We start from the raw sequence: 72089 nt of genomic DNA on the forward strand, positions 1-72089 counted from the left end.
TTCGCTTAAGTAGTCATGCTATTGCAGTTTTTTACTTCACTTTATTTCATTGTGACTTTGTGTGATAGTGCAGCATCTTAGTGAATTTAACATAGATGTTCAGAACTTACCGTGTGACAGAGCTAATTTCACTTTCACCCTCCCGTTGAACATGATGGTGGAATAATGATGCTGTGGGGTAGCTTTTCAGTTGGGAACAATTAGCTGGTCAGTTGATGGGAGGACAGATGGAGTTCAACACAGGGTTCATGGTGATGTTCAATTAAAATTTTAATATATATATTTTTTTAAATAAGAAAAGTTATTTGTCATACAGGTTGAAAACACTAAATACTTCAAGGGGTGTTAAACGTTTTTACCCTATAGTGTTTGGTCTTTCTATTTTCTATTCTGCAGTTAAAAATCTAAATCCTCTGGGCTGAGGAGGTTTTGAAGAAATATTGTTACAACACCCTCTAGTGTTCATTCAATGCTATTATTTTTTTTTTGTTTCATTTTCTGATAGCTTAATTGGCCTCAGTGTTTGTCACCGGATTGAAAAAGTGTTTTAAGATTTTTATGTTTTAAATAAAGCACTTTATTAGCAGTAAATTAGCCCAAATAGGAAATGTTCTGAAGGAAATTAAAATAGACATTAAAAATAAGAGTAAATACAGGTATGACTTGAAACTTTTTTGTTTTCTTTTAGAAGTTTTTTTTTTTTTTTTTTTACTTAACTCAGAAAATGTGCACAATTAAATACATAATTAAATGCGATGCTTTAAGATCTGCATTTTAACTACGTTTTGGCTTTAGACCAGAGGTCTTCAACAGAATCTAAATCAGGAATACTTTAATAGTCCCAGGGAGAAATTACTTTCGTTACATTACTCCATCTGTAATAGAGTGACTATAGGACCAGTTTGATATAACACAATTTCATACAATATATATAATTAGAGGGTCCCCGCTCCATCTCTCCATCAGTTTGGGGGTCCTTGGCCTTGAAAATGTTGAAGACCCCTGCTTTAGACGGTAATCGTTGATATAAAATCTGTTTATTATCTGCTGGGATGATCGAATATTACAAAAAGCAATATTATATTAGGAAATGCTGCAGCTGATATTAATGATAAATGACTTTGTGCTGCGGTTACCTGGCAGTCTTATCTGGGCTGCAGTTCTAATTAAATTAGCCTCAGCCAAAGACTCCGATTGTCTTTAAAAATGCATGAAGCTTTGGAGGAAGAGAAGTTGACGTGAACAGGATTAGAACCTTTTGAAAAGTCAACACCTGACCAGCATCCACAGCTGCAAGAAGGAGTAGCAGAAAGAGCTGACAGAAGATCCTGAGAATGAAACCGTGTCTGGCTGCTAAGTCAGCAAAAAGAAGACAAGGGAACCATTTATAGTTGAACAGATTTCCCTCAGTTGTTTGTTTTTTTTTACCTGATTAACTGATGGTAAAGGCACTGGAAGTATGACTGTGTTGGTGAGACAACAAACTGTTGTTTCCGGAGACTTCAATTAACTAACTTAAGTGTTTTGAGTTGCAATCATTATTAAGACACCTTAAGCTAAAAAGTTATTTGAAAAACACAAGCTATATATATATATATATTTGTGTGTGTATATACAGATATATATATAGTGTGTCTGTATATACATACGTATTTTTGACTTGTTATTTTCTTGTTTACCCTTTGACCATTTTATTGAATAAACTAGTTATAACTGTCCATTTTACTTTGTGCTGCCTCTTCATTTATTATGTGTGAAAAGAAATAGGTTTGTATATTAAAAAGTCAATTTAGCTAACTTCACTGAACTGTATTTATTTTCACTGATGTGCAATAGTTTGGTTGATGGAGATGGAAGGATAATGTTACTGGTGCGAAATGGGAAGAATCTGGATGAAATTGAAAAATGTGGGCAGAAGTGAGGTCTAGCTGTTTACATTGTTCATTTTGCTTTACTTAAGTTGTGAAAAAAATGTAGTTTCTGAAAGTAGTTTTGCTTCACTCTACTTTTAACTTTTGCTTGAATATTAAGAACTATGGTTACTTTTACTCGAGTCAAATTTCCCTGCTACTCATTTTTTACTAACAGAATTTCTTTTTAACTATAATCTATCAGCAACAGAAGCTTTTTTGTTTCAATGTTATTTATTTTTTTAGTTCATAAAGCCACCTGGAGATCAAGCATACATATAGTAAACTGGAGATATTTTCATTAGAGGTACTTTTCTGCTCTAACATAATACATGCATGTTAAACGTAAACATTAGGTGTCATTAGTTTTATGTTGAAAATAACAAGCCTAGAAAAGTATTTTTATTTCCTAAATTTGTTTCTTTTTAATTATGTTAATGTTTAATTTTATTCTAGTCTCTAAAATACAAGAATTTGTACATACATTCATAGTTTTGTCTGATAATAAAAAATCAGATCTTATTAGTATGATTACTCTGTACTTCAGTAGCCTTCTTACCGAACATGTTTTACTTGAAGTATTTCTTTGCTGTATACTTTTTACTTAAAACTTTTGTTGTTACTCACACTTCATTTCAATTTTATGCCCTTCAATCGATTTCTGTATGTGGGTAAGTCATGGCGGATCAACTCTTGGAGGAACAATCTCACCTGGAGGCGTAACAAACTGTTAAAAGCTGCAAGAAAATTTGGGGAATTTGTGAAGATATTGATCTGATGTGTAACCTTATCTTAAACATATAGAGGATGATCTTTTATTTCCAGGTCGATCATCTAAATAAGTGGTCCTCCTAATTGTCAATCATTCTGGTGATATGTTTACGTAACGTTTACGTAGCTATCTTTTTCTGGTCATGCGCACTTTCAGGCATATATCTCTTTAGGGCTACGGTTTCGCTCATTGAAGCTCACATTTATCACCGTGGCTCTTTTAAAATGGCCGAGGGTTGAAAGAGAAAAAGTGTCTATGAAGTGTTTGAGGGAAAAAAAGAAAGGCCTCAAAGAGGCAGATATATCCCAGAATGCTTTGCTTTTCTTGCAAAGCATTATGGGATTTGCTCTCACAGCTGTCTGCTGTCGCTACCCAACATCAGCGACTAATAACAAAGATGGCGCAGGCACCGTGCAATGGAGGAGGAGTTATGTGACCAACAGGGAGCAAAAAGCAGTGATCATCTGTCCTAACGGTAAGTTAACTGAGTTTGCTATAGAGTCCAATATATAGTCCCTTCTCAGGGATCCAGGTCCTTGAGAACAAAAGAGTTAAGTTTGCTGTAGGGAGAAATCCTGAAATTTGACAAAAGAAACAAAATATTTTCATTCATCCCAGTTTGAAGCAAATTAAGTGCAACTGTAGATTTCTCATGGAGGGACTTGTCTCCACCTACAATGGGTGGCATGAATGTGACCAAATATCCACATGGCATGGCTGTCCATAAGGGAAGATTTTGGGGATGTAAAATATTGATGTTGGTGCTAAAGGTGGAGGCAAGAGTGCAACTTATTTTTCAAAAATGCTTCAAATTAAGCTGGTACATTAAGATGTCAAGAGGCCATTAATGCTTGATAAGTTGACTTATGATCCTTGGCTGATAATGTTTAAGCATTGTAATTGGGAGGGACATTTTGTCGTCAAGTAGACTGGAATACATTTTTCGGCAGATTGAGGAGAAACTGAGGAGCGTAGCTCTGTGGACATGAGATAAGAGGTGTAGATAAAATGAATTACCCAATCTCTCAGTGAGAAACTCTCCAGATTTAAGAAGAATACAACCATAGTAAGAAATTGAACGCTAACCGGCAGGTATGTTTTCTCTAGGTTTCAATCTGTAAATCTGTGGTCGCTATCAATCTAAATCTAAATCAGTCCGGCCTCCTAATTCTGTTGGTGTTATCCTCCAGCAAAAGCTGTGCACAACTTCGTGCAACAAGTTTTGATTGTCTCTGCACCTTGTCCACCTTAGGGTTCACCAAACTGGACTGGTTAGGTAGACAATACTGTCAGTTAGAAAGGAAATTCCTCTCTGAGAATTAGTTTCAAGAAGATTGTGCTCTTTAGTGCACAAACCGGTGTAGATTTATATTTAACATGTTAAAGGCAAGGGAAAATGTAGAGTTTCTATTCGACCGTGGTTGTTTTCATCACCCTATGAGGCGTTTTACACTATCATAAGCAGCTAAATGCAATTCATTTCCATGGTTTCAATTTAAAACTATAAAAAACTAATTCTTTAAATAACAAGAATTTGGATGCTGCTCGAGTATAAATGATATAAATGGAGTAAAATTTCAGAGGATTAGGATGAGTTTTAGTACTTTGTAGCTTCTCTGCTGCAGCATATTTTCCCTGCAGGTCAGAAATTTGCTTATTTGAACACATTCAGGCAGCTTTCATTATTGTATATCCTACATTGTGCTTCAAATATTTTGCTGCAAGATTTTTTTGCGGTACACATAGATCATAGATGAGGCCCTAAGACAGACAACTGAAAGAGTTGACTATGAGTCAGTAAATCAGTAGCTGATTTAGCTAAATAAGAAAGAGAGTTTGAAGAAGTTAATATTGTGTGATGAGAGCTTTAAGCTTATTTAGTTCTCTAATTGAAGCTGTGGTTTAATTATTGTTTTTTTTTAAAGATACATATAAACACTAAAGTCTTATCGTGTCACAACAGAAGGACCTTTGTGAGTAAAAATATAGTAGGAAAAATAAAAATAAATCTGCTTAAGATACAGTTGAATCACAAATATGAATCCCTAAATATGTTAAAGTTATGTTATAGTTTTTCAATGAGAGATATTCTGCTTTTGACTATTTCTTTATGTTTTAAATAACACATAAAAACAACATAGTAGATGTTGTATGTATGTGCAATAATTTAGATAGCCATGTCACTACCAACCCTAAAGACATCTCGATATAGTGTGGCTTAAATTGCAGATGAAACAGAGCGTTGCTGTGATCATTTGCTTCAGCTGTGATGCATATGTAAACCCCACTCCTCTCCTGGAGGACATCATTTCAGCCCACCTAAAGGTTCTTGAGTAGAACATTTTAAGTATTTAACATACCTTTCTTTACACCAAGGACACAGTTGCATTTTACGTTCCCTAGTTCCCAGTTAGGTTCCCAACCTTTTTTGACCTATGTACCCCTTTGGGCATTTTGTCTTGCAATGAGTCCCCCCCCCCCCCTAACTCAAAATGATTGATGAGAGCCCAACAGTGGAAGGTACATTAACTAATTGATGAAAAAGAAATAATTGATGTTGTTAAAACATGCAAAAACAAACCATCCACTGATCACGATGGAATAGATATAAAAATTATACAAAAAGTAATAGAGGGGATCGCCAAACTACTAACGAACATCTACAATTTATCATTTTCAACCGGTAAATTTCCAACATAAATGAAAATAGCAAAAGTCATTCCGCTATATAAAAACTGGAAATAAACACCACTTCACAAATTACATGCCTGTCTCTCTACTGTCACAATTTTCAAAAATTTTAGAAAAATTATTTAACAACAGATTAGAAAAATTTATTGATAAAAATAAACTACTCACTGACAGCCAATATGGATTTAGAAAAAATAGATCAACATCACTAGAACTAACAGAATTTACTCATTGAAGAAATTACAAACTCCACAGATAAAAAGAAATATGCAGTTGGGGTTTTCATTGATCTAAAAAAAAGCATTTGATACAATAAATCACAAAATATTAATCAGTAAACTGGAACAAATCAGGATCAGGGGGGTGGCTCTAAACTGGATAAGTAGTTACCTGAGAGACAGACAACATTTTGTGGAGATGGGAGATTATGGGTCTGAATGTTTGGGCATTGCTTGTGGTGTCCCCCAGGGGTCAGTGTTGGGACCAAAGTTATTTTTATTATATATCAATGATATTTGTAAAGTATCTCAAGTATTGAATTTTGTATTATTTGCAGATCATACAAACATATTTGGATCAGGGGACAGCTTACAGCAACTCTTGGAATCAATCACTTCAGAATTAAAGAAAATAAAACAATGGTTTGACATAAACAGGTTATCAATAAATTTGAGTAAAACTACATTCATGGTATTCGGAAATTGTAAGTCTAAGCATCAAGCACAAATACAGATAGAGGGGGTTAACATAAAAAGAGTACATGAAAATAAATTCCTTGGAGTGATCATAGATGACAAGATTTGCTGGAAGCCTCATCTAAAACACATCAAAACCAAACTGTCCAGAAGTATTTCAGTCCTAGCAAGAGCTAAGTACATTCTGGATTCCAAAGCACTTCACATCCTATACTGCTCACTACTGTTACCTTATTTGAATTACTGTGTAGAGGTTTGGGTAAACACTTATCAACACTCACTACAGCCACTAGGCATAATGCAAAAAAGAGCAATAAGAATCATTCACAACGCCGGACTTCGGGATCATACAAACGCATTATTTCTAAAATCTAAATTGCTAAAATACCAGGACTTAATAGAATACCAAATTGCAGTATTCATGTTCAAAGTAAGACATAGCCTATTGCCTGGGAATATCCAAAAGATGTTCTCTGAAAGGGAGGGAGGGTACGGTTTAAGGGGAAGGGGAAACTTTAAAACTACCGGTAATAGATGTAGAACAACAAGAAAAAGATTATGTTTATCAATTTGCGGAGTTAAATTGTGGAACAAACTAAATGAGAACCTAAAGCAATGCCCAAACATATTCCTTTTCAAAAAAATGTACAAAGAAATTATTTTCAAAAGGTATAGAGAAGCATTGTAGAAAGTTTTGTTTGTGTTTTTTGTTTTGTTATTTTGTATTTATGTATGATGGTATATGTGTATACATATTTATGTATGTATATGTGTAGGTAGGTATGTATTTATATGGATATATATAGCAACATAATTATAAATACTGTAAATACAAGAATTAAAGGGGTAGGAGTACATAAGTTTTAGTTCTCTATCTTAATTTAGGAAAGAAGGGTACATTGTTTGTTGTTTTTCTCTCCAATGTTTTTAAACATTGTTTTATTGTTGTTTTTTTTTTGTTTTTCTCTTGCATGTTCGAAATAAAGAATAAAAAAAAATAAAGAAAATTATAAAATGATCATTTAATTCTTATCATCTCAAATAAAAAAACAACATAAATATGTTGCCCGGAGGCTAGTAAGGAATCAAATAAATACAAAATAAAATCTAATTATAAATCTATCTCTATTAAACTGGAGCTCTTCTGAGTAACTCCCATGTAATCACATATAAACTTGATGAATTCGAAACAAAATACTAGACAAAAATTATATTAGTCAGACTGACTCCATTTATTTTACTTTGATTTCAACATCCATGAGATCTGAGCTGCTTTGATGAGCTCAGATGTGGAAAAACAGCTGATCCCAGGCTGTTCTCTTCATCCAGTCTGTTCATCTGCTTGGTTTTAATATGTGTCAAAGCTGAAGGTGAACTAAGAAGAGAAACTTACTTTTTGGTTGAAAAAAGGCTTATTTAATTTATTTTGTCCTCACAAAGCAAAACAGACTCCAGCCCTGTTTTATTTTACTACCTAAGAAATAAAATATTTTCATGTACCCCTTGCAATTTAATCACTGATTTAAACAACTGATACACTTAACAGGAATGCACCTACAGGATGACCAGATGAAGGGTGGTTTAAGAGCCTTGGAGGCAACAGTAAGTTGTCCCCTAAAGCAGACATTCTAGCTGAATCCCAAGACATACTCTACATTTTATACAAAGACTATAAAAAGTAGAGCATGCCAAGAGGTATGTTGAAAGGCGTGTTGATGTATTTCACTGAAACGTTTCCGAGATACGAACAATTGACGCATCATGTATGTGGAGTCAAGATCATGACCAGATCTACATCATTCTGCAGTGAAGGATGGCTGTAAATCGGTAACGATGCAGGAGAAACCAACTACTAGGTCATTTTAAACTGAGACTGGGTTAATTCTTTTGCAACTTGGCGAAAAATTACGATCCCAATTTTACCTCTATCTTGATCAAAGTCTGGTAAGAACATTTTTTTGAAATATTCTAGCAGCTTTCAGGTAACAGGTTTAAAATCTATAGAAGAAGGAAGTTTGAAGTTAAACCTGTCAAAATGTCTTTAAAACAACAGACTTAAGTACAATAGGAAAGGCCAAGCTTCCATTTAATAAGGTGCAAGGTGCTTGACAGAATTTAGCAAAAACATTTGTTAGAGGTTGCAAAGGTAGCTGGATCATTTTGCTTCTTCGCTTCTCTACTTTTAATTTTGATTTACTAAGGTGATCCAGCTAATCTATAATCTCTAATGTGACATTTTCCCAATAGGTAGTGTTGTAGTCAAGACCGCACCAACCAAAACAAGACCAGGGAGTACCGAGCCCAAGACAAGGTCAAGACATTTAGAAGTTGAGAAAAAAGAAAGAGCCAAGACGTTCAATGAGACAACCTGTAAAATGTGGAGTTTGTTTTTTAAACTTAAGTTTGCTTTAAAATACTTGCAAAAATTTTAATTTTTTTCTTAAAGTACCAGACTTCAATACTAGAAAACGTGATTTCTTTAAAAACTTAATGTTAAGAAAACTCAACCCATAAGTCAGACTAAACTTTTCATTGCAGAGAGAAATAATGGATGAAGAGTCATTACCAGCTAATTTAAATAAGTTGTGTGAAACAGTTGAAATTTCAGTAGGGTATTTTTCATTTCACATTTTTTCCTGTCGTACACACAGGGAGATTGTGCAAGGGGTTTGTCTGACAGTGTTTCACTGGTAGACAATGGCTTTATATTTTTATTAACTATTTTTGAGAGGGTCCTTTTTTAACTCTTATCAGTAAGTAAGTAGGCAAAGTACTCATCAGTAGTACTTGAGTAAAAGTATTAATACTCAGTCTTTTTATTTTATTTTGTTTTTTATTTTTTTTATACAGTGTCCTGTCTGGCAATGTGGCAATAAGAATAATTGTCTTGATGCCAAAAAGAGCCCAACAGGTTTTACTTTCACAAGTGGAGCAGTAGGGCTATCCCCATAGTGTTCCGCTTGTTTCATGCATATAAATTGCTTTATTATAATTATGCAGGAAGTTTTACAGATTATATGGACACTGCAATGTAGGTAGTACAGAAGAGGAAAAACAGAAAAAAGGAGAAAAGATGAAAGAAAGAGGAGATAAAAGGGAGATAATGATAAAACATTTTAAGTCTGCTTCATCATCTGCAAAATAGATGTAAAAAGGAGAGCACAACTTTATACTCAAATACTCAAATCTTACTCAGCAAACTCAGTAAAACTAACTTGGTCACAGATCTACTCAAGTTAAAGTATTGAAGTACTCACTTTTGAAAAATGCTTAGGTATTAAATAATACTAATAACATTTTCTAATATAAGTACATTTCTGTGTAATATTCATTTTTTATTTTCAGTTAGTTTTAAAGAACCTTAACTGTCAGAAACTACTTGATGTATTGATGCACAGAGCCACTCTGCTACAAATTCTACTCCACCTGTAAAGAACTTCAGCATCAAAATGCCTTAAAAAAATTAGGACAGCTATTTTGATTATTATGTCTTATTTAAAAACAAGCAAGACAAACTCCCCTGAGTTTCCCCTTGGCTTTTTTGTCTTGACTATCCTGACAAAACAGGATAGTCTTGATTCTCCCCAAATTTTCATTACGGAAAAGAGGTTTAAAGTTGAATCTATTAACACAAAGAACCCGCAACTCATACTACTGAACAACTTAATCTCATGGCAACAACTAATACCCTAATTAGAATTATAAACTGAAAATGACATCTGCTCTGAGTTTCTCACATCTGTTGAATGTCATGCAAATGTCTAAAACAGTGGTGTCCAAATTCAGTCATAAGAGCTGCTACTGCCATTTTGAAATTGTATTTAAAAAGCATCAAGCGGCTAGCAGCTTCCATGAAATGAAAGTAGACCCCCCAAAAAATTAAAGATTCTCAAAAAAAGTTACTTAACCCTTCTTAGGTCCCTCAGTGAAATACTATGAAAATCCAAATTCCAAGCCAATTATTGGAATCCAGGAGAAGACCCTATTTCCTTTGTAACATTCAAAAAATATGGATATTTTGATGGCAACAATTAATGTCAATGTAACAACAGGAAACATCAAATTGCCCGAATATATTAAGAAAAATAAGAAAAGTGCTTCTATAAGAAATTCATGAAAAACACTCTAAAAGTGAAAGAAACACATTTTTTGGTACAACATAACCTTAGAGCAGAGGTCTTCAACAGGGGTCCACAGAGGTACTGCATGGGGGTCGCAAAGTTTTGGTTAATTAGACTTATATTCCCCCCTGCAATATTTTCCACTAATTGAAATGTCTTTAAATCCACATTAACATGAATTCAACACACTGTACTAAACAGATAAATGAAGGCAGAAGATGTCTTTCAGTCATCAATGCAGATCTGCGTTTCTGAGTAAAAATAAGTCAAATATCTAACAAAAGAGTGGAAATTAGAAGATTATAAAAAAATGTTTTGTTATTGTTGTTTCAATAAGTTTAATAGTAAGAAGAGAAACATAGACTCTAGTTTTTTTTAGTTCTTCAAAAAGTCAGAGAAAGAATATCAAGATTTGACCCATAAAATATCTAAAAACATGACTTATATTGTTAGATAGTCTTCAACATAAATGACAAATGAACCAGAGAAAAGAGGTCAAACAGGTATAGGATAGCTGTAACCTAAACCTTTTTTTTTTTATATTCCCCCTGCAATTTTTTCCACTAATTGAAATATCTTCAAATACACATTAACATAAATTCAACACACAGTAGTAAACAGATAAATGGAGGCAGAAGATGTCTTTCAGTCATCAATGCACACATTCAGCGACACACAGGAGCTCTTTCAAGCTGGGCACCGTTTCATTCACAACACCTGTCCCATCAACAAGGAATCAGAATCAGAAATACTTTAATAATCCCTGGGCAAAATTAGTTCCATTACATGACTCCATCTGTAAAAGAGTGACTATAGAACCAGTTTAATATAACACAATTTCATACAATATATAAAATTAGGGGGGCCTCGCTCCATCTCTCCATCAGTTTGGGGGTCCTTAGCCTGGAAAACGTTGAAGACCCCTGCCTTAGAGGCATTATTGCTGATACTGGCACTTACATTCTTTAGTTTATAGACCTAAATATGATTGTCAACTAGCCTCATTAACTTTTGAACTTTACTTTTGAACTTTTCAATTAGCTTTTTAACCTATTTTTCTTGACTTGTTAACGTTTTTTATTTTTAATTAAATTTACAGTAGCTAATATATCATTCAAGGACTCATCTAGTTGGTCAAATGCCAAAATAAGATGTACAGCCGTGTAGCAGTATCTTTGCTGAATGGCTGGATATAGATCTGGTGCTTCTAGACCTCACTGGGGGGGGGGGGGGGGGGGGGGGGGGGGGGCTCTATTTGTAAGTGATCAAAAACGCTAACTTGCCCTATAAAGGGTGGTAATCAAGTAAATATACTTTGTATCTAACCGTCAGTTAGATATTTAAAAAGCCTATCAGCAATGGTCTTGAGTGGTCTCATCTAAAAACCTGAAATCGCCTTGTCCGAAGCTAAGACAAGATTTAGTAAAATGCTTTTGATAAGAATACGAGACCAGGAACCTAATCGATCTCCAGTACTACAACACTACTGATGGGTAAGTGGTGGTTATAATATTTTTCAAATCTTAATTAGTTTCATTTTATTTCATGTGAATACAGGTGCTGGTCATAAAATTAGAATATCATGAAAAAGTAGATTGATTTCAGTAATTCCATTTAAAAAGTGAAACTTGTATATTATATTCATACATTACATACAAACTCATATATTTCAGATGTTTATTTTGTTTAATTTTGATGATTACAAATGACAACAAATGAAAATCTCAAATTCATCATATCAGAAAATTAGAATATTGTGAAAAGGTTCAAAATTGATGGCCTCTGGTGCCACACTCTAATCAGCTAATTAACTCAAACCACCTGCAAAAGCCTTTAAATGGTCTTTCAGTCTAGTTCTATAGGCTACACAATCATGGGGAAGACTGCTGACTTGACAGTTGTCCAAAAGACGACCATCGACACCTTGCACAAGGAGGGCAAGACACAAAAGGTCATCGCTAAAGAGGCTGGCTGTTCACAGAGCTCAGTGTCCAAGCACATTAATAGAGAGGCGAAGGGAAGGAAAAGATGTGGTCGAAAAAAGTGTACAAGCAAGAGAGATAACCGCACCCTGGAGAGGATTGTGAAACAAAACCCCTTCAAAAATGTGGGGGAGATTCACAAAGAGTGGACTGCAGCTTGAGTGAGTGCTTCAAGAACCACCACACACAGACGTATGAAAGACATGGGTTTCTGCTGTCGCATTCCTTGTGTCAAGCCACTCTTGAACCACAGACAGCGTCAGAAGCGTCTAAAGAGAAACAGGACTGGACTGCTGGTGAGTGGTCCAAAGTCATGTTCTCTGATGAAAGTAAATTTTGCATTTCCTTTGGAAATCAAGGTCCCAGAGTCTGGAGGAAAAGAAGAGAGGCACTTCATCCACGTTGCTTGAAGTCCAGTGTAAAGTTTCCACAGTCAGTGATGGTTTGGGGTGCCATGTCATCTGCTGGTGTTGGTCCATTGTGTTTTCTGAGGTCCAGGGTCAACGCAGCCACATACCAGGAAGTTTTAGAGCACTTCATGCTTCCTGCAGCTGACCAACTTTTTGGAGATGCAGATTTCATTTTCCAACAGGACTTGGCACCTGCACACAGTGCCAAAGCTACCAGTACCTGGTTGAAGGACCATGGTATCCCTGTTCTTAATTGGCCAGCAAACTCTCCTGACCTTAACCCCATAGAAAATCTATGGGGTATTGTGAAGAAGAAGATGCAATACACCAGACCCAACAATTCAGAAGAGCTAAAAGCCACTATTAGAGCAACCTGGGCTATCATAACACCTGAGCAGTGCCACAGACTGATCGACTCCATGCCACGCCGCATTGCTGCAGTAATACAGGCCAAAGGAGGCCCAACTAAATACTGAGTGCTGTACATGCTCATACTTTTCATGTTCATACTTTTCAGTTGGCCAACATTTCTATAAATCCTTTGTTTTTATTGGTCTTCAGTAATATTCTAATTTTCTGATATGATGAATTTGAGATTTTCATTTGTTGTCATTTGTAATCATCAAAATTAAACAAAATAAACATCTGAAATATATGAGTTTGTATGTAATGTATGAATATAATATACAAGTTTCACTTTTTAAATGGAATTACTGAAATCAATCTACTTTTTCATGATATTCTAATTTTATGACCAGCACCTGTATCTGTGACTTTGATGCCTGTTTGGGCAATTTGATTAACATTAAATTTACCACATTTTCATCAAAGAATGAACCGAAATAATCCCAAAATTCCTTCTACTGGTCAAAATTAAATTGGGTCAACCACATCAACTTGCAATTAACTATGAAAATTAACTTTAGAATATTAAACTGTAAAAGCATGTGTGCCAAATGTCCTAAACTCCAAAGGAGGCTGGACATCTTGCAAATGTTGATTGTCCAACCTCGCATTAAAAACTTTTTCTTTAATTGCTAGCTGTTTCGAATTGTCCTGTGAAGCAAAGTGATCCCAGACATCCGTAGAGTTATATTTTATTAATTAATGACAGTATAACTCACAAACCCTGTACATGAGTAGTTTACAAGGCAGGGGGAATTACTTTGACTACTGTAGGCTGTGAGACGTGTCATAACTCTGGATGTATTTAGTGAGACTGTGAGTGTGTACGTTGAACTGTAGGAAACGACAGCATGTGCGTGTGAGCAGTTGAGGTGTAAGTGTGTTTAAAAGGGTGTGTGTGTTTGTTTTTGAGTATGCCTGTTTATGTGTGTACATCTCTTCTCGTCGATGTGTGTGTAGGTGTGTTTCGTGTGGTTGTCAGGGAAAGGAGTGGCAGCCATGATGCCTGGAGGAGAAGGTGTGTGTGTGGTTCTATATATATATATATATATATATATATATATGCTTACAAAAGATAAATGTGTGTTTATGCATTATGGAGAGAGAAAATGAGTGTGTCTTGTATATGTGTGTCTGAGAGACATGAAAAAAATAGGAAAGGGGAGAGAGGGCAGGGTAGTGTGTGTGTGTGTGTGTGTGTGTGTGTGTGTGTGTGAGAGAGAAAGAGAGAGACAGACAGAGGGAGGGGAGAGACAGCAAGCAGGAGACAGAAGTGTGTGCATCTTAGTGTGTGTGTGAGTGTGTCGGTGTGTACATGTGTGTAGGAAAGTGAGTGCAACTGTATGTGTGTGAGGGAGAAAGACAGGGAGTGAGTGTGTGTTTTTGTGTGAGTTAGCAAGAAGGAGAGAGAGGACATGTACGTGTGTGAGATAGTGTGTGTGTGACAGAGGGGGAGGGGGAATACATGAGAGTTGTGTGTGTGTGTGTTTGTGAGAAAGGAAAGAGGGAATGTGTGTGTGTGTGTGTTTGCCTGCGTAGGAGGGAATGTGTGTGTAGTTTTGTGTGGTGTGTGTGAGACAGAGATAGAGGGGGGAGGGCTGGGTGTGTGTTTGAGTGTGAGTGTGTGTGTTGGGAAAGCTTCGAGCGAGCTCTGCAAATGGTGTGTGTGTGTGTGTTACAGCAGTACAATATGTGCCTGGGCTGAATGAAAGGGAAATGAATGTATTCTGTGTGTGTGTGGTGGTGTGTTCATGCAGTAAGAGGGTGTGTGTGAGTGTGTGCTCTTTATTCAAACTATGTTTGTGTGTATGTGTGTGCAGCGGTGTGGTCTGTGGAGAGCAGTGTGTTGCAGTGTGCATGCACAGTTTGCTCTTGCATGTGGGTGTGTGTCCTCAGCCAGGATTGTGTTGCAGCATGTGACAGAGAAACTGTGTGTGTACAGTTGCATGTTTGCGTGTACTTTAACACAGAGAGACACAGAGATACTTATTGGGCGTATTGGTGCGGGTGATGAAGCCCTCATAATAGTGTGCTCACACAAACCAAGCCGAATTACAATTAAACCCAACTCATTTTGCAGCTCCAACATCTCCAGACATTTCCCCCCTCAATTTTTTCTTTCTCTGACTTATCTCTGCTGAAAGTTCATTTGGAGTTTCTCAATGTCTTTTGTAATCCAATGTGTGTCTGAACACTACAGCATAACTATTTCTCAAGTGGCTCTATGTACTGAAAGTACAACATTGTCATCACCGTGCTTAAATAACATCTCTGAATAAGACATCTTTGAGGAGCTCTTAGTTTAGGTACCTTTTGTCTGTGATGATCAAGAATTTGATTACTTGTAGGTTCAGGCTCTCGTCTATATTGACAAAATATAGAGAATGACCAGAAGAACACCATTTTATGCAAAACCAGCTAGAATGTGACTCATAGTAGGATATGTCTTATATTTGTACGTTTTTGTCTTTACATCCATCTAGACCCAAATCTCACTCGAATGAACATACATTTTGGAATTCCATCAGAGTAACTTTAGAGTTTGCTGGGTTGAGGTATATTTGCACTGCAAAAAACATCTAGAAATAAGGGAAAAATATCTTGTATTAAGTGTATTTACCAGTGGCGGCCGGCCCATAGGGGGCGCTGGGGCACCGCCCTCCCTGATAAGAAGAGAGAAACGTAAAATATATTTTTAGAAATTAACTCATAAATGTCAGTTTTACTCTCTAGAGTGTGTACCTATAAGCAAAACAAATTATATAAACTACATTTCCCTATCTACTGTCATTCATTTGTGGATTTCCACAGACAGACTCCTACCGTCTCTGTCTTGGGGCTCTGATTAGACTGCCCCACATTTGCAGAGAATCTGCCAATCATGTACTATTGCTAGGGGAATTTAATAATTTAATGGCCAATCAGCGTCTCAGAATTTTATGGTCTTGGGGCTCTGAAAATACTGCCCTTTAACAGGCTTCTGAACCCAAGCGCAGGTGCAGACAGTTAGAGGGAAGATGGCGAATGTAACGAACGAGGTGCAGCTTCCGCCAAATTCAGTGAGATCCTTATTTATCTACCCGTTTGCCAGAAGAACATCCCTGTTGTAGGATATGAAAATGTCATGTCATGGTTATTGTGACTGTGACGAATCCACCTCGTCGCTTAAAACAACCTCTCTAACTTTGCGTGCCACACACACATTCCTGTTATACTGTGCTTGTGAGGACCAATACACTCGCGCTGAGCCCATTAGCGTCCATTAACTTAAAACACACAAGCTGTTCCTGGTTACCTGCTGGCGTATTGAGGGTGCACACTTAATATTTCAGTGGGGTTAGCCGTTTGTGTGTGTGTGTGTGTGTGTGTGTGTGTGTGGGTCTGTGGGGGGTGTGGGTGTGTACGTGTTTATGCTACGGGGACTTGTCATCTTCAGTCTGGCTGCGTCTTTGCTGGGTTCAAACCCAGTTTGGTGTAATTGAATAAGTCAATGAATCTGTGTAAAGGAATTAAGTTATAAAATTATTTGTTTTTGTACATCAATTGTTTGTGGAGGTAATATATGGACGAAACTGATTTATGAGAAGAAATCAGAAATAAGAGAGCCTGAGGGGAGGGGCTTAAACTATTTAATGAGGGCTGTGGGGAGAAGAGCGGCCATTTTTCTTTTCTGTTTCTTTGTTACATTGCTGGTAACTGGAGGGAGGCTGAGGCCCAGAGTATCTTGTATATGTTTAGTTTCTTTTGCACCCTGTTTTGAGGTTTTTGAGCACAATAAATCACCAACACCGGTAACCCGACTGAGACTGGATTCTTGGAGGCCAAAGAACCCCGTCATAGTGACCAAAATCATCACTGTTACTGTTATTATATAGTAAATTAAATCATTACTGTTAAATTGTATTTCATTTCCAATTGTTTATTTGAATTCTTATTCCGGATTAGTTGGAGACATACACTAGGCTATATCAGCCCCACCAAAAATATTTTTCACCAGCCGCCACTGGCGAAAATGGAGGGATATGATGGTGAAAAAGACCAGGGATCCAGGTGGAAAGGGTTACAGCGTTACCTCTCTCTTCTATGCTAAATACATTAGAATAAAGAACAATATTAGACTTATAGTCTCTACAATGCACAAATATTGGAATCTGAGATAAAATATCAGCCAAACCCATTTGCACAAGGACAGATAAAACTGTTAAATAAACCAAACATTACCTGTGACATATCTGACTATATAACCATTTAAAACAATTATTTTCATTAATTTCAGACTGAAATAATCACTTACTGGTATTATATTAAACTGCACTTACAATATTCACCACTGTTCAGCACAATTTTCCTTTTTCCTCTGTGCATGGAGCAGCCGGACTCGCAATGAATCATGGGATACCTAAGGCTACGCAGGATACACCGGACCTGTCCTTCATAATGAGGAGTCTACTAAACCGAAAAGGCCACAGTGCCATGCTATGACGTAATCGGCTGATGAATCTGGCCTTCGGAGGACTCAGCCCCTGGAGGAATTCAAACTCATTGCATGTATGGCAGGTGACTTGCTGGAAAGCAGGGAAGAAATGGAGATGAAATAAGAGAGAAACACACACAGCTTTAAGAAAATGGCAGTTTAACATTAAAAACAAACAATTTGAATCTTTGTCATAAAGCATTCAGAATAATTCAGGAGTTTCTTTTTAAAAACTAAATCAGCATTTAGCTACTAATTCTCCTCGCCCAGGAAAAATGACCCTTTTTGTAGATTAGGAAGATTCTTAACTTGTTGCAGCTCTGTGGGGGGAAAAGGTTGATCATGGTCCTGTTCCATAGTCCACAGCGATATTGGCAATGGCTTCACTCCATTGGGTCTGGATTCTATGTCCACCTAGGCCACTTGGAGAAGTCAGATGTGAGACCAATACAGCATAAAGACTGTAGAATCTTAAACTTTTAGGGTCACTTACAGAGCTTGAAAGAGAGTGTTTTCATGACGCACGCAGCTTGGCAAGATTCTGCTCACTCACAGGAGGAGATGGCAGTCACTGCAGCTAGGCGTGTTCATGGGGTCAGAACAGGCTCACAGTGGGAAAGGGCACCTCGGATACAAATTGTCAAAAATGGGTGCTTTTTCAGAGATTTAAAAACTCCTCATCTGTTCTACAGGACAGGCAGCATCAGCATGAAAATGCTGGGTTTAAGCTTAAAGCTGTATCAAAGCAAAATAAACTACAGCATCAGAGTTCTGCCCCACATGGAAAGTGATGTCCTGCAGGAATGTTTGGTCTCTCCATCCGGACCTATGGTCACCAATGGAAAAGGAAGAAAAAGGGTTCCTTTTAAAGGAACTGCATTTAAACGCTGTAAAATGCAGTGGTAACATCATCCGTTGCAGGGAATTGCAAGTTGATCCATAATATCTGAATAGTCATACAAAAAGACCTGTAGCATTAACAACCCGTGTCCGGTGCTGATATAAAGTTTAGCTCTTACATCGTCAGCACCAGGAATAACAAGTTCCAGCTGTACATCAGAAGTGCACATAGGGCAACTTGAATACTTTATAAATTGAAGTTTATAGGCTTAAAATGTTTTTGTGTATGATTGTAATTCACATAATTTTCAAGTGTACTTTTATCAACAAGTCATATCAAAATAAAGAGTAAGCATTAGAGATACAGGTGCTGGTCATAAAATTAGAATATCATGAAAAAGTAGATTGATTTCAGTAATTCCATTTAAAAAGTGAAACTTGTATATTATATTCATACATTACATACAAACTCATATATTTCAGATGTTTATTTTGTTTAATTTTGATGATTACAAATGACAACAAATGAAAATCTCAAATTCATCATATCAGAAAATTAGAATATTACTGAAGACCAATAAAAACAAAGGATTTATAGAAATGTTGGCCAACTGAAAAGTATGAACATGAAAAGTATGAGCATGTACAGCACTCAGTATTTAGTTGGGCCTCCTTTGGCCTGTATTACTGCAGCAATGCGGCGTGGCATGGAGTCGATCAGTCTGTGGCACTGCTCAGGTGTTATGATAGCCCAGGTTGCTCTAATAGTGGCTTTTAGCTCTTCTGAATTGTTGGGTCTGGTGTATTGCATCTTCTTCTTCACAATACCCCATAGATTTTCTATGGGGTTAAGGTCAGGAGAGTTTGCTGGCCAATTAAGAACAGGGATACCATGGTCCTTCAACCAGGTACTGGTAGCTTTGGCACTGTGTGCAGGTGCCAAGTCCTGTTGGAAAATGAAATCTGCATCTCCAAAAAGTTGGTCAGCTGCAGGAAGCATGAAGTGCTCTAAAACTTCCTGGTATGTGGCTGCGTTGACCCTGGACCTCAGAAAACACAATGGACCAACACCAGCAGATGACATGGCACCCCAAACCATCACTGACTGTGGAAACTTTACACTGGACTTCAAGCAACGTGGATGAAGTGCCTCTCTTCTTTTCCTCCAGACTCTGGGACCTTGATTTCCAAAGGAAATGCAAAATTTACTTTCATCAGAGAACATGACTTTGGACCACTCACCAGCAGTCCAGTCCTGTTTCTCTTTAGCCCAGGCAAGACGCTTCTGACGCTGTCTGTGGTTCAAGAGTGGCTTGACACAAGGAATGCGACAGCAGAAACCCATGTCTTTCATACGTCTGTGTGTGGTGGTTCTTGAAGCACTCACTCCAGCTGCAGTCCACTCTTTGTGAATCTCCCCCACATTTTTGAATGGGTTTTGTTTCACAATCCTCTCCAGGGTGCGGTTATCTCTCTTGCTTGTACACTTTTTTCGACCACATCTTTTCCTTCCCTTCGCCTCTCTATTAATGTGCTTGGACACTGAGCTCTGTGAACAGCCAGCCTCTTTAGCGATGACCTTTTGTGTCTTGCCCTCCTTGTGCAAGGTGTCGATGGTTGTCTTTTGGACAACTGTCAAGTCAGCAGTCTTCCTCATGATTGTGTAGCCTATAGAACTAGACTGAAAGACCATTTAAAGGCTTTTGCAGGTGGTTTGAGTTAATTAGCTGATTAGAGTGTGGCACCAGGGGCCGTCAATTTTGAACCTTTTCACAATATTCTAATTTTCTGATATGATGAATTTGAGATTTTCATTTGTTGTCATTTGTAATCATCAAAATTAAACAAAATAAACATCTGAAATATATGAGTTTGTATAGTTTGTGAATATAATATACAAGTTTCACTTTTTAAATGGAATTACTGAAATCAATCTACTTTTTCATGATATTCTAATTTTATGACCAGCACCTGTAGACTAGCTTTTTAGGAAGCAATGTAGCATGAGGACATAGACCAAAATGCTGTTTTGATTTGACTGTTTCCCTTTTGTATTTGTCATGCTTAGTATTAGGATTCTGAACCATTCTTCAGTTTTGTTTTGTTTTGTTTCAAGCTTCTATGCCTTTTGTCCTTGCTCACCAAGAGTTGAGCCTAAAAAACTGTGACCATTTTAGTTTCAATTAGTGCTTGTGTGAGGGAGAGAGAGACTCGTTGTGATTATTATTTGGTATTTGATGAATCTGATACCAAAACCCCCAAAAAATACTACTGGTAAATTAACCAAATTATAAATTTGATGAAAGGGTCTCAAGCCTAATCTGTAACAATCTTGCCTTTCTCAGGGCTGATTTTTTAGCAGGGTAATGCAATTTATATATGTTTTTTATATTAAGGTTTTAATTTTCAATATCCTATCACACATTCCTCTTTAGACAGCTCTGGCCACATAAGCATTGTTTGCTTGGAACATAATGCAAATTACCTCAATAAACCCCGATTTCAGCTGCTGAACAAAGTTGGATTGATCAGATATAAAAAGCACTTCTTACATGTCACATGCTTGAACTGGATGTATTTTGTAAGTGCAGACCTTCTAGTATTTGGTGCTAGACTCAATACTGTGATGGTTACACAACCTAAACCATAGCAGTTAAAACATCTTTACATTTTTTCTTCGATCCCAAAAAATGCCTCCAAGTTGTGTGATTTTAAGGGATATTTTTCTTGAACATTTACATAACTGTCTAAATCAACGTGCTACGCGAGTTCCCACCCAATCCAAATGCTAAAGAATTATGGTAATTGGTGTGTCAATTTAGTGCATATTTATAAAACTGCTAACCATACTTGATTATTCAAGAAACATTTTCAGATGTACTAAAAAAGTGTTTTAACATAGAAACCAGTGATTTAGAGCTTGGAGTCTAGTCTTTCTATTCATTCACATGATATATGTCTGCACCAGCTCCTTGAAAGAAGCTTTTAAAAGCCTGTGAATTTCTGTGAATTCAGTTGGGGCAGTGATATGTCTGTCAAATACTGTCCCTAAATGGCTTATCCGATAGTATACTGTATCTATCTTTAGTAGGCAGATACATCCCTGTAAAACAATAACTGTGAATCTAGATTTTAGAGGAATAAGACCTGTTAGCTATTGCAAATTGAAGTGAATGGAGGTCGAAATGTGATTAATAGAGCTGAATTAAAAGACAGGCAGCAGTAGTAAGTCAATCTTTAATGAACAAATAAAGATGCCCACACATTAACACACATCACAGAGTTTTATGAGTAAGACAGCAAAGAGAGCCTGTACGTGCTGCTCAGGATAACATAAGCAACAGTTTTAAAAAGCTCAACACATGATGTGGATAAAAGTAGCTTTAAGTTAAAACTGCTGGTTGAGTTCCCATAGGTTGTATGATATAGGTTTGGGTTTACTACCAGCACCTTACTTTTTTGCACTTATACTTTTATGAAGATATACATGTGATTGATTGATTGATTGACTGATTGACTTTATTGATCTCACAGTGGAGAAATTTACTCGTTACATCAGCTCAGATGGTCGCAGATGAAGAATGTGCCAAAGAAAAAAAAAGGTGCATGGATATATACAGTATATACAAGTGTGTCCGCATATAACATTTGGCATTTATATGGATGATGTTTATATTTATATATAGAGAGAGTTTTTGCACTGGGTGTCAAATACAGAGAAACAGGTCATTGCACAGGGTATCAAATAGTAATTGCACATTATAGATTGCAGAAGTTATTGTCGTTGTATTGTTGCATTGTAGAGTCTGGTTGCAGAAGGGATGAATGACCTGCAGCAGCGTTCCTTTTAACAAACAGGGTGTAAAAGTCTTTCACTAAAGGAACTGCTCAGCTCCTCTAGAGTCTGGTGCAGAGGGTGGAAGGTGTCGTCCATGATGGATGTAAGCTCGGACAGCAACCTCCTCTCAGGCACTTCCTCCACTGAGTCCAGAGTGCAGCCTAGGACAGAAGCGGCTTTTCTCATCAGTTTGTTCAGTCTCTTTCTGTCCCACTTTGTGCTGCCAGGGGGCCTGCAGACAACAGCATAGAGGAGGGCTGATGCCACCACAGAGTCGTAGAAGGTTTAAAGCAGGGGCCTGCTCGCTACAAAGGACCTCAGCCTCCTCAGGAGGTGGAGGCGGCTCTGGCCCTTCTTTTACAGTGCATCAATGTTATGAGTCCATTCCAGTTTGTTATTAATGTGAACACCCAGGTGTTTTAAACTCTCCACCATCCACTTATACTTAGTGTACGTAGTGTAAGACCATCTTCTGATGACTACTTCCAGAAGGATAAAGCTCCAAGGCATAAAGCATGAATCATCTCAAACCAGTTTCTTCAACATGAGACTGAGTTATCTGTACTAAAATACCATCCACAGTCATCAGATCTAAATCCAATAGAGCTCCTTTGGGATGTGGTTGAACGGGAGATTCACAACACGGATGTGCAGCAGACGAATCTGCAGCATCTGCATGTGTGATGCTATCATGTCAATATGGAAGAAACTCTCTGAGGGATGTATCCAGGACCTTGTTGAATATATGCTACGAAGGAAAAAGGGGGTTCAACCTGGTACTAGCAAAGTTTACCTAATAAAGTTGCTGGTGAATGTATTTGTATGCCTTACAACCCTACTGCATTGGAAGATGGTCCAGAGGGATAAAAAAAATAATAATAATCTGGTATAAAATCTGTGTTTTCTATGCCTTTAATTCACTGAACCTATAATAATTGGATATTTCATAACTATTTACGGGTCATTGCCTCTTTTAGAATGATTTCAGAGATCTAAAACCCAGGGTATCATCCACCTACTAACCATCATTGATTATAAAAAGGTGTGAATATAACACTTATTATCTGTTCAACCCCTGATCTGCTTTCGGCAGTATTTGTTTTCCTTTTTTTCATAAGCCAACATTTCTTTTTCTGTTTCTTGGTTATAGCTCAAGCACAAATGGGATATGGATTCTGCATCTCTGTAGGCATAGGTTTAAAAGGGTTAAAGTATAAATGCTTCCTTGGACACTTTACACTGGAAAAACGATCTAGAAATAAGTAAAAATTCCTTAAATTAAGTGAATTTACCCTTATTTTGAGTAGGTAAATGAGATATTTTGCCAATGGAAGGAGTATTTTCTACTCTTAAAATAAGATAATTAAATAACATGCACTTGAAATAGGAGAATTCTGTTGTGTTTTCTTATTTTAAGTGTAAATTGTCTTGTTCCTTTTTGCAAAATGTCTCTTTAACCTCCTTAATTAAAGAACAATTCACTTATTTTAAGAAAAAATGACTTATCTAGATTTCGATTATTTCCAGTGTAAGAGTAGATTCTTCAGTAAAATGTTCTTGATTGCAATATAAAACAAATAGAAATAATTGCAGAAATCAGCCAGATTTCTTTAAGCCTGAGACTCATATGCTGGCTAAATACCATGAACAGTTTTTAGATACTGATTGTACTTTTAAAACAAAATTTCTACATTAGACAATTTTTTCTGTTAAGGAAAAACTGTTTCAAAGTCTGACAACTAACTGTACCACCCTTGGCATAATTACCTCCAAACATCTGCCATCACTGGTGATCAGTCATTCATATCACTTTGGAGGATTTTTTTATCCACTCTTTTTTTTGCTAAATAAGATATGTTGCGCTATTTTATTAAAAAGAACAGTTCTAAATTAGGTTCTGCCAAGTTAAAATTATATTATTGATTTTAATATCTATCTATCTATCTATCTATCTATCTATCTATCTATCTATCTATCTATCTATCTATCTATCTATCTATCTATCTATCTATCTATCTATCTATCTATCTATCTATCTATCTATCTATCTATCTATCTATCTATCTATTAATCTATTCCAGTTTTAAGCTTTAGTAAGTCTCTTCACTTGTAGAGCAAAGCCAAATGTTGTATAGACAAGTAAAATAGAGAAAAGGCTGAGGCCTTATATAATAGACTAACACTCAGCATGTGTTCATCTTGTACCTTTGGGAAAAATGCTGCACCTCTTTTCTGGGGAAAAATCCAAAATTCTGACCTAAAACAATAAAGCAAAACTCTTTTGTTCACCACTAAGACACCTTTAAAAGATGTATAAATGAACAGGGTTTTTTTTTCATTGTTTCCAAGTTCTTTGCCACGCCCAGAAAGGTTTGACTGTGTTCCATTTTTTCTTTATTAGTGGATAAAACACTGCTGTAAACATGAGATTCAGGCATTGAAAATAGGTTATAGCCTTTTTTAGAGAGATAAATGTCATTGATTTAGTTTCATATCCTTTGTGAAATTTCTTTGCATCTCGGCATAAGTTATATTATTTTTTCCCTTAAAAAGTGAAATAGTTCAACAACTGAATTGTGAATTTTACATTTACAGTCAGTCTTATCGTTGGCTGTTTCAGGTGACTGAAACTGGCTTGTCTTTTTTTCTTTTATGCACTTAACAACCAACCTTGAGAAAATAATAAAAACAGTATAGTCAAGAATATCTTTAAGCACTTTTACATTCATCCTTCCCTAAATTATAGAATGTTTCCAATATGAAGCTTTATATATTTTTTGCCCTTTTCCCCCACAAGATGGTTATATAGATTTAAACTGAGACAATACTTTATTTGTTAAATAGGGAGAGAAATAAAAAATACAATTCATTAAAAACAAAAATAAATAAATATTTTTTTCCTCATTGTCTAATGTACAAACATTTTAAATAGTTTAGTTTAGCTTAGTTTGGTTAGCAATAACAAAAGTATTCAATTTGTCAATCAGAAAAATAAGAGAGTTTTTTTTATTTTCTTTCAATCAAGAAGAGAATTCTGGCCCTACTGAAGCCTGGATACTCCTTGGGAAAAATTCCTAGATGTCCTATTTAGTCAGACAAAATAATATGGTTAGGCCAGAGATTATTTACACACCGGGATCATTCAGATAAATGAATGAGCAATTTCTTTAGTATAGCTGGGTGTAATTATTGGCCCCTTAGAGTGGCATCTAGTCCCAAGTTGGATTTGGTACACTTTAAAAAGACCTAAAGAAGGGCCAATGGCAGGACAGCCTTCCAGCCTCAGACAGCAGTTCATCCCAAAAGATAAATCATCAAAACACCACAGGAAACATAAAGAGCTGACCTGCTATTGTAATAGTGTTTGATGTTTGTAATACCAGAGATAATTTTTTCCATTATTGTGAAGAAGTCTAAGTTAATTTCAACGTGCATTTTTTATCTACCAAACGTCAATAGAAACAAATAATCCTTAAGATGAGTTGGAGGATGCATATCTATTTTTCAAAAGAAAGCATTTCTTTTCAAAAAATGAATATGTTAATATTTAATCCTAGAAACGGTTTTTTATGTAATAAAAGAAGATTTAGTGAATAAAGATAATTTTAGATGTCCTATCTGAGCTAAAGTAGGTCAAATTGAATATTGTATTTTCTGCTTGCATGCTCCCTAAAACAAATACCACTGCAGCTGGTTTAAAGTTTTATTGGTCATAAAAACATTTTTCACCTGTTAATGAAAATAAAATGGTGTGCAAATAATGTCCATCATTTAACAAAAAGTATTTTTGTCTTTATAAGACAAAATAATCTTAATATTTTTTCAACTGTTTTAATCGTAGTTTCTTTTCCAAGCGAGTTAATCACTTTTTTCTGTTCTCGCTGAGCGGGTCCATTCTTCTGCGGAGGGTGGGGCAAACCATTAAAAATAATAACAACACAACGCTATCTTATTATTACCCATATGAAATTTTAAATTGTACATATTTTTAATCGTGCTTGTTTTTTGGTTGATCTATAACACCCTTTAGACCACAGGGGTAACTATTTTTTCCTCTCACTGTACCCCGCTAACCCCCCTTCGATTAGCCTGAGTGGAAGCGGCCAGAATAACCTTGGTGTAAAGCGGCTGGCTGAGCGGCTGGAGAGCAGCTCGAGAAGCTGAATGGTGAGGCGGCCAAATAGCAGCGCACTGCTGGCGTGAACATGGCGGAGACTGCGCGCTCAGTCTTCGAATACCCTCACGGCGACGGAGAAGGCATCAAAGCGCCTCTGCTAACTCGAGGGTGAGTCCGGGGGAACAAAAAGATGTTATTACCCTAATAGTGTAAGTGGTCTGCCAATATATTAGAAAAAAAACGTACGGAGGTGGGTGTGTGCAGGGCGTGATGGTGTTTTCGGTGCTACTAAAGTTATTGTCACACATTTATTTAGCTGTTTATCACTATTCAAATCGGAGACACTCTTTAAACTAGCTTGTTCTCTCCAGGCCATCCTGTTTTTGACTGTTAAATCCACCTTGCTCCATAGAGGTATATATATGTGAGCGTGTGTGTGCTCTGTCGGTCAGAATAAACCACTCTAACAGAAAAAAAATGTTTTACTAGCAGCCAGAGCGAAGTTAGAAAATACAAATAGCTATTTAGCTTATTTAAAAGGAGGTGAAACAAACCTGACTACAAGTTGTTACGCTCACACTTGTTACTTTTGTTACCAAGGATGTTTTTTTTTCTCAAACAACACGTTAAACTCTTGATAGTAAAGTTTTCAAGCATGTGATTCAAACGTCCAACTTATCAAAAAGTTGATTAGTCGTTGTTATTAAAAAGTCAGCGATGACCGAGCGAGAGAGTGTATGAATGTGCGTGTTTGTGTGTCCTGCTAGTGCGCACACTCACGTGTGATTGTGATTGTGTGTGTGAGAGGAGCAGCTCTCCCTCTGTGTGTGTGTGTTGTAGAGCAGGGGAGGGTGTGGGGGTGTGTTATAGCGTGTGTGTTGGGGATGGGAGGAGGGAGGAGGAGAGGGAGTGAGGAGTGGTGTGTGTGTGAGAAAGAGTGAGACAGAGATGAGGAGAGGGAGGAGGGAGCACAGTGTGCAAGGAGTGTGTGACAAAAATAACAGGAGTGTGCTTGTGTGTTGGGGAAAATGGGTGAGAGTGTGTGTTGGGGAGAGCAGATCAGCATGTTTTCTAGATTATCTGTCTGTGTTCTTGTGAGAAGAGACACAAAGTTAGAAAGAAGAGAGTTAGGAATGAAGATGTGTAGATGGAGGGGGGCATGGGTGCGTGTGAGTGACAACAAGCATGCAAAAAGTGTAACTGTGTGTGAGAGAGAGGCAGATAGAGGGGAAGTGTGTTAGAGGCACAGAGAAAGGGAGGGGGGGGTGTGATCAGAGTGGGGGAGGGACTGTGTGTGTGTTTGTTTGCATGTGTTTGAGGGAGAGTAAGTGGTGTGTGTGTGTTGGGGGGTGTTTGCGTGTTTGTAATAGTGCAGTGAATAGATTGAAAAAAGAGGAAAAGTGTGTGAGGATGTCTGTTTATAAGAGAGGTGTGTATGATGAACAGGTTGAAGGTGTGTGTTAACACAGCAAGAGAAGTGTGGGGGGGTGTTGCAGAGAGAGACCACATTCTCTGTGGGTGTCTATGTGTCTGCTTTAGAACGGCAGGGTCGGGTGGTAGTGAGTTGAGGACTGGGTGTGCGTGTGTGTGATCAGCAGCATGCATGCAAGCTTTTACAGCAGAGAAGGTTGGTGTGTATGTGTGTGTCTGTGAGAGAGAGGGGATGGTAGCTTGTGCATATGCTGTCTGTTTCTGGGTTTGTGTATTTGCTCTGGAAGAAGAGGTGTTGCTGTGTGTGTCTGCATGTGTGTGTTTGTTCTGCAGTCAGTAAGAATGGGAGGGGTGTGTGTCATGGGGGAGACAGACACAAGGTTTGTGTGTGTTTAAGTGTGCATGCGTGTGACGCTCCTAGACAAGGGCAGTGTGTTTATACGCGTGTTGTACAGAGGGAAGGAAAGTGTTTATGCATCTACTTTGTTTATGAGAGAGGAAAGGAGAGTGTGTGTGTGTGTGTGTGTGTGTGAGTATGCATGCTCAAAGGAAAAGTATCTTTGTGTGGGTGGTTATGGTATACGTGTCTGTGTGTGTTTATGATTGGCAATTTTGTTAGCGTGTATGTGTGTGTGAAGGACGCAGGGTATATATGGGCTTCACCAGTTTTGGTGTGTGGAGGGAGCAGCAGAAACAGTTGAATGACAAGAGGCTGCACGTCTCAATGTCCAGAAGCACGGGCAATGTTGGCTTGTTGGTGGCGAAAGGAGGAATAACTTGTTTGGTGGAGCGTGTGTGTGTGTGTGTCTGTGTCACTAAGTGGGAAAGAGAATATGTTGTGGCAGACGTGCATGATTGTGAGGGAGAGTGTGTGTGTTTCAGTGTGTGAATAAGTGAAAAAGAGAGATGGAACATGAGACTGTGGGCCTGGTTATTTGACTGTGTTTGCGTGTGAGAGGGAAGGCTGTAGAGGCAGGGGGAGGATTGTGTGTGTGCGTGGTGGTGGTGTGGGGGGCGTGTGTGTGAGCTTGGCTACAGAGAGGATATTTGTGTGTACTGTATGTGTGTGTTTCAGTAAGTGTGTTTGCGTGCCTGTTAGTCTGAGAGGGAGGGGGGTGTATGTTGAAGAGAGAGAGAGAGTTAGCGCTTGTTTGTGTGCATCAGCGTGTGTGTGTGTGTTCCTGCAGGGAGGGGGAGTGAGAGAGATGTTTGTTGCGTGCGCACATGTGGCCTGTGTGAGCTTTGCGTGTCTGTATGTGGGTCTAGAGTATGGACTTTTTTTTTTTTCGCGTATTTGTGTGCGTATGTTGGTTGGTGAGAGGGTGTGTGTGTTATTTATAAGAGAAAGAAGTGTTCAGGGAGTGAAGACGGAGAGAATCGATGGGGAGGGTGAGAGAATGAAAGAGGTATGGAGGGAGATGGCGAGGGGTCGGTGGTGAGATGGATCTGGATGGCAAGAAAGTTTGTGGAAACTTATTGAAATGCACAGATACTTAAAAGAGCCTAAAATGTTTAAACAAAACATAAACTTTCTGGTTGTTTTTTTGTTGTTGTTGTTTTTTTCTAAGAAGAAAACTGCTGACATTAAAGCAATTTGGTGGTTTCAAATGCATGTTATTGTACTGAAAATAATCAGTAGTTCTGGCATTTTAGTTTGCTTCTGCTAGAGTTCTGTATAATGCATGTTAGATGCACCAGACTTGTGATGCAGATTTCCTTTTTTTTTTTTTCTTCTTCTTTTTAAGTCTGATCAACCAATTCTGATTTTGACTGATTCAGGATTCTTGTTTTTATTCTTAAGGCTGTAATGAATACAATAGAAAACTGTGTTCTTTAATCAGTTCAATAGTTATTGAAATAATCGTCAACCAGGATGACGGTGATGTCTGATGCAGGAGTTTGTCCTGCAGGAGTATAGAGACTTTAAAAACACACCTTCAGCTGACAGAGCAACCCACTTAGAGCAGCAATTCTTCCAAAATTGTAAAAACAAAAAAAACTTAGTAGACATTTTGTGTTTAAAATAAAGTTTTGTCCATCTACCTGATCTATCCAGAACTCCTCAAGTGGAAAAGAAAAAAAATTATTAAGAAACCTTTTGCTTAATTGAAAAAATAATCAATAATCCATCAGTAAAATGATAGTTAGTTGCCCCAGTTCTCATTGGTGTTGGAACTATTAATTGGATTGATCATGACTGTTAATGAAAATGATCATCTGCTAATTTAACTACTGGATACTAACTAACTGGTGAAAACAGACTGGAAGAACAGCCCACTCACTGCCATAGTTAATCTAAAACTTGACGTTTTTTGTATTCAAGATAAAAAACCTTCTTTGCAGTTTTTGAGCGCTGGTCTATTTATTTAATTTTTTTTATTTTTTTGGCCATTTTTATTGTGTTTTTGTTAAGTTTTCTCTGATCCCCTAAATTACAATTTCAGTCCTATAAAAACCATGCATGCTGTTTATAAGGTGGCTTTAATTCAGTACCTGCCAGTTGACATGGAGCTTTAAAGCTCGACATTAATGCATAATCTGAGTGTTTAAAAAAAAAAAAAAAAAAACTGAAGGATATAAAATACAGATATTGGAATTAGATATGCTAATGCAGCAATTCTACAACTAACACTGGGATAAAATGAGAACTAAGAAGACATCTGAGTAATTTATCATCATCTCTAATCATCAAAGAAGGGGTTTCTGTTTTTACGAGCCCTACAAACTATTTGGCACGATCCAATAGTTAAAGCTTTCAAGGCAGGATTGCTGTAGACGTTTTTTTTTCGCGCACTGAAATATCTTCTGATCTTAAGATGTGTGAAAATGTAAAAAATCTTCTCCAACTTTCATCTCCCTGTTAAGACAGAGCAGCTTAGTATCCATCATGTGGATCTAACAAGGAATATTAGCGAAAAAGGGGCAATGTCTGCTGTGTTGACAAACTGTTCAGTTCAATTTAAAGACAGTCAAGCTGTTTAAACTAAATATTACGATTCAAAGCAGAGATTTGGACACATGCACACGACATGCTTATGGGTTTATTTTGGCCTCATCAGAGAGTGTTAATGGGAGCTGTGGTGTAATGCATGAATGCAGCTGATGCTGGTTATTGAGGCCCTGCTGCAAGTTTATAATCTCTGTCAAAACGATACAGCTCTGACTGCCGATTCTTTGCGTACATTGCTAGAAAAAGGTTTTTTGTTTTGGCTTAAATCTATGCAGAATACCATAAGGTAGACCCTGATTTATTTTCTTTTATACGCTTGTGTTCACATCCTTTATACTTAGCAAAACTAATTGTTTGATGTACATTTTTTATGCAGTAAAGTTTCCACCATTGCATCCAATTCTCAGTATCTAAACCATTTATTCTGACAGGCGGATAAACAGACTTGTGACATTCACTATGTTGTGGTGAGCTTAATACCACAGCTGAATCCAGTAACATGGATAGAGATGCACACTGACATATTGGCTGAGTGCAAAATCAGCCTGATAGGTCCTGACTGGTAACTGTAGGCAAGAATCCCACTAGTTTGGTTGTTTACTACACATGAAGGTTTGGTTATTTAACTGGAACATAGATTCCAGCGAGCAATGTTTTGTAGACTCAGTGCATCAATTTATTGCTGCCTGAAAATGTGAAGATTTACCATCCATTTATTTTCTTCAATCTTCCTTTCATTCAGGCGTCTGTCAGCCCTTTTTAGGGCACTTGGTGAATTTCAAGCAAATGGTCTTATACAAATCCAGGACAAGACCTTATTACCATATTTTTACATAAAAAAATATGGATATTTTTGATGACAAAAATTGTAACAAGAAATGCAAATTTGCCCGAATATATTACGAAAAATAACAAAAGTGCTTTTATAAGAAATTAATGAAAAACACTCTTGAGTGTGAAAGAAACACTTTTTTTTTTTTTTTTGGTCCATCATACCCTTAGAGGCATCAATGCTGATACAGGCATTTACATTTTTTTGTTTATAAACCTAAATATAATTGTTAACTTGGCTTAACTTTTTACACTGGAAAAAAATCTAAATCTAGTCATATTTTCTTAAACAAGTGCATTTATTCTTGAATTGATAAAACAGAGATTTTGCATTGTCTTATTTCAAGTGTATATTATCTAATTATCTTATTTTAAGAGTAAAAATACTCATTTCATTGGCAAAGTATCTCATTGACCTACTCAAACTAAGGGTACACTTAATTTAAGATATTTTTACTTATTTCTAGATTGTTTTTCCAGTGTAACTTTACTTTTTAACTGTTCAATTAGCTTTTTATCTTTTTTTTCTTGACTTAACTTTTTTATCCAACTTTATTTATAGTAGGTAATATATCATTCAAGGTCTCATCTAATTGGTCAAATGCCAAAATTAGATGTACAGCCATGTAGCAGTATCTTTGCTGAATGGCTGGATATAGATCTTGTGCTTCTAGACCTCACTGAGGGACAGGGGGACTCCATTTATAAGGGGTATGTGATCAAAATGATGAAAAATGGTAACTTGCACTCTAAAATGGACAGCATTGATCGCTCTGAACATCTAAAGCATGATCATCCCATGGCCTAGTTTACAGAGAATCCAGAACCATGTGGGGGGAGACAGACTCACGGAAAAACTATTTGCAGATTTGTGGCAGCAGAACTAGCTCAGATTCAGCAGATCAGTTTGGCATTTCTGAGCATGGCTGTTTGACATGGACTTAGACTGGAGGAGATAATCTGACCTATCCACTCTGGGCGGCACATGAGAGGCTGCGTTTAGAAGGAGCCATAGTCCTGGATGTTGTTTCTGGTTGGAGGCTCATTCAGCTGTACTGACCTTTATGATGGTCTGACTGTAAACTGCAGCATCATTCCTCTGTCTGCTATACTGTATGTAAAAACCCATCCTAAGCTCATAAGCTCCTCCCTTTGTAGGAAATAAATTTAGATTTATAGATTTCCTTGATCTCAAATAGAACAATTGAGTTCTCCCCAATTTCTGTTTTCTATCTCCGCTCCAGCGTAAACTCTGCAGTTATCACAGACCCCAATAAAATCAATAAGAGCATTTATACAGCCTCCCCAGGAGTGGTTGTATGTGGCCAAACGGCAAAATGAAGAGCCAGTTTAAAAGTCAATTAGATAACAAGAAACTGATTAAGCACAACGTTTGTATTTAAAAAAATAATTCTCTAAAGATTGACTTGAATATCTTGAAGGCTTCCCTGTACTGATAAATATACACATATATTTCTATTGATATGATTTCATGATTTGTTTATGCACAGCATTGCATGAGGATTAGAAAGTCAAAGTAAGAAAATACTTTTTGCTCACGTTTCATGTTATTACAGGATATCATTGTTGTATAAAATATTGATATAATTTTTCAACTGTTTTCCTCTACTTTAATAGAAGATTTTTTTCTTGAATGTCAAAATAAAGCTTGTAAACATGTAAGTTTTTTTTCTTTTTCATTTCAAAGTATGAAATTTGCAGGTAATTTAATTGTTTTATGTTGCACCTCGCTAATCAAGTGGGAATGCTTATGCATTCCCACTTATTGGAATTACAATTGAAGTTTTTAAGGCCATTGCCGATACAGAGTACTTTGACATTAGTCTAACTGATCCTTGATATTTAATTTAGTTTATTTATATAGTAACAGTTCACAACACATGTCATCTCAAGGCTCTTTACAACCAGATCATATAGTCAAATTGATTCAAAGTTTTCTGTCTAAGGAAAACCAGTTGCTTGCATCGACTCATTGACTTGAAGTCAATCCCTCACACTAAGCATGCTTGTAGCGACAGTAGAGAGGAAAACTCCCTTTTAACAGGAAGAAACCTCCAGCAGAACCAGGCTCAGTGTGAGCGGCCATCTGCTGAGGCCGACTGGGGTTCAAAGAGATATAAGCAGAGATACAGAGATACAAAAGGCAACTGTCAACCAGCTCCACAGGCGGCGCTGTCCAGGAAACAAACAGCCAGGCAGACAAGCTCCAAGCCAGCTTCCATGTCAGTGGGAATGAGATATAGGAATGAGTGGGAATATGATATTTCTCTCCAAGATGGTGTCACAGCCAAATAGAAAGAGACCAGATGAAGTTACTATGAGAAAATGCAGAGGGAGTAGAACATTAGAGATTTAAGTAACAAATTATGAAGAATGGCAGAATAGAGATATAATAAAAAGTAGTCCCTACAGGTGCTGGTCATAAAATTAGAATATCATGAAAAAGTAGATTGATTTCAGTAATTCCATTTAAAAAGTGAAACTTGTATATTATATTCATACATTACATACAAACTCATATATTTCAGATGTTTATTTTGTTTAATTTTGATGATTACAAATGACAACAAATGAAAATCTCAAATTCATCATATCAGAAAATTAGAATATTACTGAAGACCAATAAAAACAAAGGATTTCTAGAAATGTTGGCCAACTGAAAAGTATGAACATGAAAAGTATGAGCATGTACAGCACTCAGTATTTAGTTGGGCCTCCTTTGGCCTGTATTACTGCAGCAATGCGGCGTGGCATGGAGTCGATCAGTCTGTGGCACTGCTCAGGTGTTATGATAGCCCAGGTTGCTCTAATAGTGGCTTTTAGCTCTTCTGAATTGTTGGGTCTGGTGTATTGCATCTTCTTCTTCACAATACCCCATAGATTTTCTATGGGGTTAAGGTCAGGAGAGTTTGCTGGCCAATTAAGAACAGGGATACCATGGTCCTTCAACCAGGTACTGGTAGCTTTGGCACTGTGTGCAGGTGCCAAGTCCTGTTGGAAAATGAAATCTGCATCTCCAAAAAGTTGGTCAGCTGCAGGAAGCATGAAGTGCTCTAAAACTTCCTGGTATGTGGCTGCGTTGACCCTGGACCTCAGAAAACACAATGGACCAACACCAGCAGATGACATGGCACCCCAAACCATCACTGACTGTGGAAACTTTACACTGGACTTCAAGCAACGTGGATGAAGTGCCTCTCTTCTTTTCCTCCAGACTCTGGGACCTTGATTTCCAAAGGAAATGCAAAATTTACTTTCATCAGAGAACATGACTTTGGACCACTCACCAGCAGTCCAGTCCTGTTTCTCTTTAGCCCAGGCAAGACGCTTCTGACGCTGTCTGTGGTTCAAGAGTGGCTTGACACAAGGAATGCGACAGCAGAAACCCATGTCTTTCATACGTCTGTGTGTGGTGGTTCTTGAAGCACTCACTCCAGCTGCAGTCCACTCTTTGTGAATCTCCCCCACATTTTTGAAGGGGTTTTGTTTCACAATCCTCTCCAGGGTGCGGTTATCTCTCTTGCTTGTACACTTTTTTCGACCACATCTTTTCCTTCCCTTCGCCTCTCTATTAATGTGCTTGGACACTGAGCTCTGTGAACAGCCAGCCTCTTTAGCGATGACCTTTTGTGTCTTGCCCTCCTTGTGCAAGGTGTCGATGGTCGTCTTTTGGACTACTGTCAAGTCAGCAGTCTTCCCCATGATTGTGTAGCCTATAGAACTAGACTGAAAGACCATTTAAAGGCTTTTGCAGGTGGTTTGAGTTAATTAGCTGATTAGAGTGTGGCACCAGGGGCCATCAATTTTGAACCTTTTCACAATATTCTAATTTTCTGATATGATGAATTTGAGATTTTCATTTGTTGTCATTTGTAATCATCAAAATTAAACAAAATAAACATCTGAAATATATGAGTTTGTATGTAATGTATGAATATAATATACAAGTTTCACTTTTTAAATGGAATTACTGAAATCAATCTACTTTTTCATGATATTCTAATTTTATGACCAGCACCTGTATATCCTCCAGCAGTCTAAGCCTATAGCAGCACAACTGTTGAGATAGCTATTATATGCATTAGTTTTTTTTGTTTTTTTTGTTTTTTAACAAAGCCAATGTTGTTGTTTTTTTCATTTACATAAAACGTCACAATGAAACTAGATGTTGCACAGGTCTGAATTTATTCAAAGTTAAGTTAGTGATCCCAAGGCATAGCTGCTGTGTACTTATGAAAAGGCTGATGTTGATATAAGCAAAAAATAAAAATGCTAATATTTGCTCAAAATACCAGCCGGCCAATATATCAGTCTGTCTGTAATGTAGATATGTTTGTTAGTTTTTAAAATTCATTAGTTAGTTTTTAGGTGTTAAAGAACTTTATGCACTCAATGTGTTTACTGATGACTCAAGCTTTTAAGAGACTTTATGGGCATCCATGTGTTTCCATGGGCTTTATTAGGGAGTTGGTGAACAGGTTATTTTGTCCAAAACCCTATGGAATGCACATTAGTGTGAGCCTATTTTAGGGAGCATTCATTGATTTTAATTGGTAGCCATCGATTATTGATGACTCACTGACTGTGAAGTTTGGCTACTAGACACCTTAATAAATGGTAATCTGGTGTTTTATTCTTTGTGCGTTCTGCAGGCGTGGCTGTGGAAGGAAAAGAAAAGGGACACCTGTGAAAGTCTTTCTAACACACACAGAGGAAGAGAGCGTGCCTGAGCAAAGCATCGGCCCAGGTATGTGTGTGTGTGTCTGGTATGTTTTGCATGTCACATTTTTATAGCCATTCAATGGGATTGGGTGTATGTTCGAGTGCCGTCTGCATGTAAGTCTCTCGGTCTGTAATTCTAGCGGCCCTTGCTAGTGTGTATGCGAGTGACCTACTTTTATGTGTGTGTGTGAATGTGTGGGTCTGTTTACGTATGTGTTGCTATGTGCATCTTTGCCTGTGTGCGCTGCAGGAGGTGGGGTTGTGACCTTCGTGTTCATGTGGGTCCTGGTATGTAATCCTTTTTTCACCGACTCTCTCTTTACTCTCAGGTGATCGAAAGGAGGGAGGAGACTGTAAACGACCAATGATGGATGACCCTTCCTCCAGAACACAGCCTAACTGGTGGGCTTATATTAATTTGCTGCCTTTAGCTGTTTTAAGTGACAGTTTTTATAAAAGTGAAGTTTTTTTGAAACGATGACTGCACCACTTGAAGACAGCTTAGTTTAAGCTCAGCACTCAGCAGGTCCCACCAACTGTGTCGGTCTTGATTCCCTCCACATCATCAAGCTGATTTGAAGTGTTCATCTTGATTGGAAATCAACTATTAAATGTTACTGCCTTTAGTTACCTGCACTATATGTGCAAATGTTTATAATTTGCACTAAAATATTTGATGGCAGGCAAAATAAAAAAAATACTCTTAATTGAGTCCAGATGTGTGTATTTAAATCCCCATATAAACACACCAGTTCCGTATAAGCTTTGGAGCTTTTTTTTTATGTTTTAAGAACATCAATCAGCACAGCTGATAGTTCAGGAATAAAATCCTAAAAAGAAACATGTACTGGTCAAACTGGTTTTCAGCATCTCGCAGAGCTCTGTTCAGCATTAACACAAATGCCCCAACAGGCTGGGGTTAGTGTTGATTTGAAGAAAAGGTCCCATCATGATAGAAAGGCGAGAATAATGAATAATGAGAATAATAATGTACGAGATACTACCTTTAAGGACTTGCAGCAGGAGATTCTAGTTGGATCTACAGGCTCTCTGAATGCAAATTCACACCACAATGATCAGATTTGATTTTGTTGCAGAACCTCACACTGTGTAGTTTTCATTTTCCTTCACTGTTATGCAGTAAAGTGAGTTTGTCACATCAAATTCCACGAAATTACATAAAGTTTGGAGATTGTGACGAGAAAAAAAATCAAGAATCTTAAAAAAAAAAAAAACACGCAAACTTTAATTTCTCAACTATGTTGAAAACCCAGAGTTTTTTTTTCTTTCCTTTCATCATTTGATGTTTACCTTTTCAGCGGCCCATCAGAACAGACTCCACATAAGGTCTCTATTGGATCCAAGGGCTGCTCCGCCTCCACACCAGCTCCGCGTCCTGCTGCTTCCTCTGCCCCGACCCTGACACCTGTACCCGCTCCGGCCCCTGCCCCCGCAGCTTCAGCTCAGGGCCCAACGCTGACCCCAGCGTCCACAGCTCCGGCTGCTCCGACTGCTTCAGTACCCGCTCCGACCGCCATGTCCTTCCCTCCGACACCCAACTGCCGCATCAGGGAGGTCCACTGTGGCAGCCAGGTGCGGCTGGTCGTTATCGCCATTCGAGACATCACCAGGGGGGAGGAGATCACCGTGGACTACAGCCTGACCGAGTGGGGAGAGAACCTGGTAAGGACATAACTCAGATTTGTGAAAAAGTATTTGAAAGAAGTTCTTGCTCGAAATGTTCTCCCTCTCCTGTTTTTTTACCATCTGTCCTGTGTCTCAATATATTGTCCTCATTTCTATAAAGCAAACTATTTTCTCTCAGACAAACATGTGTTTCCCACACTGCTGATAATTCTTTGTCTCTATACATGCACACGCAGGCATCCTCGTTTTGCATGCACAAGCTAAACAAGGCATATGGTTACCATGGTGATGGCAGAGCTCCAGCTCTCCTTCTACCTATAGTGGTGTTGCAACGGTTACCATGGTTATTGCATGACATTTGTTGGTTTAATGGACCTCATTAGATCAGATCAATTAACTTGACCAAATGACACCAGAATCTATTTAAGAAGTTGTAAAAATAACTTTACAATTTGGAGATAATTCCGTAAAGTTGAATATTACACTAAACGCATTATGTAACCGCATCTGCACATAAAGTTGACATTTTTTATCTCTAATGCTTTCTTTAAAGAACTGAAACTCGCTTGAATTGTTTTGTTTACCTTATTGACAAACTTGTTTTGATTCTTCCTCTGTTCATTGCCTTCTACTGTGGAGTGTTTTTTTTTTTTCTCCTCTTCACTCTGAGTGACAGCTGAGACTGAGTGTGATGCTAAATATTAATAAGCATCGTGCTTGCTGCTGGTTTAATCTGCATTTTATGCTTCCTTAGGGTTTCCGTGCAAATGCGTCTCCAGCGCAACCAGAGTGTAACTCCGACTCTGAGAATAGCAACAATATCAAAAAGGTAAAACAATGCCTCTGATTTACACACTTCATCTTTATTGTTAAGAGTGTAGATATTTCACACCAATGTATTATTGAGGAGTCAGAGGTCAGAAAATATAAACATTTTTCCTATTTTGAAACTTTGGGAGTGTTGGTCTAGTGCTTAGAGCAGTGCTCTTGTGCTCTGATAAGGTTGCAAGTACCTGGTTTGATCCCCACAGCCTCCATTCTGGGTTCCAGAGCAAAATCCTTAACCCCTGATTGCTCCCCAGGCGCCACACAATGGCAGCCCTCTGCTCCCCAAGGGGATGGGTCAAAATGCACAGAGTGAATTTCCCCCATTGTGGTACAATAAGTGGTTTACATTTTTTTTTTCTTTTTTTTTTCTAGGATTTTAATAAAGTCTTCAGGTCGTTGAAGGTGTTCAGCCTTGAACTTTAGAGGCAAAATAGAAACACTTGGTCCAATTTGAGGCCAAATCGTATCATGAGGCTTTTCTTCTTCAGCTGCGTGTTTAGAGCAAGCTGGGAAGTTTAAAGAAAAACTGGATCTTATTTCTGTAGTTGAAGACATTTTCCAGAGACTCCAATTACAAAAATTAAAGTTCAATGGTTTTGCTTTTTTTAAACCGTTTGAGATTTTCCATGTTGTAGATGACAGAGAACCTTTACCAGCATGTTTGTGGAGACAAAAAATCTTTTTGATTTTAACAAAAGGCTCTCAGTAATAAAAACCTGATGGACTTGTTTATTACTGGACCCAGTGAAATGTTTAAAAAATATATAGCGTATTTTCACGACCATAAGGCACACCGTACTAAAAGGCGCAGTCTCAGTTATGTGTCCCATTTCTGTATTTAACACACACATAAGGCGCACCGGACTATAGGGCGCGTTTTTTATATACAGGTACATGTCCTCTACTACCTTTAAATACCTCTACTGCGTATTTAAAAATACAGCGGGCCCAAAACTGAGTATGACTGTGCTTTATTCATGTATTTATTACAAAGTATTAATCAAACCTGGGAGCTGGCCGTGAGACAGACACATCGCAGATGACACAGCGCTGTGATCACTCCTAAATTAACTTAAAATCCTGTTTTCTCTGAAATGCTTAAAAATCTACATTGGTCTTTTTATTTTTGTTTTTTGGGAAACAAAAACTGTCCAGATATAAAGTCAAAATTCAACCTAGATTTTATTTCTTCCACGAGGGCCGAAGGACAGTGACCGTTATAAACCAAAGAGCCATTATTGCGCTTGATTCTACTGATTAAAGCTGCCAACAGCTGCAAAACATCTGCCCTTTGGATGAAACCATTATATAGAAATATGTATATTAACTATATATTATATTATATAAAACCAGACTCTAATAACTTTTCTATGTAAAAACATTGCGCCCTTTACTGAGGCTCTCAATATTTACATTTACAATGTTAATGTTTATTCACAATACATTTAACAAGAGTAAGACACTAAATGTCTCCCTCCAGCCCTTGAGTTGGCGGTAATACCATTTAAAGTGGGTATGCTGTCGCACAAAAGGGAACAGAGAGCACCTAGTAGAAGTAAGGAGTTTGTTCACGCAAGTGTTACAGTAAAGTCCTGCAACACTGGACTCTGGACAAGCAGGCTTTTAAGGTCATGAAAAAAACTGAAACCCTGGAGTAAAACATTGACATGACTGTGCTTAGCCCAAAGGAAAAGTGCGATTTTGGGTAAAATGATGGACACCACTTTTTATTTGCAACACAAGGCTGATATTGCAGCTTTAGGTTTGACGTAATACGATATCAGCACAAATCATACATCCTTTTACTTCTATTTTTTTTTTTTTTTTTGAGGAATGATAGAAAATGTCTTACCAAGTGATATTACTCAGATATGAGATTAACTGATCACCCCATGTATTATTAATCATGGGGTAAATTTTAAACAGAAGCTGATAGAATCACTGTTTCTATTGGCTTTCTGGTAGCTGAGAGTTTGGATGCAGGCATATCTATAAATACATTAATTTTGTTATTCATTTTTTTGCTGATATCGGATCAATTTCTGATATCAAATTGTAATTCCTACTATTTATCTCATTCTTTGGTTCTGATTTTGTTAAGCTATTGGTTTGCATCACCTTTGCTCTTTGGTTGATAAAGAGCAAAGGTGATGCAAACTGCCTGGAGTTTAGTTTTGATAACAAAACTAAACTCCATCAAACAACTTGCATCAACCTGATGTGTGCTCTGTGTATAATAACCGTTTAGCTCTAAATCGGTCGGTCTGCAGCAAGTTTTTTCCTGCTATCTATCTATGCTGCCTGGGTAGAAATATTTCACTCTGATGATGCAATAATATTAAATATTGAAGACTCAATCCCCGCCCACTTACGTTTTATTTTTTTTATTTCAGTATTATGATATTACCCTGACATGCATATCTTCCCCCTCCAGGAGGAAGAGCCCCTCTCTCTGACTGCCCAGCAGCATCGACAGCAGCAACAGGAATACGTCACACCCTCCTGGTCCCTGTCCCCGTCGTCCTCCCCCATCTCGCACTCTGATCGCAGCAACTCGGATGGTGGAGATGAGGACAACGCCAGCCCTCGTGGTCGTGCACTTCGCAGGCGGAAGAAGCGCCGCGGTACCCCTTCGAAGAAAAAGGTCCCCCATCGGGTGCAGCCCAGACGCCCCTCACCTGTGTGTTCCTCCAGCAATCGTCCACCAGATCCCTCGCTGTCTCCTGGTCTGTCCTCTCCTGCCTGCTCCTCCTCCTCCACAATTTCCTCTAAAATTGAATTCAAAACTCCAGCATTTCCAGAATCTGGAATTGGAGGGAATCTCGCTGGAAATGTCCCAAGAGACGGGCTGTCCACTGAATCAACGAGGCAAACCTGTGAACACTGTGGACGCCACTTCCGCTCGCTGGGCCGCCACTTGGACAAACACCATGCCCACCAGCCCGATGTCTGCACTGCCCTGGTTGAGAGCTACACACAGATGCCACATCTGCACACGCAGGGCACAGACCCAGCTTCAGCGCACACAGAGATCCACTCGAACTTTTCCCAAGCCAGAGGGCAGCGTGGTGTTCAGGACCTGTCCATGTCCCAATCCTGCTGCTCCTCTGGAAGAACCTCCAATAATCTGGTCCTGACCCCTCCCGGGGAGCAGAGCGCAGTGGCAGTGTCTGTGTTAAAGAGGAGCCCGCCGCCACAGGCTGTGACTCAGTCCAGGATGGGAAGTCAGAGGAGATTAAAGAAAGAAAAACAGATGGAGGAGGAGGAGGACCTGGAAGATGAAGAGGTGGACGTTGTGGACATAAAGAGGTCAAAAGAGGAGGAGGAGGAGGAGCTGGTGTGCCCCCAGTCCTTTCAAAGCAAACCAGCCAAAAAAATAGAAGCACCAAAAAAAGAAGAGGAAGAGAATGAAGACAGAGTGAATGGAGTGATGGAAGCTGATGACAGCGGGACAGAAGAAAAAGAAAAGGAGATGCTGAGGTAATTTGTTTCTCTCTTCTTCACCAGTTGGTAAACATGTAGTTTAGAAATGAAAACAAATAATCACCTTATTATTGAAAGTTTATTCGATGAAATTAGTTCCATCCTGTTAGTTGGTAACATCGGATGGAAGAAGTCCCAGACATCACACGTTATTTGAGTGTTGTTGTTACTGTTGTCCAGTAGAGGGTGCTGCCGTTCCTTCTTAAGCCCAGCCTGTCAGGTAATTGATAGTAGTAATGTCAGAGTGGAGGCCTGCTAAAGCAGAAACATGAATAGATCCAGAGTCCCAATTATTGAAACTCTTAAATGGAGGCAAAGTTTGGAGAATTTACTTTGTTGTTCTTTTTATTAACACTCAATAAACTCCTGAAGGTCTGATCTAAACGGCTACATAGCTATCTGTTTAAATGTGTTGCTAGCAACGTCTCTAAAAACAGAGAGCTTTATCAAATTTTCATCAAATATTGAAATGAAGTAGCAAACAGTCTGATATAACATAATTCAATGTTTCCGTACATTACAAAAGAGTTTCAATGATTTTATTCATTTATTCTTATTTTTTAAACCAGTAACCTAACAGTTTTCTGTGTTACATGTTCTTTAAATGTCTAGTTTAATAATGTGTAAGAAAAAAATTTCTTCAGTTATTTAATATTTATTTAATGCAGCTGGTAAAATAAATTGTAAAAATATAATGATGTGCTGCTTTCTTTAAAATCAACATATTATAAAAACCATGTTAATGGAAATGTCCTCTGGGTAAAAGAGAAAACTGAGATGTAAAAAATGTCTGCTTATCAATTAATCATTAATAAATTGATAAGATTAATAGACTTTGGATGATTCATTAATCAATAACATGGTTTTTCTAATGCAGCTACTTAATCTGCTACCTTCCACTGTCTCTAATCCCTGTTGGTTCACATTTTATGTTCAAGCATATAAAAATGCGTCTTCATGAAAGTTTAAAGAAATTGCTACATTCGTTAGCAAAATATCGCGCATGAACTGGAATAGTAGTTTAATTATGTCTTGTCTGCTACCATTCTTAGTAAGTAAAGCTCATTTTAACCAAGTAGTTTTCCAGTTTAAATACAACTTTTAAACATACTCCTTTTAGTTCCAGTAGGAATTAGGCTTGGGCACATATTATGGTGTCTAACCCAAAACAGATGTTTTTTTGGTATCATTGGAATACCTAAAGATGAAGATCTTTTCCCGAAGAGGCAAGTTAAAAGTTAAAATATTGTTCCAACTGCCATGCATGTATATACAATAATAAAGCAGGACAGCCTCTGAATTCTTCAGGTTTTCTACCCTGTTCAAAGTACCTGGACTGATCTAAAAAGTTGGTGAAATGAAAATGGCACATAAAATATATAAAAACAGGTTAAATATTTATACAGGATTGGGCCAGAATTTTTTGAACAGAAACAAAAATGTCTTAATTCTCCTCTTCTTACCGAGGGTCTTCATTTCAGTATTAGGGGAGATGAGTGTTTATATATGAGCCTGTGTATATAATTGTGAACCTGGATGAGAAAACTAAAAAATAATCAAACAATTCCTCACTTTTTAAATAACTGAACTTGGAAATGTATCATTAGAGTTGTTAATAAATAACATCCATGCCCATTATGTCTGTTCATAGATAAACTTACGACTGTATTTATTAAAGTCCCTGAGCTTTACGTTTGTGCCCTCTGGTGTTTTGCAGTGGCTCAGGCCGTCACCACATGCTGCCCCTCCTCTCCTCCCTGTCCTCTCTGGTCCTCTACCTCCGTCGGCTTCAACACTCTGCATTTTTGTCCCTGTCCCGGCAGCTGCAGTCTGCGGAGGCCTGGCGCCTCCTCTGCCACTCCAGTCTGGCTCTCCTCATTCTGTACAATCGAAGACGTGAATGCGAGGTCTCTAAGCTGACCATTGTGGAGTATCGTGCCCGCGTGACTCCTCAGTGCCCCGTCCCTGTCCCTCCTGGTGCACCTCCAGCTCTCACCCCATTGGAGGCGTCCCTCTCCCCCTTCGAGCGACTGGTTCTGCCACACCTCCCTAGAGTCGGGGTTCAGGGGAAGCGTGGACGCGTCCAGCCCCTCATCCTTCCCCCTCACTGTGAGCCCTGCCTGGAGCTTCTCCTGCAGACACGACACGACGTCGGGGTCGATCCTGTCAACCCGTACATTTTTGCGCGACCCTACCACTCTCCAGCCACCCCTCTGCGCGGTACCGACCTTCTCCGCAGCCTGGCCCGTTCAAGTGGGACCCGCAACCCCAGGGCCCTGACACAGACCAGAGTGCGCCGTCAGGTGGCCATCCTAACACAGCTACTGCTTTTAGGAGAGGGAGAGGAGCCGGGGCAGCCTGGAGGCGGCGCTGTGGAGAGGCTGGAGCATTTCCTGGAAACGGAGTACCATGTGACCCAGAACTGTGCTGGAATTGGTCAAGACCCAGGCTTGATGGGCAGAGTCGGCCGTGTGGTGCTGTGTGGAGAGAGGGATGGAGTGCTGTTCAGAGGGATGAGCCTCAACCACATCTGTCTAGAGCTGGATGGTAAGATGGATGAATGCATTCACAGCTGGATGAATCGGGAGGGAAACGGGTTAAAATCATCCCTTATTGAATTTAAGTTCTCATCCTTCTCCCATCTGGTTCTTCTCTTTAAACTTGATTTCCAGTTTTGTCAGGAAACTCTGCGGACTCTTACTCCGAGGGAGAGTCTGACGGAGAACACGTGAAGGAGAAGTCCGAGGTGCCCACCCTGAGCCCTGATGTTAGCCCTACACCAACCCTGCTCTATGTCCGGAAGGGCAAAAGCATTGGCCGGGTGGGCCGGCCCAAGAAGCTCCAGAACATCCAGCCTCCACCTCCCCCACCTCTTCCTCCTCCTCCTCCACCACTGCCACCCCCAAACCGCAGGAGGGGCTCAGGTTAGCCCTTTCACTTGGTATTTCAACTTTGTCAAATTTTTCGTCAACTTAAAGGAATAGTACACCCAAAACATGATTAGCCTTCATTTTCTACTCACCCCCATGCTGAACAACACTCTGGAGTACTTTTTTGATATCTGAAATGCATCTGGAGATCTGGGAGGCTTCTTGCTGTCTGCTGACATTCAGATAATGGAGGTCTATGGCGCCCGAGGCAGAAAGGTCCATAAAAGTCCACAAAAACGTGTCAATATTCCTCCATACTGCTCGTCCAATGTATTCCAAGTGTCCTGAGTGGGTAGCACCCATAATTTACTCGAAACGAAGTCATTTAGAATGTTTTTAGAGCATAAACAGTAGTGTATAGGATTTCCTGAAAGCGCGCGCATGCGAGTTCACGAGTCTACGGAAACCGCGGCAGACCAAACCAGATGAAAGTGCGCATTCAGCGTGTGCTCTGCCGATAATGCAAGCGTAGAAGAAGAAATGTGCTGTTTACCTGTGCAAAGAAAGAAACAACGAAAGAAAAATGTCTGAGGACTTCAGTGTTGAGGAAGAGCATGAGTTCTTTGCCGAGCTGAATGCGCTATCAAAAAAGTACTCCAGAGTGTTGTTCAGCATGGGGGTGAGTAGAAAATGAAGGCTAATCATGTTTTGGGTGTACTATTCCTTTAAGGGGTGAAAATCTTCATGATCTGCAGGAGGTCTGGTTTTCCATAAAATAACTTCATCTATGGTAGTAAAATGCTTGAAAGTCTGAACTTCCTCACCTCATTTCCTCTAAAAATAGACTAAAGCTTTGAATAAAATAACATGTTTTATTGTATCAGTCTGAAAAGTGGATTTTAATTAGATTTAATTTCAAATTTTATATTAAAAATGTGCTGATTTTATAAATAAAAAAAATGAAACTGTTTTAAAACTTTTTCTTTTTCAAATGTCCACTAGGTTGTTGGTTCAGTTTTCGTGATCTTTATTTTTGCCAGAGAAAAAATGAGCAGTGCTCTGTTTGAACTCATTCTCTTTATTTTAGAAAACTATTGTTAACTTTGTGAGGCAGAGATGGAACTAGGAAGACAGACGGGGATCGTGTTCTTCCAAATGTCCTCTTAACATTTTGCCATATCATCAATACACTTTCAATGTCTTTTTTTTTATTTATTTTTTATACGGATTATATTTTGCAAGTACAAATCTGAAAAGTGTGGCTTGCATTTGTATCCCCTTTTTGCTGCAAAAACAGCTGCAACTCTTTTGGGTTCTGTCTCTATCAGTTCTGCACAACCAGACATTGAAAACAGTTACTGTTCATCTTTGTAAAATATGAGTATGCTGTTACCCAGCATGCTGTGTGTAAGTTTGTAGTGTTTTTTTGTTTTATTCCCATCATTTGTCAGCTTCTCTCTGCTGATTAAATGAATCTCATAGGCATAATAACACCACCATCATGCATCCTTTTACATCCCCCTCATACTAAAGTGCTGTATAACATTAGTCTCTATACAAATGATGTTTCGTGTAAAAACTTGGCAAACATAACGCCTATTGATACTTTTCCTTTTTTTAAAGTCTTATTGTTGTAAATGACAAGTTAGTTCAGAGGAATGATCCATTTTGCTTGTGTCTGGCCTCCGCTGCAGGAAAGCGAGGTGTGCTGAAGCGCCCCTGGTCAGAGGCAGAGCGCGCAGCAGTCGAAGAGCACCTAACTAAGAACATCAATGAGCTCCGTGTCCCTGCTAAAGCTGACTGTGAGCGCTGCTTGCAGCAGTGCCCCCTGCTGGTCAACAACCACCGGGACTGGCGAGCCGTCAAGTTCTACTGCCACAACCGCATCCAGCTGCTGAAGAAGAATCGCCGGCGTGAAAGCCAACCGCAGCCGCTTCCCGTCTGCTGAGGAAGAGCTTTTCTCTAGCTACCCCGTATGGAGAGCTCTGACTTTCACTTGCTGTCTGAGTTTATCTTTTTATTTAACACATCATGATATTGTCCTAATAGGAAAAAAAAAACGCATTTCAATGATCTGCTCAGTTTCTGGGTCTTAAATAAACACTATTTGTGTTTGTGTAGGAGGATGCATATTCTTCCATCCAGAATAGATACTTTATAGTGATTTCTAAACAAAGAGCGACAGCTGAACCCTACAGTGTTAAACAAACATCGTGAAGTAGCATTTTCAGAACAATAGGAGATGATTAATTAACACACGGCCTATGCTTGGGCTACATTTTCATCCTTGGAGTGGAGAAATGCAGCTAACCAAGGTCGCTCCTCAGATAAGCTAGATATTCTTCTCAGACAACTGACTGTGCAATTATTACTATGGTAAAACAATATTTGGACCACATAAGGCATTAGATTGTAAAAGATTTATGTTTTTGAACTTATCACCATAAGAGAAAAGAAAATCAAGTTTTACTACAGTAATCATCAGCCTGGAGCTAAGGGCTCCAGTTAGATTCAAGCTGCTGTGAAACTTGTCAACTTCTGATATGCTTTGATATTTTTCTGCTCGTTGCAGAATTTTTATTTTTTTATTTTTTGAGGAGGTGCTAATAAGTTGACTATCGTTTTAAATGTAAAGAGTTTTTTATTTTTTTCAAATTTAGTTTTAAAGAGAGAGCATAAACCATGCAGTGTTGTCTATGATTTCTGCTAACAGCTTGAGCTCCTCCTGTCACACTACATGGTTTGCAGCTTGACCAGACTTTTGTTTTTGTTTTCTTTCAATGTAGGTCTGATGAACTAAAACCTCACATCTGTTTCGTGAAGTTGTCAGTCTTTTTTCCTCCTTTCATGCTCTAGGCTGGTCAGTTACACCTGTACGTGATAGATTTATTACCGTAATGCTAACTGTCTGCTAGAGTTAAAATGTCGCATCACTTTTCCTGTCCACTTGAGTTGAATCTGTGTGTAAATAAGCCTGTTTGTAAATATTCCTCAGAGAATCAAAGGAAAAATACAATGTATGACATGACTTATTGTTTTTTCTTTTATACAAATATAAAAAAGTTTAAGCTTCATTATGTGTTGTGTTTTTTTTTCTTCCCCTGAAAGTAATTTGATCAAAGTAAATTAGTAATTTCTCTTTTTTTATTTTAAGTATTACATCTATTTGGAATGGATAAGCTATAAATCTTTACATATTTTCAGATTTCACTGGTTTCTGTGAAACTCTTATACTTCTATATGCTTCCATATTTTGTCTCTTAGTGTTTGTAAAAGTTCTTGATGCCTTTTAAACAAGGTTCCCAGGGTCCTTAAAGCTTAATCCCAGATCCCCCTCTAGTGGATATGGTTTGCTATACTTTGCCACAGTTCCAGAAGGAACTTATTGTTTCATTTGCAACAAGGTTCTTTATAGTCTTGCAAAAACACAGCGTTTTAATGAGCAGATTTTCATGGGTTAGTGTGGCTCAATCTTTTTTCAAATTGGTTCCTTGGTACATGATTTGTAAAAAAGGTTATTTGGGGGAACTTTGAACCCTATGATACTTCTCAAACGGTTCTATTTGCTTTAAATGCTATTAAGCCACATTTGTGTTGCTCTTGAGTTATGGTTGTCTGTTACTCAAATTCCTAACTGGGACCAAAATGACCTCAGGTCCATGTTCTGGACACAGATAAGCTAAGGGCTGTTATGGTGACTTTTTAACTGCTAGAAGCTACTCTGCTGCAGTTTGGGCTTTTTTTGGTTTAATTTTGCGTTTCTTTTCAACTCTTTATCATTATTCTTTACACAGTTTTTCCAACTGTAAATGTATGAGCATGTTAAGTCACTAAGAGTCCCATTTAACATCAACCCAGCACCATAATTGGCAGGTACACTCACCGGCCACTTTATTAGGTACACCTGTCCAACTGCTCGTTAACACTTAATTTCTAAGCAGCCAATCACATGGCGGCAACTCAGTGCATTTAGGCATGTAGACATGTTCAAGACAATCTCCTGCAGTTCAAACCGAGCATCAGTATGGGGAAGAAAGGTGATTTGAGTGACTTTGAACGTGGCATGATTGTTGGTGCCAGAAGGGCTGGTCTGAGTATTTCAGAAACTGCTGATCTACTGGGATTTTCACGCACAACCATCTCTAGGGTTTACAGAGAATGGTCCGAAAAAGAAAAAACATCCAGTGAGCGGCAGTTCTGTGGGCGGAAATGCCTTGTTGATGCCAGAGGTCAGAGGAGAATGGCCAGACTGGTTCGAGCTGATAGAAGGGCAACAGTGACTCAAATAACCACCCGTTACAACCAAGGTGGGCAGAAGAGCATCTCTGAATGCACAGTACGTCGAACTTTGAGGCAGATGGGCTACAGCAGCAGAAGACCACACCGGGTGCCACTCCTTTCAGCTAAGAACAGGAAACTGAGGCTACAATTTGCACAAGCTCATCGAAATTGGACAATAGAAGATTGGAAAAATGTTGCCTGGTCTGATGAGTCTCGATTTCTGCTGCGACATTCGGATGGTAGGGTCAGAATTTGGCGTCTACAACATGAAAGCATGGATCCATCCTGCCTTGTATCAACGGTTCAGGCTGGTGGTGGTGGTGTCATGGTGTGGGGAATATTTTCTTGGCACTCTTTGGGCCCCTTGATACCAATTGAGCATTGTTGCAACGCCACAGCCTACCTGAGTATTGTTGCTGACCATGTCCATCCCTTTATGACCATAATGTACCCAATTTCTGATGGCTACTTTCAGCAGGATAATGCGCCATGTCATAAAGCTGGAATTATCTCAGACTGGTTTCTTGAACATGACAATGAGTTCACTGTACTCAAATGGCCTCCACAGTCACCAGATCTCAATCCAATAGAGCATCTTTGGGATGTGGTGGAACGGGAGATTCGCATCATGGATGTGCAGCCGACAAATCTGCGGCAACTGTGTGATGCCATCATGTCAATATGGACCAAACTCCCTGAGGAATGCTTCCAGCACCTTGTTGAATCTATGCCACGAAGAATTGAGGCAGTTCTGAAGGCAAAAGGGGGTCCAACCCGTTACTAGCATGGGGTACCTAATAAAGTGGCCGGTGAGTGTAGAAAGCCATGATCCCCAGGCTGGCTGCAAAGCATAAAGTATTTCCTCTCACAAAAAGAAAAATGCTTACTATATCCAATCGTTATTTGAAATGAATTAAAAATGGATTATGTCATCATGATGACTAAAGACTTTATTTTATAGGTATAAACCTCAGAGAGCATCTGGCTGCTCCCAACTGAGTGCAGTTATTATTGCAAACACTAGAGAGTAGTGTGGTATTATATCCAAAGCAACATTTACTGCAATAATAAATGCGTGGGTGTAAATGTGTGTGGATCCATTAAAAGGGAGTAAAGTACAACATATGCATGCACAAAAATGATGTAAATGTTTTTCCAGCTGTACTAATTCCAAATGTGATTTATAATCAACAAAACCAGGATGTTATCCTCTTTAAGGCTGCTGATAATTGTTACCACAGGAGTCTACATATTTAGAGATACTCTTTATCAAAGTGCCTTAAAGTGTTACTCAGAAAAGGACGTTAGACTTTTATGTAGGGAGAGGACGGCATGATAAAAAGTATTGCTCTTTTTCTGTAAATCTAAAACTAAAAACATGAATTCATATGGATTATTTTTATTTGAAACAAAATGAACCATGCAGATTTTTAAATGTTTTGTTCTGGATAGGAGACAGAGACAGATTTAATCCCTTTAATGGGAGGTTATATTTGTGATTACCCTGAATAACAAACGCAAGGAAAAAAGGGGGAAAAAAATAAAAGATAAAAAAAAAAAAAATCTACAATATACAGGTCATGTAAGTGCATGTACTTTTATACTAATACTTTGTTGAATCACTTTTTAAATATTGTGTCAGATTAACTGCACAGCTGCCATGTTTTACAAAAAATATGATGAGTTTAAGATTAAGATTTTGTTGACATTTGTTTATTTGGATTCTTAAGGTAAAGCCGCGAGGCTCCTGTGGATCAAAATTTAGGAATTTCTGCACTTCTTTGCACTGATTGTGTTAAAACAAGGCAAGGCAAGTTAATTTATAAAGTACATTTCTGTAGCAAGACAGATCAAAGTGCTCTTCATGGAAAAAAAAAAACAGAATAGGAAAACAGGAAATGTAAATTGTTGCGGAATATGAATAGGGACTGACATTCATGTTAATGTTGAGTCAACAAAACAATAGGAGCGAATTTCTATTGTCTCTCCATGATCACCCAGGAGGAGCATGGTTTTCCAGCTAATTGAGATAGAAAACTTTTTTATCAATCTGTCCGATGAACTTACTGAATTGTCTCTGTAGAGATGCCATGTTTTGTGAATTTATGCTCTAAAAATAAATGACCCCTCACACCCCCACCATGGACTGTTCTCCCTGCTGCCCTCTGGGGAGAGGCTTTGCAGCATTTGATGCAGGTCCAGCAGATTCTGCAACAGTTTCTTCCCCACCGCTATCAGACAGTTGAACTGTTGAAAAATAAAACAAGAAAAATAAAAAATAAAACAAATCCCCCCCCCAAAAAAACCTCTAAATCATGTCATAGACTCTGCATCACACTGATAACACCAAACAAAAAAATACTGCATATTTGCACTATATATCTTAATGCTCTGAACTCCCATATCATATCATATTTTGCATGTTTAGTTTAATAATTCAAGACAATAAAAATGAATAATCAATAAAACACACAAAAAAGGCCACTCTAAACAAATATGTATTTAATATCAATTTAATGGATCTTAGATTTTTTGTACTTTTACAGCTTTTGGGGAGTTTATTCCAGATTAGTGAAGCATGAAGACTAAAAGCTGTTTCTTCATCTTTGGTTGAGATTCTAGGTGTGCAAATAGATTTCAGCCAGAAGAACTGAGATATCTGAGTGGTTAATACACTGACAAGTCTGGAATATATCACGAGTTAAGCCATTCAGTGATTTATAAACAAACAACAGTATTTTAAAGTCTAATATCTTAGATACAGGGAGACAGCATAATAACTTTATAAATGGGGGGGATGTTCTCCGTTTTCTTAGATTTAGTACTGAGGAAGTAAGCAGCATTATGGATCAATTGCAGCTGTTTTTTTTTTTAAGGCAGACCTGTGAAGACGCCAATGCAGTAATTATTTCAGCGAAAGATAAATGCATGAATCAAAAATTTATTAATCAAAATCCCACCGAGACATTAGTCCTTTAATCCTGGAAATGTTTTTTAGGTGATTGAAAGCCGACTTGGTTTCTGCCTGTATGCGTCTCTGAAGGTTCAGGTCTGAGTCCATTGGTACATCCAGACTTTGAGCCTCATCAGTGGTTTATAGAATTGCATCGCTTAAGGTTTCTTCTTGAGCAGCTTGACTCTGAAATTCTTTTCAGAGGAACTTCCTTTCCTCCATATTTGAATCAAAGTGCCTTTTAAAAAAAAAAAGCTTTTCACCTCTGATGTTAAATATTGTGCAGCTGAAAGGATTATTGCTAGCAGCTTTTTAAATTTGGAAATCTTTTATGATTGGCAACAATAGCAACCATAGTAAGTTGTTTTTTTTCAGCGGGTCATTAACATCTCAAAAGCTGAAATAATACATCAACTACTTCCGAAAGCACCAGCTGAGTTGAAAAGGAAGCGCTTAAGATGCAGAGAGCATAGAGGAGGAAATCATTTCCTTTTCATCAATCATTATGGGCTATGTTCAGGAGCAATTAAAAGAACTCCAAGCCCAGCAAAGACCCAGTCAGAATATGAGTAATGCAATAATGTGCTTTACTCAAATACGGCAGCAAGATAACATTCCTGATCCAATGTAAGCCCCTTTATAAGAGGCAACATTAAAGAGAACTGGAATAAGATGGTCATAGCTGAAAAATATGAAAAAAGCTGCAAGGTCTTTTGGAGAAAACAGATGAGATGCCCTGTATAGGCCCCATGAATGGGTCATTTATGCAATAGCTGAGTGTATGGCAGACAATAGTAACTTCTTTTTAGATAATACCATCCCTACCAGAACCATGAGATACTTCTCCAATATATCACAGCAACATGAAGGGACTGCTACACAAGAAGAAGAGCCTTCAGGAAGAAAGACCAGTATGCAGAGGCAACAAGATAAGAGAAAGCAAGGAGAAATACAGGAAGAAACTGGAAAACATGCTCCAGCAAAACAATATCAGAGATGTGTGGTCAGGGATGAAGAAGATAGCAGGCTTCAGTTGGGAAGATGAGACATGTGGGAGTCCGGACAAAACCAGTGAACTCAAATCACTCTTTAACAGGCTCAGTTCTGGAACAAACTGAGCATCTTTATCTTCTGCCCACAATCAAACAGATCTCCTGTCTTCCTTTCACCAAAAGGTTTTCTCACACTTCAAATGTTTCATCGTCCACCTCTACCACTGAGCCTCCTGCTTCTAGGAGTTTGCTCTAAACCAAATCAGAACATGGTGCTGCTCCCTTCGCCTTTTCCCTACCTGTCTCAAGAATGAGGCCGACTGGGGTTCAAGGAGACAGAAGCAGAGATACAAGAACCAACTGTAAAAGGCGGCCCGGTCCAGGAAACAAACAGCCTCTGACCCTGCCATATCAGAGGATGAAGAGAGCACATCCAGCCAGTCACAGTCAGAGAAACAGGACTACACTCGAAAAACAGGCCAATCTTCAACATCTATAAACAAACAGCTAATACTTCTCCCAAGGATGGTCTCTCAGTCTGGGTCAGTAGGCTACATAATCATGGAGAGTAGTGCAGAGCCACAGAAGGCCATTGCTGAGGCGTATTATACATAGATGAATGTATCCCAACATATTCATAGAAAACTGAGTGGAAGGAAAAACAGTGGTAGGAAAATTATACTCACCGAATAGGAATAAATGAAATCCAATAAAAAAAAACAAAACAATATAGGTGGTTTTACAATGAGTGAAGTGAGGTCAGCAAAATAAGAGAAACTAGTCACAGATTTATCTTATCAGATCTTATTTACATATGGAGTATAAATGTCTTTCTAGGAAACAATATAACTGACTGTTGCATATAATGCTTCGTTTTGCTGAAATGCTGATTTTTTTTTTCTCCCAGTAGGACTACAAGGTACCATGGTGTCACTGTACTTGATTGGCCTGACCTGAACCCCGGAAGGGTCAAGAGGGAGATGAGAGACACCAGACTCAACAAAAGCTATGATGTAATTGCAGCTTTCAAAGAAACCTAGGCTGCTGTTACACCACTTTAGAACCACAGATCAACTCAATGCCACGCTGCAGTTATGCAGCAATTCAGGAATCCCGACCAAGTATTGAGTTCATGGATACGAAGATACTTTCAAAAACCTGAAATTTTTGGTAAATACATTCTTTTTTTATAGTGATATTTAAATTTTCCAAGACAAAAACATCAAAATTACAAGAAATAAACACATGCAATATTTCCCACCGAGCAACAAATCTACACAACATAATAAATGAGTTAAACTTTCTAAGATAAATCACAAAATATTCAATTTTACTGAGGCTCACCTGTATGTCTGATAAATAATCTATGGAGTTCATCTACTGAGGACTGTGGACAACAGCGGTCCTCGCAACCTGAGAGATCTGGAGAAGTTATGCAAGGCAAAAAACTGCCAGGTTAAGATGTTAAATACTCACAGAACCCTGCTAAAGAAAACTGAAAGCTTAACTTGAATCAAAAGGTAATTCAGGAAGGTGTTATTTAAAGGATTGTCACGGTTCTTGAATCTGGCAGTGACAACTTTTATTTGTATCAGTAGGTTTTTCCTCTAATAGTTGCGTCTGTTAGGTTGCTTTTTCTTAAACACAAGTTTACAATTTTCTACTTTTGAGTAAAGTTTTTTTTTTAACAACTCAACAGTAAACAAACCCTGAAAGAAAAAAAATGAAGCTGGAGGCAGAATGTTGCCTGTAGAGGTTTGCTTTCATGCTGGAATTTCTCCAAAGCCAAGTCATTTCTGAAAACTGAAAAGGTTTTAAACATCTCTTTGATAGGAGAAGCTGGGCCTGTAAAGCTCCCCTCTGCTAATAGAAGAAGCTCTTCTGAATGCTTCTTACATTCGCAGTAGTTTTCTCTGACTGAAGCAATTTTTACTTTAAAAGGCAAAAAAGTCAATATAGAAACTGGTGCAAAAGCAGATCTCTCTTCAAATATTTACAGTGTATAATATCCACTTTATGTTCAATTTGTTAGGATAACAAAAAAAGTTCAGAGTTTTTTTATTTTTCTCCAAAAGGTGTCAGTAAAGGGGCAAAAATAATTTCACAATTAAAGCCCCTTCAGTTAATGCAAGATGCAAACCCAACAACCTACAGGCCTACATATTGACATTTACCAGGCTGTACATGATTCACACCGAGTCTTATTATGCCTCAGAGGAGGAGATGCGGATACCTGCAGGAAAGGCAAATTGATGAGTGACTGTGTGCTTGGCTTTAAATCTCAGCTCCTTCTGAGAGCATGTTACAGAAAATATGAGCCCCAACCACCATCGCAAACAGCTGCGAATGAACTCGTTGACCAAATATCCTCTGCCCTGGTTACCAAATATTGTGAGATGTTTTCAAAGCTCGTCAGCCTTCCTTTAGAAAACACATCAGGGATTACATCAGAATATAATGGTACAAGTGCAGCAGAATCTGGAAGAAGCAGAGAAAAACACTCAAAGGTTGTGTCTTCTGAGACAAAAAAACAGGATGTTTTATATTGAACCGAGCACACTGGATGTTAAAAATGGATAGGATTTCATATTAAAGGAGGAATTGAAGGGGTATTGATAGGGTAAAAAGTAAACGTAGTTAAGAGGAAATGGGCTTCAACTTTAAGGTAGTCATTCTGCTGAGTGGTTGCCAAGTGGAGTAGAGCAGTTCGCTTGTGCTCTGATAAGGTTGCAACTTACCGGTTCGATCCCCACATTTTGCACTCTGGGTCTCTGAGCAAGACCCTTAACCCCACACTGCTCCCCGGGCACCGCACAATGGCAGCCCACTGCTCCCAAGGGGATGGGTTAGATGCAGAGGTAAATTTCTCTAGTGTGAAATTAATAAAGTTCAATCATTATTATTTTTTAACATTTTTTTTTTTTTGACAAAAGACCTATGAGCCTATGGGTCTATTTAAAATACAATAAAAATATATAAGTATATAGATTAAGATTTACTACTTTATTGTCATGTACATTTCAGTGCATACAACCATGGTCTGTAACACAGACATCATCACCACTGTGCAGCTATATTATAGATTTTATTTTTTTTATTGACAGTGCAATTTTCTGTGCAATATGCTCACTGTGCAATATATGTGAATATAATAGTCATACCACTACCTCACCGTTGTTCCTTACCTACTACACTCTAATATAAAAGTCAATCCACCTGTATATAAGCAATCCTGATTGTACATATGACACCTCAAATCTCTGTGTTACTCCCTTGTATTTTTTTTTTATTTCTTATTTTTATTTTGTTTTTCATTGTGTGTGATACATGTATGTACACTTGCACCTTAATCCTTATTTATCTTGATATACTGTATATATATTGTTTATTCCTAATGCACCTTTTTCCTCCTTGTTTGTACCTTCTTTAATTACTATGCCAATATGTGACCAGTGAATTTCTCCGCTGTGAGATCAATAAAGCTCATCTAATCTAATCTAATCTAATCTAGTCAGTTCTCAGGTGATTATATGAGCTATTAATGAAAACTTCACAATAACACTATAACAACGTAAATGTGGTCAACTGGCATGAACCTGAGCCACTGTGTTTATTTCAAACCCTTTTATACAAACCACAAGGAAATAATTTTACTATACTATTTAAAAATTATTGAAGTTCTTTACATCCATCACACAAAGAACCAAAGATATAAAATAACCATAAAATACTTTGGTTATATTAAACTGAATAGATATGAATGCGAGGCGGTACCATGGTCTTATTTTGAGCTACAGGCAGGGTGCCCTGCTTGCTTACAGGTGTCCAAATGTTGAGGTGCGCTCTGTGGTCGTGGAGATAAAGTCTCTAGTAAGCAGATGAATCAAAAATGCAATGTGCCATATTTCCTCCTCTTTTCTGTCAGCCTATGTAAATTTACTAGTCTGCGGCCTTGAGAGGGATACCTCAATATAGCGAAATAAAAAAGGCAAGTCAAAATCATTTCGCAAAATATTCTTAAGAAATTTATAAATTGTGCAAAATATTTTGAAATTGTTTTTTTTTTAATCTCCCTCTCACAACTAGGGGCTGCTGCAGCACCCCCAGTACCCCCACTTCCCTCCATGTCTACAAATGTTTTTAAGAAAATTAAGTATGATCTTTGTGAACAAATAAAAGATGTCCATTTACTGAAAATGAGCTGCATGCAGAGCTGCTAAGCTAGCATCCAGCTAAATGAGTAAAGATGTGGACTATTTATGCTTGGCAGCAGAGCTGATAGCTGAAATTCGCTGAATTGCTGTATATTCTAACCATCTGGATTGCATTCCTGTGCAAGCAGCAAAGCAGTGCAACTAAGAGCCAGCCAGCTGTATGCTCAGATTGTAGTTAATCATATCTAAGGTAACTACTGTGCTCAAAGCCTAAGGCATCTTTTTATGGCAGCAGACAGTTTATTTTTTTACTGGACCTCTACACCTTTGTTGCTGTTGATGCTTAGTAACAGACTACAGTAATTGAATCACGTAACATTGCGGTTGGTGTTTTCAAATGGTTTTACCTGAATCTTTCTGAAATCTAATTAAATGTCTGGCACAGTGGCCTCTCTGTCTTTTCAGCTTCTTCTTGATTGCAAGCTTTTATTCTTTATTTTTTCTTGTCTGATTTACTGAGCTGGCTTGGTTGTCAGAGCAGGAAAATCTGTCCACTTTACTTGACCTCCTGACAGAAATCACTGTCCTTTTAAGCAGCACATTTAGCAAAGCTTTTAGCATTTTTATGAACTTTTTAACAAAGGCGTTTTTATTCATGCTTGTATGCTTGTTTAAACTTTTTTAGGTTTAATTGTCTTTTCATCTGGGTTTTGGCAAAACAGTTAAAGATTTAATTCAGACTGAACTTTTCATGATCTTGGAGCCAATAACTGGCTTAATTACTAACTCCATTCACCTGTCTAACTCTTCCCAGTTGCTCATTACCTCTCATGTGATCCATCTGCTCCTGCCTCTATTTAAGGGGCTCGAGTCCAGTCATCAGGGCCAGATTATTTTTGTTCCCTCTAGCCCTGGTCAAAAATTTTGTTGAGCTTAGTGTTTCTGATTTCCTGATCTTGACCTCTTCTGCCTCTCAACCACTGAGCCTGCCTATTCCCGTCTCCTGACCAGTCTTCAGACTGCTGCATATGCTCTGGGATTCTGGGACACTCTGGGCAGCACCTGCCGCATCTTGTTGGCAACCACCGGCTGGGTCCCGTCTCGTTCTCTGGCTATGGACTGAACTTTTAAACCAGGTTAGAGCCCACCTCACCTAGTGTGGACTTTTATATACTTGTTATAAGTTTATTTCAGCATACAAACATGATGACTTAATGAACAGAATACCTTGATTTCAGATATTTTGCAACTTTATTCTTCATCTTGACTCCTAAATCTACACAAATACACCACAGACTCTTTAAAAAGCAGGAGTGATTTTAAGAGACGCATTGAGTTTAATCAATGAAGGTGATGTTTACTAGGAATTTATTCAACATGTTGGTTTACATGTGTTTCAAGAAAATGTATCAATTGCATGTAAAGCACTGATGCCAGATACCTGTAGCACTCCCAGGGAATCCAAAATAATTTGTATAAGTGAAACCGGCATTCATCTTTATTCAAGTGAGGCAGATCTGGATCAATTTATAAAGCAGATATTTTTTATTTCTTCAAATATTTATCCCCAGCACTTTTCTTTAAAGTCTGCAGCATAACTGGCATTTAATTTCGGCCCCATGTTAACGTGACTTTACTGACTGACTGTGTAGTAGAAAAATATTTGAATAAGTATTTGATCTTTTACTCATAGTGAGGGCAAGAATCAAGGCTTTAAGTAAAAAGAGATCTCGTGAAAGAATTGGATAATTAAAAAAATCACAAAAACCTGCATCAAACAGGGGTCATTCTAAAGACTAAGAGCAAGCAAATGACAGATCTTGTTCCCCTCTCCCTTAATCTCTTCTGGTGGGACAGACAATGTTCCAAAAATGGAGAGGAATATTGTAGACTAGCCTTGAACTCAAAGCTGCATAACAAACAACCTAAAGCTCATGAATTTAACAGTTTTCTAAATCTGGGTCATTCCATGAAAACTGTTAAGTCTGGGTCCATAACATTCAAAGAGGAATAGGAAGCATAATAAAACTGTCAGTAATACTTTAAGTGTCTAAAGCCATTGATTCAAGTTCAGTTGGTAGCATGAGGTCAAATAAACTTGAATGATAAATATATATTTTGTACATTTATAACTTTTTATGTTAAACTGATTTTCTCATGTCCGCTCTGACCATTTTTCTCATTTGTGTAATGTAAAACTTAAGAAATATGAAATAAATCTCAAAAATATTTTGTTGTTACAGTTAGAAATACTTTCCTCTTAATAGGAAATGTGTTAATTATATTAAAATGTCATTTTTTTTATTGAAATAGCATGATTTTTCTATGTCCATCAATTTCATATTCCATCCCGTCACACCAATGTTATTTTGCGCCAAAATGCAATACACTTCCTAGAAGTGACATTACTAACATGAAGTGACATCATTCAAGAGTTTGAAGAAGGTGAGTTCTGTTTTTTCTTTAAGAACATTTATGGTACATTTTTCCTTCAAAATCCTTTCTGTTAACCATAGCATATCCACCTCATCACACACAAAAAGTGGGGAAAACAATTTGTTAATCAAATTTCGAAATTATATTTGTATTAATCAGTAATTTTTCATTGTACTTCAATGCTAACGGCACCATCAGGTTTTACATATCCAGAAATTGAGCCATATTGGATTTAGATTTTCCACCCCGTCACACTAAAGCCTGTGATGGGGTGGAATCATTGTGATAGCTGGCAACGTTCTTCATATTGAATTAAGGCTGTACATCACATAAAAACAAAAAAATATTTTTTTAAAAAGACACTTTCTGAAGTGAATAACATTTTGTTTGTCTTATTTTTATCTATAATTACCCTTTAATTTGTTAACCTTTGTCCTGTGACGGGGTGGAAAAGGAAACTCTGTTCCCTGGATATAATGTGCTAAAATATTCGCAGAAAATGGTGTCTGAGCTTGAAAAATATGTTTTATTGCAAGTGTTACATGTTCTATAGGCTATGAAACTAAAAAAAAGAAAAAAAGGTTATGATCAAAAACCTCTAAATTCAGAGGTCCAATCTTTACACTTTCCATGGAATGACCCATCTACCGTTTAAATCAAATATCTGTTACTCATTTGACTGGGTGTATTCTGAAGATTTTGGGTATTATAAAAGTGTTTTCATCTTCATTTTTAACCACATAGATTTGTGAAACAGTGATCTATGATGTGTAGAAATACTCCAGAATGTTAATTGCTTCACCCACTTTCATGTGGATGATATTTAACTGTAAGCCAGCTGGACCTTGAGTGTTTTGATCTTTGAAGTCTTTGGTTAACCTTAAAGGTGGGTAGAACTTCAATTGTAAGACCTTACTTTGTGCCAAATCCATATAGGGACTTAATCAAAGGTACTCTTTTCTATTAATAATATATAATTTAGAATATAGCCTGTGGCAGAGAATACACATCAATTTTTCAAGGAGGTAGAGAGAACTGATTACTGAACTCATGCAATTCAGAAAGTATCAGTTTTCTTTTTTCCCATGCCAGTATACAAAAGCTTTTGATATTATTTGCAGTCCGTTATATGACACACATGTTTGTGATGTACAACCTTAGACAGTAAAATAATTTCAAATAATTTTTAATCTCTATGTGATCACTCTAAAAGCTATACTTAACTTTATGTTTCAGCATTCTGTCTTTGTGGATATCCATTGTAATGATTTGTAAATAAACAAGGATGAAGTAATGCAGAGTCTGTGGTGGGGTTCACAGCTAAGAACTGAACCTGATAAACCTGCAATAAGGGATTTATATAACATTTGCCCCACTTTAACCAAAGCCATAGTTTGCCAAAAGGTTCAAATCTTAAAGCTATTGTGGAGGATTTTCACAAATTTTAAAATACAATGCACATGCACAACCCTGTACCTGCTCCTAAAAGAGGAAATGCTTATTAAACGAGTGCAAGAGCATGTACAAGCCAATTTCTCCTTGAGCACACTCTTTAAAAGTTGCTGTTCGCAACTGTGTCTGAACATCCGCTCTAACCCCTAAATCCCTCGATCACTATATAGAGCGGGAACTATATAGTGGACGTTATAGCGAACTAAGTTAAATGACCATCCGGACAGGTGATTACTACTTTTTGCTCCCCGTTGGTCACGTAACTCCTCCTCCACTGCGCGGTGCCTGCACCATCTTTATTATTAGTTGCCGCTTTAGGGTAGTGACAGCATATAGCCACAGTCTATGGCCACAGCGGGCCGCTGAGACAGCAAATCTCATAATGGTTTGCGAGGAGAGCTCTGCGCGAGGCATTCCGGGATATATCTGCCCAGGACACACAGAAATCTTACCATCGGTGATATGTGAGTAGAAAAGGAGACCCAGAGATCATCTTTTATTTTATGCTTCAGTGTTTGAAGGAAGAAAGAGCTGCATGAGGATGCAGATGCTGGCATAAAATACAAAAATAGACAAACTGGTCTCAAAGTCACGAAATCAAAGTCTAAAGAAATGTCAGGAAGAAGATCGTCCTATCATAAGACAGTACCTTTAAACATATACTGCCAATGCAAAAAGACGTTGTAATTCTATGGGTGGGGAAAAACAACCTTTCACCTCTTACATAAAGAGTGTATCACAGTAAATTTGATTTGTATAATATGTCTTATCTCTCATCTGCGTGGCTCATTGTGCCCACAGGTCTATTCATTTCAGCAGTTGCCCTTATCTACACATTTACAGCTGAGCAGTTCGGCTGCTGAAATATTTATCCCTTTAAGCAGCATATTGTCTCCCTTCCTCTGGATTATAAACTCAGCCTTATGTTTATTCAACATTTCCATCGTTCTGTCCTCACACCTAATTATTGTGCATTGTTAAAACCCTGTGATGGCCCCTTCAGGATGTTTTATTCTATGTTATACAAGCAAATAAGGCAATCCTGTTCATGTTATCTCAATTCACTAAGAAGAATTAATCTGACAGCGAAGAAAAACAACCCTTCCATTTTGTTCCATCCTAAAGAAACTTCTGCTTGCTTCAAGGACAGTAACGGTAATTCTCTTATGCGTCGCTAGTTTTTTAAATTAAACCACAGAGGTCCGCAATGTGACTGGTGGTGAACAGCTGGGGGCACAGGACGCAGATCTGAGGGGAGCCTGTGCTTAGGCGGATGATATCAGAGGTGGTCTGTCCGACCTGGACTGACTGAGGTCTGTTTGTGAGGAAGTCTAGAAGCCAATTGCCGTATTGTCCAGCTGTTTCAGTTTTCCTTTCAGATGCTGTAGGATGAATGTGTTGAAAGCTGAACTGAAATCCAGGAACAGCATCCGCATGTGGGTGTTCTTCTCCTCCAGGTGTGCCAGGCTCAGGTGAAGAGGAGATGGTGTCTTCAGTGGAGTGGTTTCCTCAGTAGGAAAACTGGAACAGGTTGAATGCAGGGGGCAGACTGGTGAGGATGTGTTCTTTAACCAGCCTTTTGAAGCACTTTATCATGATGGGAGTCAGTGCGACAGACCGGTAGATATTGAATGAGGTGACCTGAGGCTTCTTTGGGACCGGAATGATGGTGGAAGACTTAAAGCATGCTGGCACTATGAATTGGTCCTGTTAAAAATGTCTGTGGGGAAACCAGCCAGCTGACATGCACACTCCTTGAACACCCGCCCAGGTTATCGGGGCCTGAGGCCTTCTATGGGTTCACTCTTCTTAGAGTCTTCCACATGTCAGCTGTGTCAAGCCACAGTGCCTCCTCTCCCTGATAAATGAGAGATGTTACACTGCAGCTGCACCAATGGGGGATTAATGGTAAACTGCCAGCTCAAAAATCTGGATGATTTCTCTCAGACAAACCAATTCTTGCATTAATATAAAGCAATTGCAGTATCAGCTTTCAGCTTAATTGTAGCCCAAATGTTATTGAATTAAAAAATCCAACTAACCAGATGTAATGATGGTTTAGTATTTTATTTTTTCTCTTCACTCCATGATTGCAATGCAGACTGGGTTAGATAACATGGATGTGTAACTGTCAGCAATCCTGTGCCATGTAAATTTGATGCCGCCACCATGTTTGACTTTTCATTAAAACTTTCTTTTCCGCTTTGTATTTCCGTAAGATGTACGACGGTGCATTAGGGCCAGGCTACAGATTTTTTTTTAATGCGAGAATAAAGTCATAACATTATGAGAATGTGACCCGCAAAGGGGGGAAGTTTTTAAACAAGATGCACCAGAACACAGAGTAGTCCACAATATTTTACTAAACAATTTTGTTAAAAACGTTTCCTTTGGTTAAAACATGGCCTCAGGCCTACTGCTCAGTACCTGGAAAGAAAAGGGATCATGGAAATAAGGGCAATTTAAATTATTCCAAAAACTAAATGAACAAACAAAACATTGCAAATGGAAACAAATTAGTAAATCAAATTAAAAGCATTCACATTAGTATGTTCAATAATAAGCAAACAAATGGTAAAAGAAAAAAAAGCAAGCAGTTCAAACAGTGGAACAAATTGTCATTGCCCAATTTCATATGCCTTTCAATGGGGCCAGAGGAGTCATGCCCAACTCGCTCAGTCTGTCCAAGCAACAGGTTTTGTTGAGAGCAGCCCAAACAAACACAAGACAGCAGAGCGTCTAAAGCACTGCAGCTCCAAAACAACCCGAAAGCCTATTATAAAAACCTGTATATTCAGGTAAAGTAAAAACTAAACAGGCAGCTTACCCAGGAGTTGAAACACAGCCAAACCAGGGAGAAAGTGGACCAGCAGGTGAGGACTAGATGGAAGCCGCAACAATCTCTAGCTGCAGCCGCTAACACCAGCAGAGCAATGCTGCAGAAACACATGGCAGGTATAACACCAAAGCCCAACCACAATCCCAGCCACAGATGGCACAATTTCAGATGAGTGGATCAAGCACACCAGCCAATTAGGCAGCCGACATGTAGGGGAAACTGTCGAGTTAAAAAAAATATGAGCGCTGAGAGTTGATATTATAGGAAGAAAAGACTTTAATTTCACTTTGCAAAGGAGAACATACAACCAGCCTAAATGCAGCTCAGTGATGTTCTGAGGCTGCAGCATGCCAACCCCTGCATAAAAAGGGGACTACCCACACATTAACATTTCCCAAGAGAAAACACTTTAGCTCATCAAAGGACAGAGATGATAATTGTTTTCTGTTCACACCAGGATGTGAGAATCTTGACTTGTTCCCCCCTTATCTAACCTACAGTAGGGGGAAACTTCCTTTCAAAAGTCCTTCCTTTCCTTTCATCTCAGCAAGGCTTCTAAGTAATCATTTTTATTGAGGAAAAGAGAAAAAACAGACTTTAACATCACTGACAAACAGGTTAAAGAAAAATACCATTCCACAAATTCTCCCTTTTGTTCCTTAAATGGAACAATTACAAACCAAAAATACAACAGAGTAAAAAACTGTAAATAATATAAAATACATAGAAATATAAATGAGTAAAATAATAGCAAAACCAATAAAAATGATCAGGACGAACATCGGTGCTTCAACAGATTCAACAGGGGTTTGGTAGAATCAGATTCTTCATTGTACATTAGGGTGTGCACATCTTGCTGTAATGGGGTTATGGTTGTAGTTATTAATCTTTGGATCAAAGCTATCATGCAGGGATTGCAGCAACATCCACCAAGGTTCAATATGGCAGCAAAAACAGCACCAGATAAAAAGACAGATGATACCAGGATTTTATACTGTCCAAACATAGACATCCAGTTGTTCATGTACAGCTTCAAAACCACTTTGAGTCTAGTTACCTAATTTCTGAACATTATAATGTATATAAGTAATTCATTTTCGTGAATAATTAACCACCAGTAAATTGTTGATTCAAATCCTGTAGCAACCTGATCATCTAGTTTATATTCATCTGGTACACCTCTGGACTGAAACAGATACTGCACGCAACAGCAACAATGCAAAAGAAGCCCCATCTCTATGGGAACCCCATCTTTGCTACTTTGGCAGAGATGTTTATTTTACCCAGGACTTCTAAAGAACAGGGATCAGTTGATTTCTTCACTGACGTTGAGACGAGTGGCCCTAAAAAACCAAACCCCTTTGTAGTCGGACTTCCCCACTGTTCCAGCCTCAGGTGTTTAACACTCTCTGTAACATGCAGTGGCTGAGGTGAATCCAGGATGGTCTTTCTGCAATCTTCACAGCTGTAGGCATGGTCAGGAGCACTTGGAATGGTAATTTCCACATTGGACTCGCCCAGCTTGTCTCTCTGATGACTGATGAACACCCAGTTCCCCGGGTCTCATTGCCTGTGGATCTTGGATAGCTGCTAGTGCAGAACGGCCATCAGAAGAAGAGTGTAAGGAGCAAACATCCCAGGAGGAAAATCTGGCACATTATAGCAGCTTTTAGCCACTGTGGTATCTGCAGGCTTCTTGCAGGCATGCTTCTTAATGCTGCCTCAGCTAGGATGGCTCCTACTGAGTAGGTTGATATAGGTGGCTGCTTAGAAAAACCCAAAGTGCTTGATGAAGGTTCCTGATGGAAGTGTTTGATGTAGCTCCCCAGTTGAGCTATATTTGTCTGCTTCTTTAGCCTGGTCTGGTACTCTGCCGATGAACTTCTTGGAGTCGGAGGCGTGGACCCAGGTGGTTCTCTCTGCGATGTTTACTGCTGTGCAGGTGGTCAGCAACAACTGGAATGGACCCACCCCCCTCCAGGATCTCCAATCTTCCTCCTGCAATTTCTTATAAAGACAAAATCTCCTGGCTGTAAATCATGGAATTTGTTAGTAACTGGTGCAGGGAGTCCTCTCTGTATCTGGTCTCCACTTCCTTTAGCCGGGCTGTAAGTTAAATTAAGTAATTAAGCATTATATCATCATATGTAAGTGTAGATGTTGTATGAGTCTCTGGCAGTCCTGCAAAGAGAATTTCAAAATGATTTAGGTTAGATTTTTTTTTTTTTTACGGCGGCGCATGCGCATCAAAGCAATTTGTAGTGCCTAGACCCAATTCAGACCCGTTTCTTCACAGATCTAATTTCTCTTTCAGCAGCTCCTCCGTTCTGTGGATGATAGACACAATGCCTCATTAGGTTAACATTAAATGTGTTGTAATATTTCATGTACAAAATGTTAGGCTTCAATCCATCTTGAAAACATATCTAAATCACCAAGCAATATTTCTTTCCTTCACATGGAGTTAGTTCAATAAAATCTATCATTAGATGTTGAAATGGAGCATCAACTGTTTTTGTGGCTCCCTGGCCCATCATTTTCCATACTTTAGAAATGTTGTGACTTGCACAAATTAAGCAATTGTTACAAAACCTTGTTGCTATTTGAGAAAAATGTACTGTTAATCAATTTTTATCCATCCATTTCCTAGTCCTCCCTTTTGACGCATGGTCCCCCATGGGTCAAAACACAAAAATGATGGAAAAAATATTTTAGGTAACCAGAAAAAGAAGGAAAAAAGTAAAGTTTAAAAGCTCCATTTGTCCAGTTCGGATAACAAAGGACCTTATTTTAGCAAAAGGGGGGGGCATGCAGCAGGCTCTTTAGCAGCCCTGCAGTTCACAGGTTTTGGGCAGACAGCTAAGTAAATAGTTCAGCCTCATAAATCAGCTTAAAAGGAATGATGAAGATTTAAGAAAAAAGAAGGAATAATAAAAAGCTAGACTGAGATAGCTTGAATGACTAAACTGAAGTATTTAATGATAGCAACATCGTATTGATTTAAATATCATTAGTAAATTTTATGTGATTATATAAACCGTTATATAAATCTCCCCTTTAACACATGCTTTCTCATGTGTCAAAATAACAACAGTGTTCTATGGGTGTGATGATCTGGAAAGGAAAAGCATTTCAGATCCAGGGAAATTTAAAGGGGGCCCCTTATTTTATTTTTACAACACTGTTATGAGGTGGGACTTCCTCAGGTGTTGTTTACTGAATGCAAAATTCTGAAATTAATTATTTTCAGGTATGACAAGGTGGGGGTACGAAAGGGGTCAGATTAGAATCACCCACAGTGTCTTAAGCAATGCTGGGATAGCAGTGTAGTAACCATCACAAACGCGCAGAATATGTGACAGTCCTGTTATTACAGCATTTAATTTGGAGAAGAAAAGGTAACTATTGCCAATTTGTTACCAAATTATTTGAGCAATACAAAAATCTACAGTCTCCCTGCTCATCCACCATTCATGGTTAAACAGACAGAGTGGATTGGAAAACACCAGAGTGGAAACCATTACAAACTTTCTTAGACGCCTTAGGTAAAATAAAAAAAATATATATATATATATATGCAGCACATCATTAAAGAAAAGTATCTATAGATAAGAGAAAGATAGAAAATTTTGCTATGATACCGTATATCAGAGAAAGCTAATTCAAACCTGACCAAACTGTTATTGAGAGTTTTATTTACTGGATATCCTTTATAACAGGAAAAAGGAATATCAATTCAAACATGAGACCAGCAACTCACCGGAGTAAAACTTAAAAAATTCTCAGAAAACTAATATATGTCTCTAAAATGTACTTTGTGTGTGTGTGTGTTACTTGCAGTCTGTTTGAACCGGGGGTCGCTCCAACGGCTCCCTCACAAGTCAGCAGAGTAACCTCGCTTCGGTGCCTGATATCCCCCTTGCTGAGAATGGCTTCTGCCCATGGTTGTAGCCTCCTCTCTGGCCTCCATAGCAGGGTGGTGGATCCTCATGATGAACTGAGCTTCTGCTACATCCTCCTTTGCGCCCACGTTTTTTGTGTGGACAGTGTCTGGCCCAGTGATCAGGTTTTCCACAGATGTAGCAGCAACCATTATTTGAAGAGCTGTGTCTGTTGTGTGGACAGTGTCTGGCCCAGTGATCAGGTTTTCCACAGATGTAGCAGCAACCATTATTTGAAGAGCTGTTCTTGTCTGAGGGCTGCATGGAGAACTGTTTGAACAGTTTAGCAGCAGTTTTGGAGGAGGGTCAGCTGTGCCTCAGTCTGTTAGTGTCTGTTCCGGTTGCACAGGTTTTCTATCACAGTCACTCAAAGTGTTCTTATGGCGGCCCCTCCTTGAATGAAGAGCCGGTCCATACGGAGCTGTTTGCAGTCTGTTGAGGATAGTGGCTCCTATTTAGTGACCGTGGAGCAAAGGTGATAGATTGGATCCCCACAGTTGGCCCAGGGATACTAAAGTCCAGTTATGAGTCTAGTTGCGGGTCGAATGATGTCGTCTTCCTCCTCTGGTTCAGCTCTCTGAGATCCAGGGTAATAAAAGTAGTCCTCTTTCAGAAAAGGATTTGTAGTCTTCAGTTGATAAGGTGGATGTAGAGCAGAGAGCAGCAGGCTTGTGGTAAACAGGGATACAGGCTAGAGGTTCTCAGTGTTGCCGTTGGAGACAAACCCGCGGCCACAACAGCCAAAGCAGAAGAATAAAAAAAAAGAAAAAAGAAAAGAAAATGTGCATTGGTAAATAAAACAACAGTGAATTTTCTTAAGTTGTTCCTATCATTATATTATATGTTATATTCTATTATGAGATATTTTTATTTATCTTTTTTCTTATTTTGAGCGCTCACAATTACTCCGGATTGTTGTTTTCTCTTTTTATTTTGTTGCAACACTTGGTCTACTTTTCCTTAGTAAGACCTACAAACTCAGTATTAAAGGCCTACTTTTTTTCTTGGTCTATTAATTTTATAAGAGACCTAAAAGTTTTCCTCGGTCGCCGACCTACCCTGTTTTCTTTTTTTTTCTCGGTTCGCCGACCTACCCTGTTTTCCTCGGTTCGCCGACCTACCCTGTTTTCCTCGGTACGCCGCCCTACCCTGTTTTCCTCGGTACGCCGACCTACCCTGTTTTCCTCGGTTCGCCGACCTACCCTGTTTTCCTCGGTACGCCGACCTACCCTGTTTTCCTCGGTTCGCCGACCTACCCTGTTTTCCTCGGTACGCCGCCCTACCCTGTTTTCCTCGGTACGCCGCCCTACCCTGTTTTCCTCGGTACGCCGCCCTACCCTGTTTTCCTCGGTACGCCGCCCTACCCTGTTTTCCTCGGTTCGCCGACCTACCCTGTTTTCCTCGGTACGCCGCCCTACCCTGTTTTCCTCGGTACGCCGCCCTACCCTGTTTTCCTCGGTACGCCGCCCTACCCTGTTTTCCTCGGTACGCCGACCTACCCTGTTTTCCTCGGTACGCCGCCCTACCCTGTTTTCCTCGGTACGCCGCCCTACCCTGTTTTCCTCGGTACGCCGCCCTACCCTGTTTTCCTCGGTACGCCGACCTACCCTGTTTTCCTCGGTACGCCGCCCTACCCTGTTTTCCTCGGTACGCCGACCTACCCTGTTTTCCTCGGTACGCCGACCTACCCTGTTTTCCTCGGTACGCCGCCCTACCCTGTTTTCCTCGGTACGCCGACCTACCCTGTTTTCCTCGGGACGCCGACCTACCCTGTTTTTTAAGGCTTAACTCGGTCAGTCTATTGACTGCCTACCTAATGTTATAACAATATTTTAGTTTTTTGTTTTTTTACCTTAAAAGAAATTTGTTAGTTTTCTTCCTCTCTCAGTCTCCTGAAGTTTTTATCCTGTCGAGATCGATCGACTCGGTGGAGCATCAGAAGAGTCCTCCTTCTCTGAAATTGCCTATTTGAGGTAGAGGAAAAACCCATATGGTTTTGGTGATCAGCCCTTCTTCTAGAATCCACCGAGCGGACGGATCAGCGAAGGGTCCTACCAGCAACGCCAAATTGTCGAGTTAAAAAAAATATATGAGCGCTGAGAGTTGATATTATAGGAAGAAAAGGCTTTAATTTCACTTTGCAAAGGAGAACATACAACCAGCCTAAATGCAGCTCAGTGATGTTCTGAGGCTGCAGCATACCAACCCCTGCATAAAAAGGGGACTACCCACACATTAACATTTCCCAAGAGAAAACACTTTAGCTCATCAAAGGACAGAGATGACAATTGTTTTCTGTTCACACCAGGATGTGAGAATCTTGACTTGTTCCCCCCTTATCTAACCTACAGTAGGGGGAAACTTCCTTTCAAAAGTCCTTCCTTTCCTTTCATCTCAGCAAGGCTTCTAAGCAGGGCCGGCGATTGCTACAGGCGAGCTAGGCAATTGCCTAGGGCGACAAATGTGTTGGGGGCGCCCTCTATAGCGTCGCCCTTAGGCTTACTTCCCATTAATCATAGAATTAGAAAAAAAAGCGAATTAAACCGGTTATGAAGCGTCCGTCAGTTTGACTTAACCTTACGTATATATATAAATAGCAAAATATGAACAAATAAATATACCACCGTTTTTTTATTTATTTTTTCACATTTAAGAGAAAATCGGAAAAGATTCTGATCACTTTTCAAGCGCCCTCCAACCCGGAAGTCGTGACGTCAATCACTGCAGCATGTACACCAATATTTTGGAATGAAATTGTAAGCAAACAACAGATATTAAAAGTAAAACAAGTGAAGTCTGGCAGTTAACTTAGCTCGCGACTCGAGAATGGCTGAACGGAAAAGATTCCTCCTCCTCCTCCTGCTGCCGCAGTCGGCCCGTCTTAATCATCCACTCAGAGTACCACTGGTAAGCGCACACAGACTTTGTAGCTTGTCCGGTCAGTTAAAAATATTAATTGTGAAATCCGTGTTGTAATCGGAAGCATACAAGCTAGTTAGCTTGAAAAGTAAATAAAGTTTCAGACGTGCTGCGTGATGATGTGTTCAGATTGGCTCAGTAAAATGACAATTAGGTTATCATGATGCGTTCAAGTGTAACGTAAAGAAAACGGGAAATTTTGTTTTTGGCGAGAAACGAGTAATACAGTTGTATATTGCTCTATATATAATTAAACTACTGATGCCAACATTTATTAAAAATTACATTTAATTTAAAATACAATTATTTATTTGTTAAATATTTTCCTAATCACTAAAAACATGATGAAAAGTGACAGTAGACAATACATTAACCAACAATTGTGAAAATATATTCTAGTTAGTTTTATGTCATTTCGAAGTGGCCTATTACATTAGCCATGTTTATTGAAGGCTAGAAACGTTTTTGTTATGCTCACTTGTTAAGCAATAGAAGCAATACCAGTTCTGTTAATAAAATTTTGTTGCATCGTCTTTCCACCAAATAACAGAAAAGTATCGATAGTGGTATCGATAAAGACTCGGATCGATAAGGAGTATCGATAAAGGTATCGATATCAATAAATATTAACGATCCCCATCCCTAATGTTGACATAATTTTTTTCTCAGAATTATGTGCTATATTATTAGCTTGAGAATGGGTAGAAGATACTAATATAAATAAAATATTTTGTAGTGATTATCTGCATTGAGTATTCAAAAGGGATGTACAAATAATCATCAAAATATATGAAGTTATGGCTGTTCATCATAGAATATGTGAACAAAAAAAAAAACAACAACTTCAAACTTTTAATTTTGTAATAGTATTCATAAAAGCACTTTTGTTTGTAGAGGGTTAATACTTTCTTTAATCACTAATCAATGTCAGAAATCAGGGTAAATATACCTGATATATTTTATTTAGAGGAAAATTTTGTTTATCTCATTTCTATTTATGTTCAAATGATTTAATTGAACTGGAACAGAAAATTTAATTTAATGTTTATCAATTACTTTTTTATGTAGTCCTTGGTTGAAGAAT

At 38.5% G+C, this 72089-nt stretch overlaps 1 protein-coding gene across 1 annotated transcript; it reads left to right on the forward strand.

The window, feature by feature from the left end:
- The first annotated feature begins 26265 nt into the window (after positions 1-26265).
- On the forward strand, positions 26266-48112 carry LOC119776972. Its single transcript, XM_038275641.1, has 9 exons — positions 26266-26423; positions 36141-36235; positions 36540-36612; positions 37530-37893; positions 38612-38686; positions 41120-42165; positions 43886-44715; positions 44841-45092; positions 46733-48112. Exons 1-9 carry the CDS (start codon positions 26344-26346, stop codon positions 46984-46986), a joined length of 3069 nt encoding a protein of 1022 aa, XP_038131569.1. The 5' UTR covers positions 26266-26343; the 3' UTR covers positions 46987-48112.
- The last annotated feature ends 23977 nt before the right edge of the window (positions 48113-72089 follow it).

This window comes from Cyprinodon tularosa, unplaced genomic scaffold, assembly GCF_016077235.1.
Source record: "Cyprinodon tularosa strain WSP-4 unplaced genomic scaffold, ASM1607723v1 ctg972, whole genome shotgun sequence".
NCBI lineage: Eukaryota > Metazoa > Chordata > Actinopteri > Cyprinodontiformes > Cyprinodontidae > Cyprinodon > Cyprinodon tularosa.

Bases quoted from the DNA above. Each gene is read 5' to 3' on its own strand.
- LOC119776972 (XM_038275641.1), top strand. From the start codon at position 26,344: ATGGCGGAGACTGCGCGCTCAGTCTTCGAATACCCTCACGGCGACGGA. The intron at 42,166-43,885 runs GTAATTTGTTTC...GGTGTTTTGCAG, and splicing joins AAAGAAAAGGAGATGCTGAG to TGGCTCAGGCCGTCACCACA. The intron at 44,716-44,840 runs GTAAGATGGATG...CTTGATTTCCAG, and splicing joins CATCTGTCTAGAGCTGGATG to TTTTGTCAGGAAACTCTGCG.